General features: G+C 35.7%; 5 protein-coding genes across 5 annotated transcripts; 2 read left to right on the forward strand and 3 right to left on the reverse strand.

Moving 5' to 3' along the window:
• Nucleotides 1-8,772: 8,772 nt before the first annotated feature.
• Nucleotides 8,773-15,339, forward strand: LOC145156633 (uncharacterized). Its single transcript, XM_079075926.1, has 3 exons — nucleotides 8,773-9,653; nucleotides 14,296-14,841; nucleotides 14,974-15,339. The coding sequence occupies exons 1-3, from the start codon at nucleotides 9,279-9,281 to the stop codon at nucleotides 15,070-15,072; spliced, it is 1,020 nt and encodes a 339-aa protein (XP_078932052.1). The 5' UTR covers nucleotides 8,773-9,278; the 3' UTR covers nucleotides 15,073-15,339.
• A 251-nt stretch (nucleotides 15,340-15,590) lies between these two features.
• On the reverse strand, nucleotides 15,591-17,105 carry LOC145159757 (aquaporin SIP1-1-like). Its single transcript, XM_079078791.1, has 3 exons — nucleotides 16,555-17,105; nucleotides 16,071-16,343; nucleotides 15,591-15,906 (listed from the first exon to the last, which is right to left on the reverse strand). Exons 1-3 carry the CDS (start codon nucleotides 16,849-16,851, stop codon nucleotides 15,754-15,756), a joined length of 723 nt encoding a protein of 240 aa, XP_078934917.1. The 5' UTR covers nucleotides 16,852-17,105; the 3' UTR covers nucleotides 15,591-15,753.
• A 3,918-nt stretch (nucleotides 17,106-21,023) lies between these two features.
• On the reverse strand, nucleotides 21,024-24,977 carry ELM1 (fission ELM1-like protein (DUF1022)). The gene is made up of 10 exons (XM_079078792.1): nucleotides 24,684-24,977; nucleotides 23,536-23,774; nucleotides 23,346-23,442; nucleotides 23,089-23,238; nucleotides 22,247-22,373; nucleotides 22,054-22,166; nucleotides 21,866-21,929; nucleotides 21,667-21,760; nucleotides 21,484-21,592; nucleotides 21,024-21,386 (listed from the first exon to the last, which is right to left on the reverse strand). Exons 1-10 carry the CDS (start codon nucleotides 24,867-24,869, stop codon nucleotides 21,285-21,287), a joined length of 1,281 nt encoding a protein of 426 aa, XP_078934918.1. The 5' UTR covers nucleotides 24,870-24,977; the 3' UTR covers nucleotides 21,024-21,284.
• A 1,735-nt stretch (nucleotides 24,978-26,712) lies between these two features.
• LOC145159759 (vesicle-associated membrane protein 714-like) lies at nucleotides 26,713-28,238 on the reverse strand. The gene is made up of 4 exons (XM_079078794.1): nucleotides 27,938-28,238; nucleotides 27,229-27,419; nucleotides 26,958-27,121; nucleotides 26,713-26,869 (listed from the first exon to the last, which is right to left on the reverse strand). The coding sequence occupies exons 1-4, from the start codon at nucleotides 28,152-28,154 to the stop codon at nucleotides 26,779-26,781; spliced, it is 663 nt and encodes a 220-aa protein (XP_078934920.1). The 5' UTR covers nucleotides 28,155-28,238; the 3' UTR covers nucleotides 26,713-26,778.
• A 6,695-nt stretch (nucleotides 28,239-34,933) lies between these two features.
• LOC145157978 (uncharacterized) lies at nucleotides 34,934-35,638 on the forward strand. Its single transcript, XM_079076942.1, has one exon. The coding sequence runs from the start codon at nucleotides 34,934-34,936 to the stop codon at nucleotides 35,636-35,638; it is 705 nt and encodes a 234-aa protein (XP_078933068.1).
• The last annotated feature ends 36,451 nt before the right edge of the window (nucleotides 35,639-72,089 follow it).

Below are 72,089 nucleotides of genomic sequence, written 5' to 3' on the forward strand. Positions count from 1 at the left end.
CGCTATCTCTACATCAAGTGGACAGTCCAGCTCTCCTGGAGCTCCAACAAATCGCTTGCTCAGTGCGAGCGATACAAAAGATCAGGTAGCCCCCCAATCAAATAATACCAGAGCAGATATACCGTTCACAAGGAACGATCCTATAATGAAACACATAAACATAAGCAACAATCAATATAAATAAAGAGATAAGGAGAAGATACATACCCGTCACAACATCGGGAGGTGCACGTGCCTCCTCTGCTGCCAGCTGGAAGGCTCTGCTCTTCACCACAAGCACCTCGGTCCGGCCCTGACGGCCGTCGGTAATCCTCAATGTAGCAGGAGTGGGTGGCGCCACCTATCCTGCTGCTGCTAAACTCGGACACTGGGACCTCTTGTGGCCCCTCTGATTGCACTAAAAGAAAATCAGATCACATACTGTCGTGGTGGTGGTGGTAGCAGTACAGTCCCTGCTGACATGACCAGTTCGACCGCACTTAAAGCAGCCCGAACTACCCGTCTTGAAAGCCCCTCATGCATCTTGCCGCACTTGCCACAGCGGTTGTAGCCCTGCTGGCTCCTCGATCTGTGATCTGATACCAAGGACTTTTTGCCCAAACTCCCTGTCTGAACCCCCTCTGGTTTCCTCTTCTTCTCCATCTCCAAATCCAGCTCCCTCTCTCGAGCCCTCGCAATCATATCTTCCAGCATCTTGCAACTGGATCGGCTTACAAACTGGCGGATATCACTCCGCAGCATCTCATGGTACCGAGCCTTTTTCATCTCCTCGTCTGCCATGTACTACGGAACAAAAAGGGCCCTCTCCCTGAACATGGCGGTGATCTCAGTCACCGTCTCAGTAGTCTGTTGGAGATCTTGGAACTCCCTCGCAAGCTGTTTAACCTCGATCATAGGTGCAAACTCGGCCCCGAACCTGGCCGAGAAATCACTCCAGGTCATCGCATCAAGAGCGAAATCATTTCCAATAGCATGTCCAACCTCCTCCCACCAGTCACGTGCTCTGTCCTTCAGGAGACAGGAAGTAAGTCGGACCTTGTCCCCCTCGGGACATCGGCTAGTACGGAAGGCGTTGGCGACGTCAGCCAACCACCTGCTGCTAGCAATGGGGTCCCTAGCCCCATGATAGTCTGGAGCTCCACAATCTCGAAACTCCCTAAATGTCAATGTGCACGCCTCCATCATGGCCGCCATCTCGGTGCAGAATGCACCCAACCTCTTGTCAAGAATCTCCAAAATGCTCTCATTGACCGTACTGAAGATCACAGGAGTCTGGTCCATAATACTGCGCGTAATCTCAGATGAAATAAACTCTCTCATCTGTTCATTGAGCTGCCCGGCTCCATAGCCCGAGCATGATCCCTCGCCTGCACCTGAATTGCCAACTGGTCTTGTGCGTAGCGTCACCATACTGAAAATACACCATAACAAACATCAGAATACTCATCGTAACCTGAGGGGTCACACACACTACAAGTTCCCTGGATTCATCTCAGCTCTCCTTGACTCGAGTACGGATCCTCTGCTTTCAGTAGTACGGGCCCATACTATCTTCCACATCTATCCGTACTTTCCTCAAGAATTACCTTGACTCCACCAAGTCCCTTCTACTGCTACTGCTCTTCACGCTAATCTCAACCTAGGCTTGCCCGAGGGTAATCTCCGACCCACTCTCCACTATCAGCTGCATAAGAAGTCCCTGCTACCTTTCCCTAACTAGCTTGCAAATACTATTACATATTACTAAGACCAGATAATTCTTCGAATGAGAGGTCTCTCCCTACAACGGTTAAACTCAAACGAGAGCTGCGAAATAGGGCTAAACCTAACCTTTTGAAATTATTTAGTCCTCGTAATATGTAACTTAACATATTCATTTAATAGTTCGTTAAAGGTAACTAGAACTCCTAAAAGCACAAAGCAAGCAGCATTCGAGCATTGAGTAATCAAAACCAAACATATCCCAATCAGACCATCATATCACTGACTAATCAGTACTAGCATGCATTTCAATAAGCTCATACAGTAGGCATACAAGGCATCCTTCCTAGATCATTAGCCCTAATCTAGCATGCAGTTCTCATACACATACAGCAGGCATACAAGGCATCCTTCCTAGATCCTTAGCCCTAATCTAGCATGCAATTCTCATAATCATATCATAACAAACATGTATGGGTAATTTTGGAGAACTTACTTGAGCTCGACTAATTGCATGCACCACGCCCTTTTCTCTTTTAAAAATCCTTTTTATAAAAATGGTTTTCTTTTAAAAAATTTATACCAAGTCCTCAGTTTCAGTTCATACACACCCGAGAGTGTGCCCGAATCCCTCAAACCAAGGCTCTTATACCAACTTGTAACATCCCAAAAATCATGAACAAAAATTTCATTTTTAATTATTAAATAAAACCATAGTTTTTAAAATCATCTCATCAAGACATAATGTAATAGTATCTCAAAACATTATGAACGGTATATCAATCTAAAACATTCGTCAAATATACCAGAGTGAAACATATCAGGCTAAACATCATGGTGTATGCAATGCAGTCATCCCGAGCTCTTCCATTTGCTACCGGAAGTACCTGAAACCAAAACTGAAAACTATAAGCACGAAGCTTAGTGAGCCTCCCCTAACTACCACATACCATACACATAATCACATAATCATATAATAACATATCATGGGCCCCGCCCGACATCGGACAGAGTCTGGCATCGAGCCCCACTTGGCATCGAGCAAAGCTCGGTATACATATAAACATATCAACAAATACACATAAAATAATCACATAACATAAATATATAAACATTCCTCGGGCCCCGCCCGGCATCGGACTGAAATCCGGAAGCATACTAACATTCCTCGGGCTTTGCTTGGCATCGGACTGTAATCCAGAAACATACAAGTACATACACATGCAAGAATCACGAAGACATCAAGCATACAAACATTCCTCGGGCATAGCCCAGCATCGGACCGTAGTCTAAAAAGCATATAAACATTCATCGGGCACCGCCTGACATCAGATCGAAATCCGGAAACATGTAATCATACCTACGGGCCGACATTGATGCCTTCGACCCGTTACTATAGGAGGAAACTCACCTCGCAAAGGTGAATGCAGAATCTCACGGTAAGGAATCTCTAACGGCTGCTCTGGCGACTCCCCGAGCTATCATTACCACAATAACACTTAGTCAAAAACTAATAATCCTTCTTAGGATAAAATGACCATTTTACCCCTGATCTAATTTGGCCCATGCCTAAGGCCCAAAACCATAACATGAAAGGCCCAAATCTAGATAGCCTTCCCAAGCCCACTAGTGACCCACCAATGGCCTAATTTTCTAAATTGGGCCCAACTCCTCAAATGGGCCTTCTCTTAAGCCCAACATATTCTTAGCCCAAAATAACTGATTTCCGATGGCCCACTATGGCCCAAAATAGCAAAGTCCAAGGAATGGCCCAAACCGAGGCCCAAATGACGCAAAGCCCAAATCCAGTGGGTACGCGGGGCGTACAGGCTGCATGGCTTGTACGTTGCGCGTACGGGCTTGTACGCCCATCGTACTGCTCTGTTAAGCCACTTATACCATTAAGCACTTAATACTCTATTCCAACGGCTAAAATCACAGATCCAAGTCCTCTTCAACGTCTTAATCCATAAAGTCACTGACTTGGTGACTTTATATGACCCACATGAACCCAAACTCAAAGTATAGCAATCAACTTCCATGAAAATGGCCATAACTCTTGCATGAACCCATTAAGACCTTCAAGATGGCAACTTTCTGTCTTAGGGACTAAAATAGCACCAAGGGTGGCAACCCTAAGCCTAGAAACGGATTTGGAACCATAAAGCTCCATTCTTGGGACCAAAAAGGTCCAAAAACTCAACATAAGAGATCTAAGCACTCAAGGATCAAGTTCAAGACTTTATACCTTGAAAAGGTCTGAAATGAAGCAACAATCCCAGATCTACAACTTATCCTTTGAACCACCACCTTGCTTTGCTCTTCACTTCCTTGGAGAATGAATCCAAAACACCAAAATGCTCTCAAAAGGCCTTCCAAGAACAAGAACACACAAAATATGGATTAGGGTTTCGTGGGAGCAGCTTAAGGATGAGAGGGTGGTTGGGCTTTAGGGAATAATGTTCTTTATATAGGGATCATCCCTAAAATTTAGGGTTTTGAGGATTGCATGCGTACGCTGCGCGTACGCACATGGCATCCACGTCCATATCTCGTGAGTACGTTGCGCGTACTTAGAGTGGTACGCCCCGTGTACGGCACTCCTCAGCCCAATCATAAGGACCCAATGGGTCCAAGCCCAAACCAATTCAATTAATTAACCCAACATATATATAAATAATACCTTGTAGAATATCGAGCGTTACAATTCTCCCCCACTTGAATCTGACTTTGTCCTCGAAGTCCATTGCCCTGAATAACTCCGGATAGTGCTCCCGCATCTCATCCTCGGGCTCCCATGTCCATTCTGAATCCTTCCGGTGCTGCCACTGTACCTTGAACAACCTCACGACCTTGTTCCTCAAGGTCTTCTCCTTCCGATCGAGAATCGCTATCGGTCTCTCAATGTAGTTCAGGCGCTCGTCCACTGAATATCCTCCAAGGATACAACTGCGGAATCATCCAATAAACACTTTCGCAGCTGAGAGACATGAAAGGTGTTGTGAATATGAATGAGCTCTGTTGGAAGATCCAAACGATAAGCAACCTGGCCCACCCGAGCCAAAACCTTGAACGTACCGATATACCTGGGGCCCAGCTTACCCCGCTTCTCGAACCATATAACACCTTTCCAAGGTGACACCTTCAGGAGAACCATGTCGCCCACCTGAAACTCCAAGTATGAACTGATGTACCTGGGGCCCATCTTATATTTATATTTTTAGTTCAAACTATTAGTGTAAATTAATTTTTAATGATGTCTAAATTAAGGTGTCTAAATTAATTAATATACATAAATTCAATATTTCAAAATTATCAATTTTTAACAAATTTAATTTCATAATAACTTTCCTTAATTCACATCTTTCAATATATAATTATATGATTTCATTAAAACAATAAAAACAAAATAAATGTTAGATGCTATATTTATTTCTTCAATAATAAAAAAAATAACTTTTAATTTTAAGTAATATATTGATGTTTAAACCATATATTTATATTATCAGTTCAAATAATTGATATAAATTAATTTATATTGGTGTCTAGATTAAGATGACTTAATTAATTTATATACACAAATTCAATATTTCAAAATTATCACTTTCCACCAAATTGAATTTCATAATAACTTTCTTTAATTCACATCTTTCAAATTTTGGAAAATATTAGTGATTTATCTATGCATAGTTGATTTGTAGAAAAGCTTTATAAGTTATATCTATTAAAATTCAAGATATGACCAGTATATATATATATATATATATATATATATATATATATATATATATATATATATATATATATATATATATATATATATATATATATATATATATCAGTGTATCAGAAATGGGTCTTGGTGGCCAATTAATCGATTAGCGGCCTTTAACCGATTACGATTAGGGTGTTTGACATAAATTGGTTAAACTCGGGTTTGATGTTCTTGGCAGTCCTCGGCGGTCATAGGCGGGAAATATTTAAAAAATTCATTTTTTTATTTTTCAAATAGTACACCAAGATTTTAAATTTTCAAATTTTTAAGTTTTCAAATTTTAAAATATTATACTAAAATTTTAAAAATTTTAAATTTTTAAAATTTTAAATTTTCAAATACTTATTTTTTTTAACGATATATTAATTTTTTTAAATAATTTTATTAGTAATTTAGGGTCACCGATTAATCCCCGCCTAGTCCGATTAATCGTTTATCGTTAGTCGACCGACGAGCTACTGCCGAGTAATTTTAACAACCTTGATATATATATATATATATATATATATATATATATATATATATATATATATATATATGCTTAGGTTATTTTGTTTTTACTAACTATTGTGTGTCAGAATGCACAGATCTAGACCAACGGATAGAATTAATCAATGGACATGATTTGAAAGTGTATGATACTATAATGGGATAACATGTACTCTATAATCACACAATTTTTTGCAAAATGGTATTTTGGACAATTAACTACATTTATAAAAGAAAATTTTCGTATTTTTAGGGATAATTAATTCTCCTAATTTAAAAAATCTGAATTTTTTTAATTAATTCAATTTTAATTCTAACGTAATTTGTAAACATAACCGATTTCATTCTGTCAGAATATTTTTTTGTTAGAATGATGTTCTTTCAGAATTTTATTCTATTAGAATATTATTGAAGAATTACCAAATTCTAGAATTCGAAGTTGAAAAATAACAACATTCTAATATATTCTTATACATCCGAAGTTAAATAGAAATTCATATATATTCTTACAGACTAAAAGCCTTATACATTTTAATATAATTATATATATTCTAAAAGAATATCAACAAAAATGAATAAAATTCTTAAAAAATAACAACATTCTTAAATTGTGAGTATGATCAAACTTTATTCATTCTTCAATCTATTCATATTAGGTCTTCAACGCATTCTTCCAACCATTTCTATCACAAATACAACAAAAACTAATAATGGTTAAAAACATGTTACTTGCAATTAACTATCACTTTATATATTCTGATAGAATACATATAATATGACAGAATACATATAATATATTCTGGCAGAATACATAGATTTTATTCTGACAGAATACATTCTGACATAATACAAAGAATACATTCAAAAGTATCGTATTTACTGCTAATATAATTTTAGATTCCAAATATACAATAACGAGGGACAATATAAATTGGAATTCAAAATCACAAATTGAACCAAAATAATACACAGACAAATTAATTACTTTTTTAAACAATTACATAAAACATGTGTTGCTAGTAATTCTGACAAAATGCATACTACAAGGTTGAATTCGTTAGATACTCTTTCAGGAATTTCCACATGAATGACAAACTCTTCAAAACCTGAAAAGAAAAAAAAATCATTAAAATCTAACAAAAACACTAATTCATTCTAAAATAATATTATTGATAAGATTTGTTTTATAAATTTTGGTAGAATACATAAAATACATTCTGCTAAAATACAAACATTCTAAAAGAATGGATTTATATAAATAAATTCTGACAGAATACACACAAATTCATTCACACCTCATACTCAACTTTCACATCAAAATAGACTAATTTCTTCTAAAAAAACACCAATTGGGTTTTTTTATACATTGCAAGAGAGAAAAAGGAAAAAACAAACACTAATAGTATCCTACTGATAATTACAAGTAAAATAATGCATAGATTTTTCAAAATCTTGATATATATTTTGGTAGAATACATATAATATGGCAGAATACATGGGTGTGTTAGCAATATTTGTTTTGAAATTTCATCATTACCATAGACACAACTAGTCAAATATTTCACAAGCATGTTGATTGTAAAAATTACTAGAAAGTATGTTTTAAATATGGAATTAGTCAATTACCGAGAATTTGGCTTGAAACATCTCTTATGCATTCTATCGAACACCTTCTGTTCTAATCCAATTGCCATAGTTTTACCTTGAAATATAATGTCAAACACCTTCAACAAGTTGTATTAAACACCAAACACCTTCACAACACCAAAAATTGCACCGAAAGCATGAGAAAAATTCATAAAATCATGGGAAATGGAGAAAAACAAAACACAATTTCTGTAAAAAAAAAAAAAGTAGGAAAAAACCTACCTCATACTACTATTGTCGTGATTGATGGCGACGAAGGGGAAGGAGTAGGTGGCAGAATAAATACAATGTACTAAATTAGCAAGTTGTAATTCAGACAGAATAATTAGGGCAATAAAATATGATCATAAAACATTTTATTTGCAATGTTGGTTGGGTCAGACAATTCATCAAACACTTGACGTGCGAAAGTAAAAGTGAGAACATAACCAATGAATAAACCACCTATTTCGTAAAATGTTGCCTCAGCAAGAAAGAAAAAACATTTATACATTTTTTATATTTCTTGTCGAATCAAAAGAAAAAACAATTTTTTTCAAATGTGCAATGCTTACCTTCATTCGATTCTAAAGCTTTTAGAGTACGACTTTTATTGCAACTTTTAATAATACGTATTCTCATAGCAAAGAGAGTCGATGATGGTGGTGGTCGTAGGGAAACATCAAGAAGATAAATTAAGCATCTCCTTGCTTCTTGATTTTCGAAACAGGGTTCGACGATGTGGGAAGGGGGAAATCCTTACAAATGTGATCGGTTCATGGAGTAGGGTTTTTGAGATGTAGAATGACGTGATTTAAGGAGAATTGGTCAAATATCATAGGAATTTCCATATAAGCAAGTGCATAGATTACTATTATACCCTTTTATGATTTATTAATGATTTTATTTTTTCTTAATTTTGATTGGTTCTTAGATGCATACAGTAGTTGTTGGAAACATTTGAACCTAGCTCTCTCTCTCTCTCTTTATATATATATATATATATATATATATATATATATATATATATATATATATATATATATATATATATATATATATATATATAATGGATAATGGTTTCAATTGCAAGTTGATAATATATCTTTTATAATGGTTTTGACTTCAAGCATTGCAACTAATGCACTCAAATCCGGAGCCTCTAAACTTGTGCAGTCAAGTTAAGCTGCATGAAGTTTACTCAATAAATTTAAAAGCTGTATTCCGCGATTTCTTTAAAACCTTAGATATTGAATAATTGAAACTTTCCATCATATCAAATTTGCCTTTAGCCATGATCTCTTCTACCTTCAACTTCTCATCAACAGCAATTTGGAAAGCACTTGCATTTTCAACATTAATCCTCATTGTCCTAGTCATTTTCTCGAACCAACCCAATTCTCTACAGAGTGATATCATTCATGTTGCTACTAGTCAGTCCTTCTTACCACTGAACACCACAAACGTTTCCCATCTTGTTTTTGGACTTGTGGGGTCTACAAAAGCATGGCGCTATCGGAAATCCTAAATCGAGTCATGGTGGCGCCCAAACACCACCCGCGGATACCTCTATCTTGACAGGACCCCTACTGATGATCTCTTGCCATGGTCACAGTATTCTCCTCCTTTTCGAATTTCTGATGATAATTCAAAGTTATTGGAAGAAACGAAGCATGTTGCACCAATCATGGTGCGGATGGTGCATGCTGTTATCGAGGTTTTTAGGGAAGAGACAGAAGGGGTACGATGGTACATCATGGGAGATGATGACTCGATCTTTTTTGGTGACAATTTGGTGGATGAACTATCAAAATATGATCATACTAAGTACATATACATTGGAGGTCATTCAGAGAGTATAATCTCAAATCAAATTTACTCGTATGACATGGGATTTGGTGGAGCGGGACTCATATTGAGTTATCCATTGGCAAAGATGGTTCAACAAAATATTGAAGACTGTTTTAGAAGGTATCCGTATTTGAACAGTGCAGATCTAATTTTGATGACTTGTGTGAATGATTTTGGAGTTTCAGTGACTACTCATCAAGGTCTTCATCAGGTATAGATTGTCTGTTTAAATGGTATGGTAAATTACATACATTCTGGACATAGAATTTCAATATATGCAACTAACAAAAAAAAAAGTACATCAAATTAATTATATAATAAACTAAAATTTGATAAATTCAAAATATTCAATATCCACTTGTTTAATCATGACTTTTGATGAGAAAAATATAAGAAAAGAATGTCGTCGCTATACCATTGCTGTTGCTAAAGAAATCGCCGTTAGTGCTATTTTTTAACAATAGCTACTAAAATGCATAAAAATTGTAATTAAAATGCAGAAATTGTATAAGTAAATGGAGAAAAACAATATATTATATAAAATACTTAGTATAAAATTCATAATATTTGTTAAAGTTATTATTTATGCAAATTAAAACATTTACGAAACATAAAACTAGTCCTACGCGCCATCGTTGTCATCTTCATCCCCCTTGTTCCCGACTCCACTATCATTTTGTGTCGATAACGATTTAAAGAAGTCTGAGATTCTATCTTCACATGTCAGGTCACTTAGTATAACATCAAGATGATATGGCGTCAAAATAAATACGTACATTAGAAAACTTATAGTTTAAATTAATAAAGTAAAATAAAAGGAATTTTAAAACTAACAATTATCAAAATATCAACAAAGAGAAAAATACAAATTACCAAATTAAATATTAAACTGCAAAAAATATCAACATAAACCAAAATACCAAAAATACTAAACTATCAAAGTATTTGGAAGCCTTTACAAGTTCATCGTACAAGTTCTTGCCAATCTACTCAAATTGGTTATTGGTTCGGTGGTTAAAGAATGCCAAACGGCTTTCTCAAAAATCGACAAACCACCGAAGGTCCACTCCTTGTAAATGAGATTATTAGATATGCTAAAACATACAAGAAAAGTTAATTCTTTTTAAGTTCGGCTTCCAAAAAGCTTACGACTCCATCAATTCACGGTATATAGATGGCCTATTTCAAGCTACCGGCTTTGGAAATAAATAAAGAGCATGGATTCAAGTGTGCCTTACCTCCTCTACAGCTTCCATTCTAACTCGATGCGATGTTTGTCGAATGTTATGTCAGTGAAAATTTCATTTGGGTTCTTAATTACATGCTTCAAATTTGCTTACTTCAAAAAGTAAGCTTATTGGTGTTGGTGTTTGGTTCTTAAGGTTACCACTTTGGCAAACTTCATCAATTGCAAAAAAGAAAATATTCCATATACCTTGGGCTGCTCATTAGTCAAAATATGTCTAGAATCAATGTTGGGAACCCGGTCATTTATAAATCCAAAAAAAAGCCCATATATCAATGTGGAAAGTTAAGGTTGTATCTATTAGATGGAGACTCTCTCTTATAAAGTTCGTCCCTTGTTTTCTTGGCTCTTATTACTTATCTTCTTTTAAAGCTCCAAAAATGATCTTACGTATTCTTGAAAGCCTTATAATAGATTTCATTTGGGGTGCAAATGGCGACACCAAAAAGACTCTGTTGAATAAGTGGACGCTTGCTTTCTCTAGCAAAAACAAATAGGTTTTGGGATTGGGAGCCTCTTTGGAGCGAATCGACTCTCATCACTAAATGGAAGTGGATATTCCTTAATGAACATAACTATAAGTGGGTTAAAGTTATTGAAGGTATATACATAAATAAGTGGGTTAACGTCACTAATTGAAACTCCATCTTGTTGATTAAAGTTAAAATATTTAGATGGAGGTTGTCTCAGAATGGCCTTCTAACCAGGTGCAACCTTGATAATAAAGGAATATATATCCATTCTGGTATATACCCTCTTTGCAATAATCTCCTTGATACCATCGACCACATCTTTGGTTCTGTTAATTTTTCCCAAAAAATTCATGTCAAATTAGCTCTTTGATGGGGCAATAACCTACCTGTTTCTTCCTTCAAACAAATTCTTCTTAGGCTTCAACAATCTTTTGGTAAGTCTAAGATGTCAGATGCGGTCATCGTGTGTTGCTTATGATCTATCTGGAGTTTTAGGAATAAACTCTTGTTTGGAGTTCTCAAACCCAAAAAGGGGATGTTATCGATTCGATTTTATACCACTACTTTATGGGGGTTGCTTATAGGATTGGCGGATCGAATCTATCTTGGTATGAATGGGAAATAGCATGATTTAACCGTATTGTATATGTTTTCCTCTCTCTAATTCCTTATTAGAGTTTTTATTAAGTCAAAGTTATAAAAGAAGAACATATACCAAAATATCACTAAAAGGATTCCAAACTTACAATTACCACAATATCAACATAAACCAAACTACAAATTACCAAAATATCAAACTACCTCAACATAAACCAAACTACCAAACTACAAAAAGAAAAATTAACATGGTCCAAACTACTAAAGTACCAAAACATTAACATACTACAAAGTACCAAACTACTAAAGTACCAAAACATTAACATAAACAAACTACTAGAGTAAGAACATAAACCAACCTACCAATTACCAAAGTTTATTATAAATAATGAATATAAACCAAAATTACAAAACTAACATGCATTCATTGATGTCTTTGACTGTTGTGGTGCCTATGATACTGACTACCCCTTAGAGTAACTTGATGTTGCAAAATAAGTTTATGCCTAATGCCTTTAACACGCCCTCATCAAGCACCCAATACCTTTTCAAGTATGGCTACCTCATCCAGTGGTGTTGGACCACACTCTTCATCTAATCCTTAAGTTTATAGTTCTAACTATTGTACTTAATCATGTCGTATTTTTCAAAGATGGTTTGATAGATATTGTTGCTCGACTGATGAGCTATTAAATGTATCGTCTTTACTTGTATGAACATCATGGATGTCTCTATCAAAATGAAAAAGCAAAGGTTTCCCCTGTTCTTCGCCATTGATTGTGAGAGGTTAAGGATTTTTACCTTGCCCCTTCTTTTTTGGGATCTAAGAACTTCAATTATAATTAAAATAATATTAGTCAATATAATTTATAATGAACAAATATATATACTAAATAAATTAATCATAATAAGGCTTGACATCCAGCTAGTGTTGACCATGGCTTCCACCCAATAGAGGTGGTGGATCCTCACGGTCAACTTCGTCATGGCCCCGACATATGACATCAACCATCAAGTAGAGAAGAATAACCAAATGAATGTCATAGTTTGAAAATTTATAAGATATGGAATACAAAAAACATTAGGAATAAAGTTTTCGATTACATCAAGAAAATTCAATGAGTGTCTCTCTCATATACAAATAAAGTTGTATATTTCAAATATATATTTCAAATAGAAAATATGAGTGTCTCTTTTAAATATAAATAAGGTTTTCTATTAAAAATAAAGTGATTTAATCATACTCACCCTTAAATATGTCAGTGTCTCTTTTATACGTTTTAGTATCATAATCAGTCTCACACTCAAACCATTTATTGATGATACCCGTAACTTCATTTTCAGTCTCTCCCTTGGTATCATAATCAATTGATCATTATGAAAGTACTCGGTGTAGTTGTTACAAGTTTATATAGAAATATATACTAAAATATATACCGGAGAAACAAAGAGAAAATGGCAACCGAATCTTTCTTAAACAAACAAGCATGTAATGCGCATTCACATCCTAAATGATATAAAGTATTCAAAAAAGCAGTCCCAAAATAAAAACAACTCGAAACTAATTTCTAAATCAGTTTTTGATGAGTATTCTAAGATGATTACATAACAAATGCCTTAAGTCGTTAAAAAAATTAGTCATGACAACAAACACACTTTAGGGATTATCTAATTAAGTCATTACAAGATGATTACATAACAAAGCATTAAGTACCTTCCAAGTAGATTAACAAAGCATTAAATCATTAACATTCAAGTCGTTAAAATCCATAGGGTTATGGTTAATTTCATACTTAAAGAAAGGGAGTTTGGTCTCATAATCACGAAAACGGGAGGTAAAAATGATTAAATCGGCGATGGTGGTCATTGTGGTCGTTGACAGAGAGAAAGAAAGAGAAAAAGATGTGTCGGTTTCAGAGGGAGATGGAACCCTAAATCACATGTGTTTTGAACCAGAAGAGACAGAAATGTGATGTAAGACGGAAATATAAGACGACAGAGTATTTTAGGAAGATGGACATATTAAAATGTCCATGCATCTTTTTTATTATTATCTTAGACATTAAGATGCAACGTACAGTTGAGTACATCATGAATATTCACAAATGATGACACAATTTTACAACGGATAATTATGTTTATCGCAAATCATTAAAATTTCACAGAGAATAACATAAGTTTTACAACATACTTTTTATATATCAAAAAATCAACATATATGCCCACATCCCGAATATGGATAAACCTTCTTTTCCAACCTCTATAGTTTTTAGATCTCTAACTAAAGCTTCACCGGAACATCTAAGCATACTCTCCAATGCTTAGGTTTTACACATTATTAAATAAGTAATATATCGCCATTAAAAAATACGTTATACTAAAATTTATATTTCAGCTAAAATAGTCAAAGGAAATTTATGTATTTGTACTAAAAAAAGATAAGGTAAAGTTTCTTGTCCTATGTATACCATGTAATAATGTATGATATTGCTATATATATTTGTAGCCAAGTCTAAATATTTTAAGTATCTTTACAGATGGATATACGTGGAGATGCATCAGGATTTCTATCTACCCATCCAAGAGTTCCATTACTTTCCCTTCATCATTTTGACCACATAGATCCTATTTTTCGCTCTATGGATCGTTTCGAATCCACAAAGCACCTCATGAAAGCTGCAAATGTTGATCAACCTCGTTTGATTCAACAAACCATATGTTACAATAGAAAAGTGAATTGGTCTTTTTCAGTTTCATGGGGCTACTCGGTTCATATTTATGAGAAAGTCATACCTCGTAGCATCCTAAAGATCCCACTTGAGACCTTCAAGCCATGGTTACTAAAAGCTAAGCCACCTCTTTACATATTCAACACAAGAAGACTTTCAAACGACCCATGTGCAACTCCTCATGTATTTTCATTTGAGTCTATAAAGAATATCAATGATTATGAAAGTGAAATCATTACAAGTTATACTCGCTTGGGTTCACGTGGGTTACCAACATGTGGATTAGCAAACAACCATTCGGCAGATTCGGTTTCAAGAATTGACATTGTTTCACCGAATAGAAAACCCAACCAAGTAAGTTTGAATATCACATTCAAAAAAAGTTTGTAAATCAGCACTAAATACGTATATATGTATCAAGTGTTGATAACTAAAATTATTTTTAACTTAAATATCGAATAATATTATTGGTTTGGTTTGGTGTAGAATGGGAAAACAGAATGTTGCGATGTACTTGAGATTGATGGCATGGGGGTCGCAAAGCTAAATTTGAGGGACTGCATGGACGATGAGTTAATTGCATGAGATAGATGAACATATTTACAAGAACTACAATATTCTAGTGGTGATAAAGTTTCTTTTAATTTAATAACTCCATATAAGGAAAAATATATGTGATTTCTTCTTGCATATATCTTGAAATTACATTTAAATGTTAAAGAACCAAATTAGATCTAGTTGGCGCAACATGTAAGGTATGAACTATGAAACAATCTCTAGTGGATATGCCATAGGTTGTATTGATATCACATTTTTTTTACGAAAAAGGTTAAATCATACTATATTTTTCTATTTAGATGGATAACATAACTTTTTGATCCACTATGAAAAATGATCGTATTTTGAATTTTGATTATTTTATTACATCCTCAAATATCTTGACGTTTTAAGGTTTTTATATTATTATCTATATTTTGTAATTGTTGTTGAGATATATATATATATATATATATATATATATATATATATATATATATATATATATATATATATAAATCCACTTGGTGTTTGTGTTCCTTTAGTTATATATTACATGATCATGCTTATGGAATGAGATTAATTATGATTAGTAAACTCATTGAAAAAGAATTTGTTTCTAAACAAGTTTTGGTACTTATTTCAAAGAAATCATATGCCAATTTATATAAGGAACCCTAAACTACCAAGTGCTAAGTGAAGATGAACAAGTCGCCTTGTTTTTACTTTTTATGCGGTTTTGGGCTTTTGAGGTGGTGGAGGTGGGAAGACAAGTCGGTAAAAACAACCAGCCAAAATTGCACCTAATGATGGACACATCCAGTAAACATAAAACTGTTCCCATGTATTATGTTTATTATTCACATATGCCCACCCAAATGCCTGCATAAACAAAAAAAAATTAAAACAATCATAATCATAATCAGCAGTTTCATGTATCATAATGTTTTTCATGGTAAAAAGAAGTATAAATCTTGTAAAAGATCATATATGGGGATCAAGGAACTATGTTAACTAGAAACAGAAAAGAGTTTTGTAATACTTACATTTGCAGGATTCATTGAAGGACCTGTGTAGCTTGAACCAACAAGAATCACAACCATAGTTGCCATGGAAAGCATCCAATTCTTCAAGAACAAGCTGTTAGGACCCTTGATGATGATCAAGAGAACAACAAAGGTGATAACGAAAGTCAAAACTCCCTCAGCAATGGCTCCAGTATGCAAATCGACTTTTAGAGTAGGTCCTTCTAGCAGATGTTTGTACTCTAATGGCATCAACTCCAAAAGAGCCATGACACCACCAGCTGCACCAATCGCCTGTCAACAATTCAGAAACCAAACACTATTTTTACATGTTTAACACCAATAATCAACAAATACTGATCCAATTCTGCACTATTCATAGTTGAATGTAACGATCTGTTTTCGCAATTTCAACTATATCCTAACAATTTGGGTAATTGGAAAATGGAAACCCTTAATTCGTTAAAAAATTACGACTATGAAAAGTAATGTTTGGTTATATTACCTGAGCAGGAAAGCGGACGGCGGTGGACATGAGTGTATCATCGTCGCCACCGGCACCGGCGATACTAAACGCAATTGTACCGATCGCATTGAAGCTAGCGCCACCGAAGGCATCGGCAATCAATCCAAACACGACGGAGATAACAAATATAAGGGAAGTAGTGATTGCAAGGGAAGCCAGCCCTCCGGCACCCATCGAATTAGTAATAATGGAAGTGGCAGCGCCGAGGGTGGAAGCACAGAATATCCACATGAAGGTCACCACCGCATCACCAACTGCCGCCTTCACCACCCCCATATCTAGAAATGAACGGATTCAGCTTTCCGGCGTAAGAGAATCCGCAGGTGAAATCAGTTCACCTGAATATGGATTAGAGAACGCCACCTAAAATCAAAATTTCAGCGGATTGATTGTTGATGATGAAGATTTTGGGATCGAGAAATCAGTGATCTAGGGGATCTGGAAATTGTTTAGGCTCCTCTTTCAATGAGTTGGGAGATAAGTTTGACTATATGAGGTGAAGTGAAGTGTATATCTCATTCTTAATATCCACGTTCAAGATCCATGAGCTTTTTAGTAGCAATATATATAATTTCGATTAAAGTGGAACATATTTAGTGAAGCTATAACGTATTTTACTTTATTTTATTTTATTAATATATATAATATCATTTGATTTGTTATTTATATAATATAATAAATAATAAATAAAATGCATAGCCATATTGAAAGAAAAAATAAAATGTTGCCATCGACATAATTTGTCATTAAAGCTATATTTTTTGTCCGATTTTAACATGTCGACTGACTATTGAGTAATAATTTTATTAATTTTATAACATTATTTGTTAGAAATGTATAGTCCCTTTTGTCGTGTAAATTAATGAACTCGCTGATTTGCAAAATGGTAAATTGTATGAAAATTATTACAGTTTGGACTTTGGGTTTAATAATCAAAAGATTTTTTTTATGTTTTAACTATTGAGAGTTTAATTTTTTTTTTTAAGAAAACATCATATAAATCTTGATCTTTATTAAAAAGTATTATAATTTGAAATTTATTTTGTTTAACTCTCGATGAAATTTTAATATTCTATTGAACCATAAATGTTTGAATTTTATTTAAGAAACATCTTTACCCGAAAAATACCTGTCCATTTGTTTTTTACATCTTATGAATAAAAAAAATTTAATGGTTTTATTAAAAAAATATTCAGTAATTAAAGTAGAAAAAAAATCGTGGTTAAACAAAAACAAATTCAAATTACGTGTTTTTTGTGGAATACGGAAAAAAATGACTTCACTTGTAGGTTTGATAATATACGATTCTGATGTTATACTTATCAAACATTTTAATGACGAACACTTTATGTATGTCACAAAATGAGCAGCTGTCAACACTATAATTGATCTATAAGATTCGATAAATGCCACATTGCACATGCCAAAACTTGTATATCTGATTCAATAAAGAAGATTCTTTTTTTTCTTTTTAACTTTTAAGAATTGTCGTATATAAGTATATTCAGATCCAGTTAAAGCAAAGCACCACTACCCAATCTTTTTTCACAAGCATGGCCTCCACCCTCCATCTTTACTTCTTGCCTTCCTTCTTTTTCACTCTTGCCTTCTAAAAGAAGAAAGTCATAGAATCTTGCAAAACTAGAAATTGCGAAAAGTTGGTGTATATGAATCTAAATAGTCCCAACTTAAATTAAACAGTTAAATTCAAACAAATGAAATTACCATTTGTGTAAACCGGTTGTTAATACTTAATATTGTCATTGTGTTTGATAAATCTAAAGTTTAAAAAGTATGATGTTTTTTGTTTTGGAAATATGAGGCTAGAAACAATTTTTTGAAGTATTACGACTTTTTATTCTTGTTAGACAATCTAATATAATTTTAAAAACAACTCTAATAAATTAATATAAGATTAACCATATATATTATAAATGAAATAAAATAAAATAATTATTATTCATTTTTTAATAGTATTCGATTCTCATTTTAATAATAAAAAATAGTCCAAAATATTGATAATTTTGTTTTTTCCAAACAAATCTAAAAATCTGAATATTTGAACAGTATAATTCAATTCTAGAAACAAAAGTAACCAGGCACAAAATTTAACAAACATAAGCACATTAAAATCGAAAATGTATATATGTGAACAAAAGAATCACGAATCAAAAAATAAACTTGTTGATATATAGTGAATTGAAACACGAAAATATGTAAATTATGGTTTTCGAAGTGCAGTGTCGTAAGACAAAAATAGTTTTAATATGGGTCTGTGCTGATGATACAACAATCAATTCAAGAATTGATCTTGAATATATATATCATAAATCACCATGTTTCGGTAATGAGAAAAATGAATTTGTAAGAGAATATCAATGTATGTTTCTAGGCCTTCAAATTATGTCAATACTTTATTTATAATCTTCTGATGGTACTTATCAACCATCAACCGAAAATTAACTATTGTAAAAATACAAGCAATTAACACCTCGTTAACATAATTTAATAAATATAAATGAATTAAAGAATTAATTTTTAGATTTATAGTTAAAAATAAGACAGATTGCAATAAAGTTATTAAGTTAACCAAAAGTTTCAATTTTGACACCGTATATTTTTTCTCTCTATTAAGTCACTATATTTATAATTTTGTTGTAATATCAACCAAATGATCGGTTCTCTATATTTTTCTGGGAACCACATTTCCTAAATTTCAATAAATCACTAAGTTTACCAAAATTTCAATTTTGACCCTATGTTTTCCCCTCAATTATGTCATTACATTTATAATTTTGTTGCAATGTCAACCAGTTACCATCAATCTAACAGCTTACCAAATAAATGACATGACAATATTGTGATGTGCAGGACACATCATATCTTATGTGGCAGGACTGACTTTCAAATATAGGATTTGCATTGAACCAAATTTCACATATCTTCTTCTCCTCTTCCCCTCTTCTCGACAGAGTAATTCTTCACAAATGGTTTGAAGGCCGGTCTAATGGTTCAAACTCACTTACAACAAGTAAATGAAGACCCCTACAAGGTTGATTCAGTATATGCTTAGTGAGTTTTAAGCACTAGATCGACCGTGTAGAGGTCTTCATTTATTTGTTGTACAAATCAAGCTTCTAAATCATAATAGCATCTCTTGAAATGGTGATCATGCCTTTTTTGCTGACTTGTAACTGAGTGTGAACCATTAGACCGAAATTCAAACACTATTTATGAAAAAAATACTATGACAAAAAGATTAAAAGAGGAGAAAAAGATATGTGAAATTGGGTTCGGTGCAAACCCTATATTTGAAACTCAATTATGCCGCATAAGATATGACGTGGCCTCCAAATCACAATATTGTCATGTGGTAACGTGTTAGATTGATGGTAATCGGTCAATTGGTTGACATTGCAACAAAATTATAAATGTAATGACATAATTTAGAAAAACAAAACATAATGTCAAAATCAAATTTTTGATAAACTTAGACTTTGTTTGTTTGTCTACAAAAGTACTTTTTAAGCACTTTTCCCTTCTGGCGGGTAGACGTTTCGCAAGTGCACGTCTTCTTCCGCAAATATGAAAAAAGACAAAAGACATTTAACCACTTCCAAAACAAACAACACCTTAGTGACTTTATTGCAATTTAAGAAAAGTGGTTACCGAGAGAACTGATAATTAATGATTTTATTACAATTTGCCCTTAAAAATATACTATTATTTAGTCAAAAAGAACCCAAAACCTTATCTTTGACTATTAATATATAATTATATATTAAATTAGTCCAATATCACCGGCCCAACACCACAGCTCAAACTCAAAATGTTTAAACCATTATTGGTTCATTTGATAACACGAGTGGAATGTTTCCTCTTTTTCCCTTGGTAGAACAAGTAACACATATCGAATTGTATAACAAAGTTCCAAGAAATTCAAATAACTCAATTCGACAATTTTGATTTATCTGAATCTAGTGATCGACCCTAAACAAAATGAATAAAGAAGCTTAAAGCCTTAACACGGTGACATGGCCGCATGGGTGTTCCGTAAATCCTAAATTTTGGATTTTTACAATATTAAATCTTATTTTGGAAGATAAGTATCAAAGTCATTGGTGGGGTGACTAGCTGTCTAGTTTGGGTATTCTTATGTGGCAAAAGTTATAATAATCCATCACAACCTACATATACATACTCTTTCTTATACATGTATAAAATATAAATATAAAGAAAAATTAATATACAATATATGGAATATAATGAATGTGTCAAACTTTAACAACAAACATAACACATTATATATATACGCGTTACTATAAATAAGATTATTTAGAAGCATTATATGCGTTGAATAAAAGAAAGAAACACGTGTTGTAAGCAAGAAAATATAATAGCATGTTAACTAAAAAAAAATCGAAAGCATTATACACAACAAACACAAATGACCAATCTTCTCTCCCTCAAGGTTTTCATTTCACAATTGTTTGAATGATAGCATCTTTTATTAACTCCCATTTCACAATGAACACAAATGACCAATCTGTCCCTCAAGGTTTTCTTTTCACACTAAAGCTATAAAATATAAATGCCGGTTTATACACACAAACCTCCTTGTCCGTAATTCCGTATCAAAAACTATATATATCTATAATCCCCCACAAACCAATGGGAAAAGGGCAAAAAAGTAATTTCAGACAAAAATCTTATGGCCTTAATCTCCATCCCCTTTCAGCAAGTGCTTCATGTACTCGATTTGCAGCCTCTGCAGTGTCATTTAAAGGCGGGTAACTCCAGCTTTCCGACATCTACAAAAAAAACAATTATATAAATTTTTTTTTTTATAATTAAAAAAAAAAAGTGTAATTAAAATATCAAGAAGCTGAAAATAGCAAACCAACTTACATCCTCAAGACCTGTAAATGGCCTAACAAGACCTCTTTCTTTTAAAGTTTTATGAAATTCTCCAAATTTCCATTTACATCGCTCAGCTCCAATCACATATACAGGTTTTCTATTAAAAAAAAATAAAGGAAATTAAGTACGATGAATCGTTGACTTTTTGACTTTTTTGTTTGTAGTAATTACCCAGTGCTGCAGGCTTCACTCAACATGCTGATTGAATCTGCTGAGACGATGAATGCATCTGCCCATGCTAAATGTCCCATGTGTGGATTTGGTTCTAAATTTATAAAATTAAATAAAAAAAAAAAGATTTAAGGAAAATGATAGTGAAAAAGATTGGAATTTAATCATGAGGATGTTTTTGAAAAGTTGGATTAATTACTTTCGTTATCCCATATATAGATTTTTGGAAATTCTGCGAGTTCTTTTCTCACATAAGTTGCAATCTGTTGATGTATTTGTAGAAGGAATGATTAATTAATATATAGAACAAGATGCAACAAACAAGTTAACATAAATATTTATTTTAAAAAAATAAAATAAAAAAAATAGGAATAAAAGAAATTATACCTTATCGGGAGTTCTTCTTGAAAAAGAAATTCTTACACTCCCACAGGTATCAAGAACACCCTTCAAATAGGTAGTTAACTGCTTTGCAAGGTCTGTACTATATCTACATCGGCCTTTTTTACAGAAACAATAACATAAATATAAGACAATATTTAATAATTTAATAAAAATAGGATTAATTAATAATAATTACTTGTGGGCCCCCCAATGTTGACCACGATTAAGGGTTTTGGTAAAGGTGCAAACTCATCATGCCAAGCAATAGCTGCACTACGAAGTGCAGCAGAATCAACTTGATGCAGTGATCCCAATGTAAGTACCTGACAGAAGGGCAAAATGGTCATTTACTCATATTCAAACAGTTCATTTGCACCAAAAAGAGAACAGACTATAGTGTATATTTATCTTATTCAGCACTGACTCTAGAGTCTAGACTCTAGACAGACATAATTTACAACAGCTGTCGAATACACAGTCATTAGTTCTTCAGCATTTCTTATAGATAAAAGGGTAAAATGGTCATTTAATCACATTCAGACCAAAAAAGAAACAGACTTGTGTAATGTATACAACACTTACTGCAAACAGAACATCATTTACCCATTCTGAACTTACTCTAAAAATATTAAATAAACAGTCATTTGTTAATTGTTGTTATTCAGCATTGCTTCTAAACAAAAGGGTAAAATGGTCATTTAATCACAGTTCATTCAGACCAAAAAAGAAAAGACTTTTATGTATACAGCACATACTACAGACAGACATCATTTACCCATTCAGAACTTACCCTAGACAGATCAAATAAACAGTCACTTGTTATTCAGCATTGCTTCTAAACAAAAGGGTAAAATGGTCATTTACTCACAAGTCATTCAAACCAAAAAAGAAAGACGTTGTGTATAGACAGACATCATTTACCCATTCAGAACTTACTCAAGAGTCGAGACAGATCAAATAAACAGTCACTTGTTATTCAACCTTATTTCTAAACAAAAGGGTAAAATGGTCATTTACTCAGATTAAGATAGTACATACCACGTTCTTAGTAGGGGGCTCATCAGGAGTCATATACTTGCGAAGAAACTTAGGAACCTGCTCTTGTGCATGAGGGGTAAGAGCGTAATAATCATGTTGAGGAGCAACCACCAAATCAAACCTACTCACTTGTCTTCTTGGATGTTGAATCTGAAACCAAATTACCAAATGTTTAAAATATTCAATTAAAAAGAATTTTTCATAAAAATGTTTATTTCACTTATTAATGTAAGGACAAAGGGTTTGAGTTGACTCACCTGAACAACAAACACATTTTCAGATGCTAATCTTTTTATAGAGCTAGCAATTGATATGGTGTCTCTACCACATGCAACCACCAATAAAGGCCCATCCCTAACAAAAAAAAAAGATTAATTATAAATGAAATGCAAATTTTAGTTACAAGTATTGAGTATTGACTTAACATCAGCTTCAAAAAAGGCTTACTTGTCAGCAGTTCCTCTTGCCATTGTTACTATTGACTTAACATCAGCTTCAAGTATAGATGATAAGCCTACATTTCCACCATTTTCTGTGGTCAAAGATTTGACTTTACTCCCTTTAGTTGTAAATAGAACTTGTGAATAGCTGTAAATCAGTCTGATGATGTAATATATCTGTTTATGGACAGAAACTGGGAGCCAGTGTAGATATTCATTGATTCCTCCACTTGGCCTAGTAACACGCTGCATGTGTTGCCACAAGAACAATAACACATTAAAAAAAATATTTTAAGTTTTTGACAGGATTGCCCTTTCTTCAAAAGAGCCACATTGCATTCTCTTTTCAGTCATATTAGGATAATACACATCACCTATAAATTATAATGAACAATCTTGCTACCATTTTCAGAATCAAAAGAGGGACATCAAGAAAGCATTTATCCACCTAAGTTTTTTCAACATTCCTTCATCATATGGATAAACAGAAAATCATGTTCTATAAGAGTGTTGTTCAAGTTATAGTTATTACAGGTAAATCTAAATCAATAAAATCACAATCATATTGCTCCATCAGTCCCAAGAAGAAGAAGAAGAAGAAGAAGAAGAAGAAGAAGAAGAAGAAGAAGAAGAAGAAGAAGAAGAAGAAGAAGAAGAAGAAGAAGAAGAAGAAGAAGAAGAAGAAGAAGACAAATCGTTGGTATCCAAATCAAAATTTGATATCAGCTAAGGATCTACTCATCTACCGGTGTGAGATATCACATGAACCCTAACTGATTCCTCATTAAAGGCAGGCAACAAACGATACAACAAATCTAACACCACAGCCTTCCAATTGCAGCCCTTCAATAGAGATTGATGCTGTTAATCTGTTATCTATTTGTTTTTGATGTTAAAGGATTCATCCTAACTTGCCAATTAGCTCATTTGAGATGAGAACTCGAGGTGAATTAAGAAAGGGAGGGAGTTTCGTTCCATAACCTAAATTCTCTACTCAAATAACACTATACCTAATAATATCATTGTTGAAGTGCACTAAAACATCTGTTTAAGCTACATACTGAACAAATACGCTTACAGCTTCATTTCTTCAGAAAATTAAAACGAAAAATTAAACAGAATTGCAAAACTGCAAGACAAAAAACCAGAACTTACATATAGAGTTTGTTTTTCCGACAATCCAAGGGCTCTAACTAAACCAATGCTCTGATTCTCCGACGCCGGGAAACCGTTACCGATAATAACAGCCCGCTTGACAACACCGTAAACCCCTCCTTCAAAGATGTCCGGTACGCCTCTCGGTGGACTACCCGGCGGTTCCGGAAGCCTAATTGGCTTCATCTGCGTATCTTTTACGCTCCAAATTGATCGTTTGCTTTGCAAATCCCTGATATACAAGATACTGAATCTGAAGTATTGAAGAATGGTGGCGGAGGAGGTTTGCTATTTGTAAACGACACGGCACTTGCGACTCAGTGTATTTGTCTAATGAGTTGGCGAGTCATGACTCGGCTGTGAGATGACGAGTTCTGATTTGTTAAACTTTACAAAAACAGCAACATACTTTGTTTGATGTCATAGTTTAGCCACATAACTTCTCTTTTTGAAGAAAAAAACCCCAAAATGTGTTATATTGACCTTGACATATTTAAAGGCCAAATTCTATAAAAATTATTGTCTTAAAAAAATTCTAATTCAATTACTGGAAGTTTGTTTATTTTTTCAAAAAAAAAAAAGTCTGCTGAATATCTTTCTAGTTAAAGTTTTTTTATTTAAAAAAAAAAGTAAAAGTTTTAATGGTTAGTCATTAAAAATAATTTCTTCAAATGGTTAAACTAACAAATTCCAAATTATAGTGGTTTTATAAAATTTAAAATTTTATGAGCAGTGGTTCTATATGGTTAAATTAGAAAAAAAAAAAAAAAATCAATAGATACACCGGATAAAACTATAATACAATATTTTTTATGAAATTTAACCTATAGCCGATACGTTAACAAAATTTTAGGATTAATGATTTTAATACATAAAATTTCTACATTTAGTATAAAGTTATTAAAATATTGCAATGATTATTAAAGAACAAATTTTATTGTCAAGATATATTAAAATCAACCTACAAAGTTTCTAGATATGTTTTTGAAAAGCAAATTTAAAATAAATCTAATTTTTGGTGTTCTCCTTACATGGTTTTAGTTTGGGTAAGGTAGATGTTGATTGATGATCAATAACTTCACAAAAATTGAATTGAAATTTTTATAATTTAAATTATCCAAAATCCTACTTTTTGACTCATCGTTAATATATAGATTTCTACCGAGCAATGTTCTTATGATAATTGATAAGAGTTATTATTTACAAACCGTAATATTCATAAAGATTTTGCTTCTATCTCTTGGTTTTGAAATAGCATTGTTAGGCCCTCTTTGATATGCATCTGACCGAGTCAGGTCAGATATTTTTTGCTGACTCGGTATGTTTAATAAACTAAATTTGGGCGTCTGACTCGCAAAGCTTAATCTGATCGGGTAAGATGGAAGAAATTGGCTGACTGAGAAAGGGAGAATGCTTTCCAATTGTACCCTTGCCCTACCGAAGGAAGAAATTAGCGACTCCATTGTTTCTTCTCCTCCTTCAGCGCCGACTTTCTTCTCCCGCAACCAGCAATTGTCGGCGATCTTCTCATCGGTTCCGATTTTTTGAAGTCTCTTTCCTCTTCTCATCAGGTACGCTTCTTCCTTTTTCCTCTCCTCATCAGTTCTGATTTTTTGATAATATATGGGTTTCGATTTATGATTTTTCTGTTGAACATGTATGGTTCTTCATTGAATTCTGAAATTTTCTTAATGAATTTAGGCCTTGTGCTCAATTTCATTGTATTTCTTTTGTTTTAGACTTTACCAAAGGAATCCAAAACTTGAATTCCTTCACCAATGAGATTAGCTGAATTCCAACGAAATTCAACTCCGTGTGAATTTGCAACCAAACGCCAGACTGGAATGGAATTGAATTCCAATTCCGCCCAAACAAACTACAATATCAAATTTAAGACGCAAAAAACTACAAGTATATTTATATAATTTACACAGGAAATAACAAGTGCTTTTAGTGTCAAATACACAACCTGAACAAAGCAGAAGCTTTACCCACCCCACCACCCCCTCCCCCCCCCCCCCCCCCCCACCCCAACTCACATAACAAACAATAAACCAATGAAGAGTAATCTATCACATACCTCAAGACAAACAAGTTAAGATCTGCATGAAGGCAAAGTAAGGCCTCCACAACAGGCTGCAACTATTATATACAATAATAGAAATATCAACCCTGTCAATAAAGCCCTGAAATTTATCCATATATAAGTCCCACTGATTTATAAATTATAAACATTGATTAATAATGATATGATATTTATAGTTATATACTTACAGTAGTTTGAAATTTTTCATCCAAAGAGCTCTACGAAGTCTTTTTGATTGTTTCTTGAAATGAAAGGCACTATCTTGCATTGTTGCAGTTTTATCAACAAGAAGCTCGATTCTATCACCTCTCTCTAATATCTTCTCAATGTTATCCACCATAATCGTGCGTACCTGAATAAAGGAATGTAATTGATTTAATTATTAGTATTAAGTTTTGTGAATTACTTGAGGTGAAAGAAGTTTTGTATTGTATCTTGGAATTTAGAGAGAATACTTGCCTCACCAACTTCACTTCTAACACGGGTGAGTGTATCTGCACTTGGATTACTTGAGAAAAACTCCATTTGTTGATGTAAAACCCTTGAAAATTCATCGTTCATGGCATATGCAGGAGCATATGGTGCTACTTTCCCATAGTTTTTCAAGAACCTCATTTGAATGTCTTCTAAGTATGAAAATGGTATTCTTCCTGCAAAAATATCATGTATTAGTACATATTGTCAGATTTCATACCAAGTGATTTTGAATAAGATCACAGATTATTGATTTGAAACTCATGAATCCATTCAAACACAGAAACATGATGTTTGTTCTATAGGATAGGTTTCATAAGAATTTGAATACACTGAACTGTGAATTGAAGTATAAATCTAATTCATGAAATAGCTTCTCAATCGTATCACACGAAATCATAACTAGAAATTCTTCAGTGAGCACAAACAAACCCGTATACTTTCAGGAATTATGGTGAATTTGATGCAAAATTGTTGATAGGGGCGGATTTCCCTAAATTAAGTATACGCGTTTCTTCACGAAATTTCTGTTAATTGAACAGTAGATAAATCATTCAATCAACTTCGTCTGCTTCCAACACCCTAAAATCTACTCATCTTAATACAACGCCAATCTATAACTTGTAAAACAGATCGGTGTGAGTAAAATTGATTGTCGGAGTGTGTGTAAGTAAGAGAAAGGAGAGATACGAACTTCCAAAGGTATCGTTAGCCATACAGAGGAAGATGAACGAGTCAGATCTGAGTATATGGAAGATGTAACGATCCTGAGAAAAACATAGTCTAGATTCAACCTCCGCCGGCAACTTCTCAAGAATCCGGCGAGCAACTGCTCCGGTGTTACCAGATACGGCGCTGAACTCTGCCAGCACCGTCGTACCCCTCGCTACCAGCGCATACAGAATTGCCATTGATTTCTCCGATAATTTTCTCTCCGCTTACACACTCAAAATTTGGCGATTACCTCTGTCATCGAAGAACCCTCTGTTGGTTGACTCAGTTCGAGAAAATAAATTATGTTTTATTCTTTTTATCACCATAAACTTTCAAATCTTTTCAAAACGGTCACAAAAGTTTAAGATTTTCTACTTAAGACCACATTCCAGTTTTTGGTAATTTTTTAACCACATGTAACGATTATGATATTAATGTTAGGGAAATCTCCACAAAAGTCTCATTATTTTATCCTAATTTACGAATAAGTCTTAAACTAAAAATTGTTTACGAAAAAACATGAATTATTGTAAAAGTGAAGATTTGACCTATTTTTTTCCGGTTTATCGGTTTCATTACTGACATGGTTCCAATAAAGTCTCATTATTTTACTATAATTTAGGAATAAGTCTCAAACTAAAATTACGTAATGATTTGACCATTTTCTCCCTGTAACATACATTGTACCGGTTTCATTGTTAACTTGGACGTCTAGTCATTAAATGAGTTAATGAGATGGATATGATGGGCTATATAATGATATGTTTACCGTAAAATTTGATATTCATCTCATCAGCTCATTTATGACTATGTGTTCAGGTCAACAATGAATCTGGTAAAATGTGTGTTTCCGGAAAGAAAGAAAAAAAAAAGTAGAAAATGAGTTGATAAGATGGATATTATGGGTTATATAAGATTAGATAGACAATTTGAAATTTCTTATAAACTTCAAAAATAACGAAGTTGGTACTAGTTTATGTAATTATTGCAGTCTTCGTTAGATGCATTTTATATTCCATAGAATATACAATGTAGCACGATATCAAGTTTTATGGTAAACATAGCATTATATAACTTAACATATTCATCTCATCAACTCATTTAATGACTAGATGTCCAGATCAACAATGAAATCGGTAAAATGTATGTTACAGGGCGAAAATGGTCAAATCATCACTTAATTTTAGTTTTAGACTTATTCGTAAATTAGGGTAAACTAATGGAACTTTAATGGAACCAGGTCGGCAATGAAATATGTAAATCGGGGAAAAAAAGTCTAATCGTCATTTTTACCGATAATTCATGTTTTTTCATAAATAAATTTTAGTTTAGAACTTATTCATAAATTTGTTTAAAATATTATGACTTTTTTTGGAGATTTCCCTTAATATTAAAATAATTAAATTTTGAGAAATATGTAATAACTTGTAGAAAGAACATATGGTCAACGGTAAGTCATTCTAATTATGTGGACAAAACATGTCAATGGTAAGTCATGTTAATTATATGGACAAAACATGTCATCATCATGAAAGGCAACAAAAACACTGTCATGTAAACATATCCGTTGCAAGATAAACATGCCAAAATATCTTATCAACCACTTCTTCATGTATAGAACTTTTATATAACACATATGTTATTATTTTTTTACTTTTGATTAATGAATTAAAAGGTTTTCAATTTGTTTGTAATTTTTATATACCATTAATTGCTCTCTAACAAAGTTTTTGACATGTTGTGTTTTTAGTGTTGATATGTCTCTTAGGAATTAAACGATCCAATAACGATTAAAGAATTATTGCACAACATAAAATAACATCTTAAAATTTTAATAAATCCCAAAATTTGGATTTTAAGATTTATAAACCCACACCTTCCTCATGGCTTCATCTATGAAGGTAACATAGTACATGGATCCTCTTGTTGAAGAGACATAACTTGGTCCAGTGTTCTAGAAGGTGTGTCAAGGCGTGCCATGGCGTAAGGCGCGACTTCGCCGTTACGAAAAGTCTCACAACGTTGCCGTTAGGTGTGGTGGGCGGCAAGACATGATATGGCGTGACATGGCGCGTTATGGAGTTTTATCGCGCATATTTTTTCGTTTGAGACACGTTTTTTTGCTCTTTTTTATGCATTTTCTAATCGAACATACAAGTATTGTGTTTTTTGTAACTTTTTGTTATTAGTTGTTGATATAACACTTCTAAAAACTAGTTATATTTAGGGATGTCAAAAAGTCTCGTGGGACCCCGTTCCCGTTGGGGTCCCGTCCCGTTTGGGGGAATTTTTTTTAAAAACTCGGGGGCGGGGACGGGGGCGGGGGCAAGGTTAACCCCCGTTTTAATTTCGGGGGCGGGGGCGGGGGTAGGCAATCCCGTCCCGAAACCCCCATGGGGACCCCGTTAATAAATTACACATATATTTAAATATATCAATTATATAAATATAATAAACAATAATATGATTTTGAGCTTCTAAAGTTCATCAAAAAAACATGTTATTAAGTTGCTAGTATAATGTTTTTAAGATGCCGTAACTTTTTTATATTTAACATGTAAAATTTTGCTATAAATAATTATTTGTTACCTAAAAAATAGCTTTTTTAGCCTAAATGACAACTTCTTTTTGCCAAAAAAAAGCAGCCCAAAATCAATCGGGGGCGGGGGAACGAGGGCGGGGGCGGGGATAATAAACGGGATTCGGGGGCGGGGGCGGGGGCAGGAAGGCTGAACATTTTGGGGGCGGGGGCGGGGACGGGGGAACGGGGAAATTTCGGGGGCGGGGGCGGGGGATGCAATCCCCGTCCCGTTTTCCCCCGTTGACATCCCTAGTTATATTTGATATAAATCTATATTTATGTGGTAATATAATTATAAATTAATACAAAATCGTCGCCTTACATCACGCCTTGAAAAAACGTCATGGCTTGTTAAGCTTGAGAATTGACATTGTCATCACGCCACGCCTCACACATTTTAGAACCTTGATTTGATCTATAAACATATGAATGAACAAGTTCTAACTTCTCAACCTTTAGAATTTGCCCAATCTTAACGAATGTAACCTTCTTCTGCTTACGAAGTACACATGGCTCATAAAATTCCATAATTACGCTTTTGGATATCGATAACCTTCCTTTAAAAGCCAACACCCTCAATTCCATAGAGTGATGGCTTTAGTATCTTCAATTATTGATTTTAATCGATTTGTCGGAGCTTCGACCACATAGAATGTTCCTTGTTTCTGACCCCGAGCAACTACTAGGTTCCCTTTTCTTTTCTTTTCGCTGGTGATTTTCCAAACTCAACATGATGTCCTTCATCATTCAGATATTAGCATCATCATCATATATGAAATGTACTTGATGTTTTTTAATGTCCAATTTGAACCAAAGGTTGTTTTAAGGACAATATCCCTAACTTTGGTGATATGTAGGCTCTCGTTATTTGCAAGTTGTACTTTTTTGTTGTAATACCTGAAATTATGCATCACATCTCTGCAATGAATCACGTGAAATGAAGCACCCTGAATCCATTATCAAGACTCGATAGGACTCTCTACGTAACAAATAAGTGTTGGGTTTTTATTCAAAAATTAGGTTCAAAAACATAAGATTTAGCAACGAAAGACTTTGATTTTGAATAACATAAAACAAGTTTATAACCAACCATGGATCTTCTTGCAAATTTTAGAAAGAAAACAAGCACCAGAGAGGAAGATGAAGAAATCACAACCTTTGTAGTTCTTTGGGTCCTCTTGGGAGGCTTAGAATTTGATGAAGAATGATGAACTTAAGAGACACCAAAAATGACTCAAATTGATGTAGATGATAGTCAAAAACTCTTAACTCTTAATCTTGAAGTTCATAGCCAATATGAACTTCAAGAGAGCAAAAGATAAGCAAGTATTCTTCAAGATTAAACCCAAAACTAGAGAGAATGGAGAGAGTAAGAGAAGTCATGGTTTTTGCATGAAAAAATGAAGGGTTGAAAGCCTTAATAAAGCTAAAACATTACCCAAGAGTTCCTAACACTTTAAGCGCTCCATAACCTAAGTCCTACATGTCTCCTGTTAGGTGCATTTCATGCATACATTTTGTAGTTTTACTCCATAAAAGTGCATTGCATATAGGTTTAAACTCATGCATGTTGCATATTTTTTGGGATTTTTCATGAATGTAATTCCATTCACACACTTTTTTGATATTTCAGGGACTTTTGAAGGTAGGATCTTAATTGAGGTGATGAATAAGAGATATGGATGAAGTTTCGGGACTATTGGAGCATCGAGGAGGGAGATTTCAAGAAAATGAAGATTTTAGCTTTATAGAAGTTTACACGGCCGTGTAAATGCAAGCCTTGAGTTTACACGGGCTGTGTAAAAGCAAACTCATGAGCAGTGTACTTCGAAGACCTGGCCGAATTGAGCAATATACTTTTTGTGTTTACACGGACCGTGTAAACAAATTGTGTGTGTGTGAATTTAATCATTTGATTTGGTGTTTGTTTTAAATGCTATCTAGTGAATTTGATTTTGTTTTAATTGAAGGTTTGATTTCAATTCTAGTTCTTTTTGGCCAATTGAGTTAGGGTTAAATCACTCATGTTATCTATTATACAAAATCCGTAATTGTTTTGTAAAATAGAACAAGTAACAAGTATTAAATCATACTACTTGCAATGATTCTAGTACAAATCAAATTCACATATTCTAACACTCCCAAGCTTATGAGGAGTATTGAATGTTGTTGGTAAAATTTACATAAATCATAATGCAATCTTTCACCTATTCTAAGAACTTGTTTAGATTAGATTAGTTAGATTAGAATTAATTAAAGAGCTTATTTTAATTAATTAAAAATGGTGAATGTGAAGTGCTAGAGCTTATTAGCATTTCTAATACCAACTTAGATGGAATTAAACAAATATCATCTCATATTTTGGATCACATTACTAATTAGTCTTGCATGGAGTTGGAGTACTTACAAATCTTGAATTTACTTTACTTAATCAATTACTATTTATTACTTCAGTCTTTTATTTGAATCATTGTATCTAAACCCCCCCCCCCCCCTCTTTTGTGATCTCATTTGTACCTTACACAAAAAGGGTATAAACATTTATCTCGTGTCTCTGAGGATGGACCCTATTTACCTTGTATTACATTTTTAATACAAAGTAGTAGTGTTTAAGGAGTTATTTTTACCCCTTTATTTGTTAGCTTTGACACGCCTAACAAATTGGCGTCGTTGTCGGGGACACGGTAGTACTAATTGTTTATGTCAAGATCTTTTCGTACAAGTACACCTTTACCAGTTGATTTGGAGATAGAGAAATCTGCAAAACAAAGAAGGAAGCAAGCCAGACTTTTAAAGAAACAACAACAATCCGGAGCTTCTTCATCAAACCCATCAACCACATCTTCACCAACATCCAAAAGTACCACCCCACCATCTTCACCTACTTCTACCATGACAGACAACCATGGAGGAAACCAAAATCCTCCAAACCCACCACCTGAACAAACCTTTAGACAATGGGCCACTCAAGATGTCACCCAACAACCTTTGTGCATTAATTACCCTGCAATAATAAATTTTGAACTAAAGTCTGGACTCATCCATTTGTTACCTTCATTCCATGGTCTTGAAAATGAAGACCCACATAAATTCCTTAAGGAATTTTATGTCGTTTGTGTGGGTATGAAGCCACATGAAGTTACAGAAGATCAAATCAAGTTAAGGGCATTCCCCTTTGCTTTACAAGATTCAGCTAAGGAGTGGTTATATGACTTACCACCAGGGTCAGTCACAACATGGAATGAACTTGCAAGGATGTTTTTGGATAAATATTTTCCAGAAATGAGAGCTTCAGCTTTACGCAGAGAAATTATTGGTATCAAGCAACAAAAGAGAGAAGCCTTGCATACTTACTGGGAACGGTTCAAGAAGTTGTGTTCAAGATGTCCAAAACATGGGATTTCAGAGTATCAATTGGTGCAATATTTTTGTGAGGGAATGTCATCTTGGGATAGGAGATTACTCAATGCATCAAGTGATGGATCAATAGCTGATAAGACTCCAACAGAAATCAGAGCTCTTATCAAGAACATGGCAGAAGAGTCTAGGCATACAATTCAAGAAGAAGAATGGTACAGTGATGGACCAAGAGGAGTGAAAGAAATTTCTACCCCAAAAATTGAGAGCCAACTTTCTGAGTTGACTAAAGTAGTGATGATGCTTGCAAAGGACAAGGGTGTGAAACCACCGGCAGTTAGACCTTGTGGTATTTATACACAAGTTGGACACCCCACTGATATGTGCCCAATGTTACAAGAAGATATAGAGCCAGTTCAAGCTATGGGATTTTCTAGTCAACAGCAAGGAAACTTTCAGCCAAGAAGTAATCCAAATTGGCACCAACCCAATGCCAATTTTCAGCAAAGGCCACCATCTTTTCAAGCAAGACCTCCGTTTCAAAATCAAATGCATCATCAACAAAATTATCAACCACATTTCCAGCCAAATCAACCTCCTCATCAATCTCAAATCCAACCTCAAAAAATGCATCAAGGAAGTAGTTCAAGCGGATCAGGAATGTCTTTGGAAGACAGTATCAAGAGTTTAGCCACAAGTACTCAAACATTTCAAAATGAGACCAAGGCGGGTATAAAGACTTTGGAGCAATAAATGACTCAACTCGCCACTTCTATGAGTAAATTGGAGTCACAAGGCAAACTACCGACACAAACCAAAAAGAATCCAAAGCATAGTACATGTGCCATCACTTTGAGAAATGGCAAAGAATATGAAGGTCCAAAGATGATTGAAGAAGAAGAAGAGATGGAGTTAGAAAAAGAAGAAGAGAAGTCAAAATCACCTTCGAAACAAGTTCCCATTGAAGCAAAAATCACTCCTCCTCCATTTCCCACAAGGTTAAGCAATTTAAAGCGTGAAAGGGAAGACAATGAAATCATGGAGATGTTCAAAAAGGTTGAGGTAAATATTCCTCTTATTGATGCCATCAAACAAGTCCCTAGGTATGCTAAATTCCTTAAGGAATTATGCACATCTAAGAAAAGATTGAAAGGGAATGAAACTGTCAAAGTAGGTGAAAATGTATCTGCAGTGTTACAGAAAAGATTACCTCAAAAATGTAAGGATCCGGGTGTTTTCACGGTTCCTTGCAAGTTAGGTAATCTTCATGTTCAACGATCTATGCTAGACCTTGGAGCTTCTATCAATGTTTTGCCATATTCTATTTTTAAAACCTTAAATATTGGCACATTGAAGAAAACCGGGGTAATCATTCAATTGGCTGATAGATCTGTACTACATCCAAAAGGTGTGTTAGAAGATGTGTTAGTCCAAGTGAATGAATTAGTATTTCCAGCAGATTTTTATGTCCTTGACATGGATGATGATGACTTACCAAATTTGAGTTCAATTCTTCTAGAAAGACCCTTTTTGAAAACAGCCAGGACGAAAATTGATGTTTATGATGGTACATTATCCATGGAATTTGATGGGGAAGTGATAAATTTTAACATCTATGATGCTATGAGATATCCAAGTGATATTTCATCTTTGAATTTTGTGGATGTTATTGAACCATTAACCGAAGAGTGTTTTGATTTGTCTAATCTCGATGTGTTAGCTCTCGAATCTTCAAAAGGATGAAGTGGAAAAACTTTCCAACCAATTCAAAATTGATGAAGAGATTTTGGAAGTTGTATCTTGCATGGACCAAAAGAAGAAAATGAGGTTGATGTTCCAAAGCTGAAATTACCAATGTCTAATGAGAAACTTGTTCCTTCTATTGTGCAGGCACCTGAATTGGAACTCAAGACTTTACCCGAGCATCTCAAATATGCGTATCTTGGAGAGAAAGAGACTTTACCAGTGATCATCTCCACAAAATTATCAACAAAAGAAGAAGAAGAGCTTGTCACCACCTTGAAGGAGTATAAGGAAGCTATTGGGTGGACTATAGCCGACATCAAAGGGCTAAGTCCTTCACTTTGCATGCACAAAATCCTTATGGAAGAAGATTACAAGCCCTCCCGAGAAGCTCAAAGGCGTTTAAATCCTCCAATGATGGAGGTTGTGAAGAAAGAAATTTTGAAGTTGTTGAATGAGGGGATGATCTATCCCATATCGGATAGCAAGTGGGTAAGCCCGATCCAAGTTGTACCAAAGAAGACAGGTATAACCGTTACAAAGAATGACCAAGGTGAATTAGTCCCCACCCGTGTGCAAAACGGGTGGAGAGTTTGCATTGATTATAGAAGACTCAATTCCTCAACCCGGAAAGACCATTTCCCACTTCCCTTCATTGACCAAATGTTGGAAAGGTTAGTGGGAAAAACTCACTATTGTTGCTTGGATGGGTATTCCGGTTTCCATCAAATACCCGTAGCACTCGAGGATCAAGAAAAAACCACTTTCACATGTCCCTTCGGAACATTTGCATATAGGCCGATGCCTTTTGGACTTTGCAATGCTCCCGCCACATTTCAAAGGTGCATGGTAAGCATATTTTCGGAGTATGTTGAGGAAATCATTGAAGTGCTTATGGACGATTTCACTGTATATGGTAATTCTTTTCATGAATGTTTGAGTAATTTGAAAAAGATTTTGCAAAGATGTATTGAGACCAATCTTGTTTTGAATTATGAAAAGTGTCATTTTATGGTTGATAAAGGTCTCATACTTGGTCATGTTGTGTCTTCTAAGGGGCTAGAGGTAGACAAAGCAAAAATAGATGTCATCAAATCTTTACATTATCCCACTTGTGTTCGTGAGGTACGCTCATTTCTTGGTCATGCAGGATTTTATAGAAGATTCATCAAATATTTTTCCAAGATATCTCGTCCCATGTGTGAGCTCCTACAAAAAGATGCAGAATTCAAATTTTCCAAGGAGTGCAAGCAAGCTTTTGATCAGTTGAAGAAGTTGTTAATATCAGCACCAATACTTCAATCACCGGATTGGAGTTTGCCTTTTGAAATCATGTGTGATGCTAGCAATCATGCAGTTGGTGCAGTGTTGGGGCAAAGAAAATATCGAGTTCCTCATGTCATTTATTATGCCTCAAAAACACTTGACAGTGCACAAGCCAATTACTCGACAACTGAGAAAGAATTGTTATCTATTGTTTTTTCTTTGGAAAAATTTCGTCAATATTTGTTAGGTTCTAAAGTTATTGTTTATTCTGATCATGCAGCTATTAGGTATCTACTTGCAAAGAAGGATTCAAAGCCTAGACTCATTCGATGGATATTACTCTTACAAGAGTTTGATATTGAAATCAAGGACAATAGCGGAAAGTCAAACCTTGTAGTTGATCATCTTAGCAGGATTGTTTCTCCCGATAACTCAACTCCCATTCATGATGCATTTCCCGATAAGAACTTATTTTCCGTAAAAGTTGCCCCATGGTATGCCGATATTGTGAACTACATCGTCACAAATCAATTTCCATCAGATTTGACTCGATGGCAAAAAGATAAGATCAAAAAAGAAGCCAAGAGGTACGTTTGGGATGAGCCATATTCGTGGAAATATTGTGCTGACCAAATGATTAGACGATGTGTGGATCAACATGAGGTACCTTCTATCTTAACATTTTGTCACTCTTATGCTTGTGGAGGACATTTTGGTCCTCAAAGAACTGCAAGAAAAGTATTAGAGAGTGGATTTTACTGGTCAAGTATTTTCTGTGATTCTTATGTCTTTTGTGCAAGTTGTGATAAATGTCAAAAGATGGGATCTTTAAGCTCAAAGAATCAAATGCCCCTCAATCCCATTTTAGTTTGTGAGATTTTCGATGTTTGGGGCATTGATTTCATAGGACCTTTTCCATCATCTTCGGGTTTTACATACATTCTTTTGGCTGGGGATTATGTTTCTAAGTGGGTGGAAGCAAAAGCTACCCGTACTAACGATTCAAAAGTTGTGATATATTTTTTGAAGGCTAACATCTTTTCCAGATTTGGTGTTCCAAAGGCCCTAATCAGTGATCGTGGTACACATTTTTGCAATAGTACGCTTGGAAGTGTGTTGAAGAAGTATGGTGTTTCTCATAAGGTCTCCACAGCATACCACCCACAAACCAATGGACAAGCAGAAGTGAGCAATCGACAAATCAATGATATTTTGGAGAAAACTGTGAATACAACAAGGAAAGATTGGAGTACACGTCTTGATGATGCTTTGTGGGCGTACCGCACTGCATACAAAACTCCAATTGGGATGTCTCCATATCGCATTGTTTTCGGAAAGCCATGTCGATTACCCGTTGAGCTGGAACATAGAGCCTATTGGGCAATCAAGCAATTCAACATGGATTTAAATGACTCGGGAAATAAAAGGAAGCTTGACATTCAAGAGCTTGAGGAGATCCGCAATGAAGCATATGAGAACGAAGTTCTTTACAAAGAAAGAACAAAAGCATACCATGACAAAATGATTTCACGCAAGGTATTTGAAAAAGGTTAAAAGAAATCACAAGTGAGAAAACTGGGAAGATCTTTAAGGTAAACGGTCATCGTTTGAAGCCTTATTATGAAGGATTTCAAGTAAAAAACGAAGAAGTGGAGGAAGTAACGGATCCAAAGTATCGAGATTGACAAACAGTTGGGGTCCAAGTCGAGTCAACGACATTAAAAAGGGGCGGCTAACCGGGAGGCAACCCGGGGGTATTTTTGTCATTTCATAATTTTTCATCGTATTTTCTTCATTTTCAAGTTTCCAAGTTGTTTCTCATGTTTAAAGAGGGTAAAAAATCATTTTCCGGTAAGTAGTGGAGTAGCGGGTTGAGATTTCAAAAAGTGAAAAAAATCAAAAATTTTGGCCTTTACAGAGGTTTACACGGTCGTGTAAACTTATGCTTACGGTTTACACGGGCCGTGTAAACGTAAAAACAGAGTTGACTAATTTTAAAGGCTAAAATTGACTTTTGTTGCTCTTTCTTTTCACACAACCTGCGCATCCTCTTCTCCCTACTGTCCCCTTCAAAAAAACCCTTAAAAACATTCAATCTTCCTCAATTTTGCTTCAAAAATCAAGCTCCAAGGTATGAAATTCTTCTCTTTTCTTCATCTTCTTTGTCTTGCATCTCACTTTCACCCTCTAATGGCCGATTTTGGGGGGTTTTGAGCAAACCCTAGAATTTTTGGGTCTCCAAATCTCGACCTAATGTTTGTAATTTCTTGTAGGATAAGCTTGGGGAAAGCTTGGGGAAGCATTGGACATCACCCTACCACCATTTTCAAGCACAAAGTGGTATAATTGTTCCAAACTCTTTACTTTGTGCATATAGTTAGAACCACATTCTTTTGGGGTGATTTTTGGTGATATTGCTAGTTCTTGTGCATACCTTAGAGTTCAAAATTGTCCAACATTGTGTGCAAAACTTTGTTGAATTCATTTGGGCAATGGCTTCCCGTGGAAAAAGGGCTAGAATTGGGACTTCACATATGGGTGGTCAAGAGACCAATGATGAACAAGACCAACATTCCATGGAAAACCCCTATGAATTTGGTCTTATTTTTTAGTCCAATCAACAAGAGATTTTGTATGCAAGCCTTATTCAAAGGGTAAAAGGGGCACAAAAATTTGTGGACATCCAAGCCCTTAAGGACCTTCATATCTATAAAGGTGTCCACAAGCTCTTGAAGAACATTGGTTAGGAGGGTCTATTGAATCTCCATGCTTTAAGCTATCAAACACCCATGTTGGAACTCTTGTCATCCATCACCTTTGATTACCAAACACATATCCTTACTTTCCGTTTGCTCAATCAATCCCATAAGATTCATGCTGACATCCTTTGTGATATTATTGGTGCTCCAAAGGCGAAAAGGGACGTGTATACAGCAAAGGGCAGAAAAAATGTTATATTTGAGCAAAACTGCGAAAGATTTTGGAGAAGCATCTCTTGTGAAAACGAGTTTCAGTCGGGCACGGCAAAGGCCTCCAGTATCATTCATCCGGTTCTTAAGGTCACCCACCGGATCATTTCGTCTCTCCTCTTTACTCAAGAAGAGATTATCAAAGCAAACAAGAAAGAGTTGGAAGTCTTGTGGTGCATGATTAACAAGCCCGAGGAAGTTCCTCATTCCGGGTGTTGGGTAATTCAGAAAATGCTCAGAAACTCCATGAGCAATGGTGGCCAGCTTCATTGTGGAGGCATGGTTTCTATTATAGCTGAACATCTTGGCCTCCATTTACCCAAAAATGCAACCAATATAATTACGAGTCGTACTCGTTTAGCACTTGATGTTATGGAAACCATGCACCTCTTTCACCGCAATCCCAATGGGGATGTTCATTGGACCGTCGATGGTAAAGAATATCTACGCATCGACAGCCGAAATAAGAAGATATTAGCCTTGGCCAATGACATCACATCTACCAATTGGCACCTCCAATCCAACTTGGGTGTTACTGCAACCCGTAGACCTCCAACCACCATTCCTAATCCTCCTGCTCCAACTGCAACTGCAGGTGCTTCCAGCTCATCTCGCCACATTCCTTTTCCTGAACACAATCTTTACATAGGCGAATTTGCACGCTTGGACCACCATTACATGAGTTTACAGCAGGAGGTAGGAGAGATTTATACGGGTGTTGCTGAAAATACTTCTGAATTTCAAGACTATCGTAATCTTCAGGAAGAGCGTTGGGCCCAGCAAGAGATGCGATGGGCCGAGCAAGATCAACGATGGGCCGTTCAGGAGCAACATAATAGAAACATTCATCACTTATTGAGCAATATATACACCGAGTACTTGTCCTTCCCACGCAACAGCAACCATCATCATCCCAACCCCAGTGGCCTCCATATTATCCTACTGATTATCCTTCACATTTCCCTCGACATCCACCACCGCCCGGCCCTCAATAGGCCGGATACGCCTCTCTCCATGCATCGAGGACGATGCTTATTTTAAGCTTGGGGAGGGGCATCCATCCATGCATAAATCCCGTTGCATGTAGGTTGCATGTAATTTTGTACATATTACATTAATTTTCATTTTCTTTTTTATTTTTCTGCATAAAAAAAATTGATCCAATCCCAAGCAACCGAATCTTCTCAAAACAGTTGAGTTGGTAAGTGAGTGGTATGCCTTGAGATTACACTTGCTCTTTTTATTGAAAATCTAAAAGCAAGTTAATCGCACACGAACACACCTCCTGAAGCTACTTGTGCAAAACAAAAAGTGAGAAGATTGTCAACATTGGAGCATAACAGCAGGTATGAGTCAATTCTTTGGGACGCATGACTGGTCTTATGAGTAGTAAATGCTCAATTGAACTCAAAATGCCAAATTCATAAATTCATAAAAAGAATACAAAATTTCAATGTCCCGAGCCTTCCAGCGCTCTAAAAAGTCCTTTCTACTCATTCCCTTTTATATACCTTGCTTGGGGACATATTTCAAACTATACCTACATGTTTTTGCATATTAACTTCAGTCCCCCGAAAAATGTCTAGAAGCCCTCACGGTAATAGACCGTGAGATGTCCCACAACATAAAAGTCAAGGACGAAAATATAAAGAAATAGGCCAAATAAATAAATTAATAAGAGTGTTATGTGTTATCTTAGTTATACATATATATATATATATATATATATATATATATATATATATATATATATATATATATATAAATTGTTATTAAGTTAATCTGTGACCTTTGGGACTCGAACAAGCAAACTCTGAGGGGTGTTCTACACCTAATCGCCTAAAGCTAAATTGTTTGGGACTGATTGGGTTGAAAGTTTGCTACATGGGTTCCATAGAAAGTCATGAACTCAATAATAACAAATAAAGCTAATCTGTGGCCTTTGAGGTTCGGGCAAGTAAACCCGAGGGATCTCTTTAAATCTAGCACACTAAGGTCATTTGATATGGATGTGTTGGTTGGAAGCCCGTTACTCGGATTTCAAAGAAAGCCATGAGCTTTATTTGTAGAAAAATGTGATTAGAACTTATGACATATATTTGTGTTTATAGTTTAATTGAATAATATGTTTAGGAAAAATGATTGGCTACCAAAAGATTCCTTTGGACTTGGATTTGAACTTATGACATTGGGACTGAATGTTAATTACTTTGACTGGTGTAAGTGGTTTGAAATTTGTAACCAATCTGGGTAAATATTAGGGAATTTTTAGAAGGTATTTTTTAGAAAAAGATTGTTGTTAATCAACAAATAGCTGGAGTCGGTCATTGTTATATTTTGTGAAACAAAGATGATTAAGCATGTTTTGTCACACACAATTTCACGAGAGTAAGACCATAATTTTTTCCATGAATTGACTTGATGATATTGAGAGGGAACAAGTGTTGTAGTCTTTGATTCTGTTGAGTTGCATTAGGGAGTGGCTAAAGTCTTATTTCTATTGTTATATAATTTGAGACTAAAGCCAAGTTGACTCAAGGCACGACAGGTACAGTCTCAACTATGGTACAAAAACAGGGTTAATTGGGTTGGATTCTTTTTCATGTTTGTTTTGATTTCTTGCAGTAAGTTTCAAAAGTTTTGGTTTTGATTTTCTTTTCTTCTCCTTTATTTTATCTTCTCTAGTTTAAATTTTTCTTGTTCTTTCTTGAGGACAAGAAAGGTTCAAGCTTGGGGAGATTTGTTAGGTGCATTTCATGCATACATTTTTTAGTTTTACTCCATAAAAGTGCATTGCATTTAGGTTTAAACTCATTCATGTTGCATATTTTTCGGGATTTTTCATGATGTAATTCCATTCACACACTTTTGTGATATTTCATGGACTTTTTAAGGTAGGATCTTAATTGAGGTGATGAATAAGAGATATGGATGAAGTTTCGGGACTATTGGAGCATCGAGGAGGGAGATTTCAAGAAAATGAAGATTTTAGCTTTATAGAAGTTTACACGGCCGTGTAAATGCAAGCCTTGAGTTTACACGGGCCGTGTAAACGCATAATCGTGAGCAGTGTACTTCGAAGACCTGGCCGAATTGAGCAATATACTTTTTGTGTTCACACGGCCGTGTAAATAGGCAGTGTTAGTTTACACGGTGTGACAACCCGGAAATTCTATCTTGTTCATCTAGTCAATTCAATCAATGCTAAACTCGTTTCTGTTAACTTCTAGCACTGTTTAAGGGTTCATTTAAGTGTTCTAAGCTTGAGTACAACCAAGATTGAGTCTAGGGATGAGAAGTCAAGGTGGTAAAGTAGCAAACCGGGCCATACACTCCTTTAGGAGGAGTGTACGGCCGTACACATGGGTGTACGGCCGTACACCCCCCTCATGGCCGCACACCCACTCCTATATAAAGGGTAGACCCATTTCCTTTCATTCTTTTCTCTCCTTGGCCGCACACTACCTCTTCTCTCTCAAGTTTCTTCAACCGTGAACCCTCCAAGGCTTCAAGAACGTGAGTAATCCATCCTCTAACTTGTTATCCTTGAAAGACCACTCTATCTAAGCCTTGATTCTACAAGATTCGTCATGTTCTTCAAGTCTTGAAGAGAGTACGGCCGTACACCTTCATAAGGTGGGCCGTACACTCCTTAAAGGCTCTCCAAAGTGAGATTTTGACCCCTATCTTCTATTTGGACATGACCCTAGCCTTGTTGCACCTTAAAGTTGACATTTTGGGCATGAACATGAAGGGTGTACGGTCGCACACCCTTATGAACGGCCGTACACACCTCTTAAGGTCGTGAACCCACTTTGATGATCTTTAATGGCCTCAAACTTACTCAACAACTAAGCATGGACCTAGAACACTTCATGGATGCTAGTATGAACCTTGGAAACACCTCAAAGGCACATTCCATCATGAGTGTACGGCCGTACACTCATGGGCCGTACACACCCTTAGGGTGGCCGTACACCTCCCTCACTCAATCACATGTGATTTTGGCACTTAGTTCAAGTGGTTCCAGGTCCCTAGAGTGGTTCCCTATCATGTCTAGTAGTGAAATACCGTTATTTGACTCCTATATGTGTCATTACATGTTAATTAGGATCAAATTGTGTTCGAGGCTTCACTTGACACTCGACATTGCCATACCGGTCTTTCGTGCAAACCACTCGCTTAAGGTGAGTTCATACCCCTACATTTTCTGATTTTTTAATGTTTTCAGGGGGGAATATAAGCCAAACATAACTGATTTTATGAAAGTTATACAAACGGATTTCAGTAAACTTAAAACGGACAAAGTTAGTACGAACATACAGTTTCTGCAGTTTTACAAAATATTTTAGATATTTTATCCCATCTGTATTATGCTGAGCATAAGGGACGTTTTTAACGTACGAACTTAACCACATAGTTTTCAGAATAATACATGATTTACAAATACATACATATAAACTATAATAGGTATAGTTTGGGGGTTCATACAAGGTTATACAAATACATACACACAAACTATAATAGGTATAGTTTGGGAATTCATACAAGGTTATACAAATACGTACACACAAACTATAATAGGTATAGTTTGGGAATTCATACCACAGTTTACAAACTCATATTCTATAAACCTTCCAGCTATTTATGAAAAAGGGTTTTCAGCATTATTACTTGTAAATTTGTTAGTCTAGTTGGAGACACGTCCTTGGTAACCTCACAAACTTAACTGAGTGAAGGACTAGCACTTGTGATCAGAATCTCCTCGAGGGAGAGCGTGAATGTTGTGTATAGATCTATACGGGACTGACTATCCCACACCTTGCTGCTAGCTACAGTAGGACCGACGGGTCTACGGGTGACAAAGTCATAAAAGATACTGGTGCCCGATTCGCGCCATATCAAGTCAAAGTATGGTCATGACACACACAATGTAGATAACAACGATTTACTTACGTAATAATAACACACGAAAAATACTTGTATAGTACAAGTACGGACAAATACATGGTTTCTCAAGGAAAACTAATACTATTATTCATACTGGTAGTAACCAGGGTTTTTCAAACAGAACAATTTATACAACGGTTTTTCATACAATGTTCATCCTACAATACACCTAGTGGTAGTCCAATCATACAACATTTTACTAAGATTTTCTCACTTTTACTAAAGAAAATATTGGATTTTCTTGGAGTCATGCAAACATTTTCAGAGTTAATAACCGGTTTTCAATATACAAACATCGCTTATGAACTCACCATCTTTATGCTGATACTCTTTCAAAACTGCTTGTATTCTTAGGAAATCAGTAGACAGGTACTCCTGGAGTCTGAGAAGTCGGAGCAACTAAAGTCATGTCTTTATATTTACTTACAGTAATGATGTATTTGAACAAGACTTAAACAAATGTAAACCTTTTTCATACATGTATTCAATGTTTGGTTGTGTTTACTATGATTGCTATGATACAATTGTTGTGATACTACGCATGACGTCCTCCGCCCCCAAAAGTTTCCTTCGTTCCGGTTTGGGAGTGTGACACACGGGCCGTGTAAACGAGGTCGTCAGTTTAAATCAGTTTTTCTCCTTTCTAAAATGAGACAACCGGTTCCAGAAAAAAGGGAGTCGACTTTGTGAGTTCCAGGAGGCGATTTTAGGAGCATTTTGAAGACAATTGTTGTCTGAAAACATTTGGATTTCACTTGGATTTTAATTTGTAAGACTTTAACTTCAATTTCTAGATTTGTGCTTGTTCTAGTCATGAGTGGCTAGAAACTTAACTCTCCCACTTCATGTATTGACAATTGTGTGTGTGAATTTAATCATTTGATTTGGTGTTTATTTTAAATGATATCTAGTGAATTTGATTTTGTTTTAATTGAAGGTTTGATTTCAGTCTAGTTCTTTTTGGCCAATTGAGTTAGGGTTAAATCACTCATGTTATCTATTATACAAAATCCGTAATTGTTTTGCAAAATAGAACAAGTAACAAGTATTAAATCATACTACTTGTAATGATTCTAGTACAAATCAAATTCACACATTCTAACACTCCCACGCTTATGAGGATTATTGAATGTTGTTGGTAAAATTTACATAAAGCATAATGCAATCTTTCACCTATTCTAAGAACTTGTTTAGATTAGGTTAGTTAGATTAGAATTAATTAAAGAGCTTATTTTAATTAATTAAAAATGGTGAATGTGAAGTGATAGAGCTTATTAGCATTTCTAATACCAACTTAGATGGAATTAAACAAATATCATCTCATATTTTGGATCACATTACTAATTAGTCTTGCATGGAGTTGGAGTACTTTCAAATCTTGAATTTACTTTACTTAATCAATTGCTATTTATTACTTCAGTCTTTTATTTGAATCATTGTATCTAAACCCCCCCCCCCCCTCTTTTGTGATCTCATTTGTACCTTACGCAAAAAGGGTATAAACATTTATCTCGTGTCTCTGAGGATCGACCATATTTACCTTGTATTACATTTTTAATACAAAGTAGTAGTGTTTAAGGAGTTATTTTTACCCCTTTATTTGTTAGCTTTGACACGCCTAACATCTCCCATGCCTCCTAAGACAATCTTAATTTCCCTTATTATATTCAAAAGACCGTGTCTTGTTTCCTAGAAACTAGCTCGTATTTTTTTATATAAAAAGAGAAGAGAAGTTTGTAAAATTCTTATAAATATTTATAAGATATAAACTTGAACTTTTAGCTAAAAGACAAAAGAGTCTTTCTAGTCCAAAATAATGTGCAAGACTCAATATATTATACCATATGATATATTAAGTTACTTGCTAACGAAAATTAATATTTCCATAAAATAAATAATTTCCAATTAATTATAAGAGTTTATTGAATATTTATTAAAATCAATTTCTAATAAATAATCAAATGTACCAAATTTTTGTTAATGTGACCCATTAGTATCGTATGTTAATTATCAATATCACTTTAATATGATTCTTGAGCATACTATATCTTTCAATCTCCCACTTGCGCAAGACTCATATTAGACTTATATAGACAGTGGTGAACGTCTAGCAACATTTCACTGCCCCTAACAACATACGACTTTGAGTCGTTCTATCAACACCCAATTCCCAAAAAGCTCAAAACCACAATTGGTGTATAAGGTAAGTTTATCAATTATCCCTTTGTCACAAACATCATATTAAACATGAGATACGGATCACAATCAATCTCATTAGGTGTTCAACTTTTGGTAAGACACCTTAGATGTCTAACTCTCAATACATAAGAGGAACAAATCCCATCTTGACTACGTAATCTTCTTCTTGGAGCCTTCTGGCGCTCTGGGACTCACTACTAACTCCTAAGAAGGACTAGAGAAAAGCCTTGAGGCTTTGGGGAGGCTTGGGAGAGAAGAGTTAGAAAGGTATGAAGAAATGGAGTGATTTGCGCCTCTATTTATAGGCTGGGAACTGACAAACACGGCGTGTTCTGAGCCCCAACACGTCGTGTTGAGGTGCCAAGTGTCACCATTTGGTGGCAAGGCGTGGGGAAGAAGCAGTGGCTCAGATCGCGCCACGTGTCCCTCGCTGGTCACTCCAAAAATTATTTATCTTCTAAAATCCGTAACTTTCGAATACGAGCTCCGTTTTTGACGTTATTTATATCCACACATAGGTATCGACGGGATCAACGACTTTCATTTAGACCCGTCGGCTAATTTTGACTTTAGTTTTTAAAGTTATATTTTAACAGGCTTAGACAGTTAAAGTCCGTTAAAAATTCATAACTTTGTCATCCGATGTCTGTTTTCAACTGTCTTTATATCGTTAAGCTCCTATTAATGAGATCTTCAATTCTTATTTAGGTTGTATCGGCTAAAAATCGATCGAACTAAAATTCGATTTCCGGGCTGTATACTGCTATGCAAAATCTTAGAAAAATCATAACTTCTTCAAACGAACTCAGATTTGGACGTTCTTTTTATGTACGTTCTCGGTTTAACATATACTACGACTTTCTTTTAGATTGCTAAAGCTAAAAAGTAGCTTATCAAAAATTCACTTTTTACGATATGCGGTGTCGTGCTGGTTTTGTCACAAAACTTCGACGGGTCATAACTTATTCCTTATAAATCGGATTTCAACATTCTTTATATGTATGAAATCCTTGTGAAATATACTATACTTTACTTAAGATTATTTATTATAAATAATCTTCTATCAAAAAGTCATTTTTAACGTTTATTGTCTCTAAATTGACTAGCCCGAATCTGCGGGCCTTACAGTATGTTATCTTCAGGTATTCAAATGGGTTGAAGGGTTCAATTCTTAGAACACCATGATTCTCTAGTATTTGACATGTGTAATGTACTAATATGAAAGTTAGTCATTTCGATATTTTCATGTATGCATAAGTTTGTTCGATTCTAATTATTGTTTGTGTAGATTCATGGTTACACTAAAATGGGGGAAGATTGTTGGTGATTTTAGTGTCACCGGGTTCATTTTAGTATAATGGAATCTACATATTACCAATGGAGCTCAAACCTTAATTTTAGACAAGTTAGGTGGTGCGAAGTGCACGCTTGAATAAAATGAGTTTGATCTCAGTTCGACCAAATGTTTTGGGTCATGGGGGTTGCACTCCCTTTTGGGGTCCTAGGGGAAGCGCCCCTGGCGGGGGTCGAGGGGGGGCCACCCTCACGGGATGCGGGGCAGAGCCCCAACCCAAAAATTTATTTTTGTAATGAAAAATGTTATGGAAAATCTTATTTTTGGAATATATTCTCCATAATTATCTTTGAAACCGTCATCACTTATTTATGAGATAAAAATCACATTTAATGTTGATTGGTAATCAGAGGAACTAAAATACTTTATAAACCCTAGTTTGTGGCTTCCTATCAGTGTGTTGATTTGAGTCTCTTTTTTGAAAGATCATCCCCATAATCTGGATTTCATGTTGGCTAAAATTATCAGATTCGAAAAGTTTTCACACGATCCTTCAAGAAGATCCAGGCTCTCATAAATTAAGTAAACCCTTTTTTCTCCCAACCCCAACAAAATTTGTTCATGGAAAAGAGACATAAAAGTCATCTACTTTCAAAGCAAAATAGTCTTCCATTATAAATGTTCTTCCAAGTACTTTTTGGCTTTTGTCATACTTTCAAAAGAGAGGGTATTGTCTATACATTGCATGATTGTGCTTTTGGTACTTGTGTTTGTTACTTTGATTATGATCTTTAATTTTAGGAGCTGCTAAAAATTCAGTTTTCAATTTTCTCTATTATACACGAATGTGCTCACAACTAATTCCTAATTTGTTTTTATTTTACTGTCTTCCTAAAAATGATAATGATGATAAAATTCAAATAAACATGTTCAAAATAAAGTAAAAAATCATTTTTATTTCTAAAAATATACCTAAAAGTTCTAACAAAAGAATAAATAAATATGAAAGTATTTAGTATTAGATCGTTTGTGTTAACCGCTAAGAAAAGCACACATGTTAAATTTATAGAGTTAGTCAAGTCGATTCTAAGTTGCAAAACTCTTATTTATCTTAAAAGGAATATTAAATTTGAAAGATCATATAGGAAGATAAATTATTGTGAAGAGATTCAGAATTCATGTAAGGTTAACATTATAAACAATGTTTGATTAACCACGATCGAATAATTGTTGAAATTTTCCTTTAAAAAGGTTATTCCCGACAGCGCGACACCAACGAGTTGCCCCACATCAGCTCACATTAAGAACATCGTGTCATGATGTTGTAAATAAGATATACCATATGACAGATACAAAAAAAATATGTAAATGATTATTATATATTTAATTGAAATAAGTTTCATATGGTCCTTTTATGATATTTTATATTGTTGGAATGCCTAAGTGAGTTTACATTTCAATATATATATATATATATATATATATATATATATATATATATATATATATATATATATATATATATATATATATATATATACCTTAATAAGCATTTAGCCTCAAGTGTTGAATTTTAAGGGGTACACCCCTTAAATCAGCATTTACAACAACATTATTCATTGAAATTTTTGGCCAACGAGAAAGAAATTTGAACCACTTTAGAAAATGAATCGGTCAAATTTAAACTGATATTCCTACAATGTCGCCCAATTAAATCGGTTAAAAGACCAATTGAATCGGTCAAATACGAGATGTGGCCAGAACTCCACTACACAATCTCCGCACCTATATCTAGAATCCCGCCTCCTTCCCAACCAGATAACATAAAATTGGTCTCCCATTCTCTCCCATGGTCTCCCACCCAAATTTGTTACTTGGGAAACCCTAACCACAAAATCTGACACCCACTACCAACCACCACCCTTTCTCTGTTGCAGATGCGTTCCATCACCGTCATCGCCACCATCAATCAGAACCCCTACACCACCTTCCACAACAAAATTGATGTCGATGATACACCTTCTCCGCCTAAATTTCTTCAGTTATGTTGACGTTTAAGCTCTGTATTCCATATCGCATGAATGCTTTCATCGTCGTGGTGGGTCCACATGATCTGATTTGGTAACTTTCAATTTATGCGAACTAGATATTTTGCTTATTCTTCTTATGATGACAAACATGATCTATTTTGGCATTTGAACAATCTGTTCAGCTTTGGGTTTCTTTAAGATAAAAAATGAAGTTATTTGTATCTGTATTTAGGTTTTGCAAGCAAATCTTAGATTTTTTTTACCCATATTTTTTTTATTTTAGGTTCGATTTCCTTACAATCAAAGTTCCTACAAATACTTTTGATTTTAGGGTCGATCGATATCATGTTATATTTATTGATTTCTTTCGAGAACAAGAAGGCTAGAAAATCACCGCGCTTCCTGGTGCATTGACACAGCCACCCTAAAATGACACAGCCTCCACACTCATCCCTGCCAACACCACCATCCACCAACAACAACACATGCATGCTCCAACGTCCAACAAATGTTGCTCTCCACCTCTCTCACTCGAAAAATTCCTAAATACCCTCTCTATCACTCCAGAAACCCTTTAAGTTGAACCAGGTATGAAATTGAAGTTTACGTGTATCTTTTTATCTTTCTCCCGTCTTTCAATTCACAGAAGCATCAAAATCGCTTTTAATTTTACAAATGTTTGTTCATTTTATAGTGAAGTTGCGTTGCAATGTTGTGGACCCATATGGCCATCCAACCACATAGAAACTTATATGATTAGTTTTGTTTCCTTTTAGGTTTTTTGCTTATTTGGGTGATTGTGATAAATGTTTTTATCAGGGCACAATTTTGATATACATATGGCAAGAAGTAGATGGTCGGTCAATAAGTGGATGAAAAATACCAAGAGATCTAAATGTATGATCTAGAGGTAAGCCATCTAGATTCAAATAAAATGTGTTCACTTTTTTTCCTATTCTTGATTCACAGGGATACATGTATACTTTTGAACTCTATGTATAATTTTATAAATTTCATTTTATTTGAACTTAATGTATAAGTTAATAGAATGTTTGAATTTGCAGTGGAAGGAGGTTGAATAAGAGGGAAACATGTAATTTGAATTACGATTATCTTTGGTAAAGTTTCTCTTCTTGCACGCTATGGTTCTTTGGATAACATGTAATTTTAAAAAAGTATTATAATATTTGCATTAAGCATCTCTAAGAGAAGTTAAGTTGTTCCTATATTTGAATATGATCGATTTCAGAATGATGTTTTTAGAGTAAATTACCATTTTTGATACTTTTTCACTCACCGGTTGCTTAACTTATCAACACATGGATGAAATTCATTTTAATGACCATTTTCCCTATCTACTCTCTATTTGAAAGACACAACTAGAGTGATGGGTGTTAAAGACAATGGCAAGTCATTTTGAACTTTAGGCTTTGTTGCCTTGAATGTCCATTTTTAGTTCATCATAGTCTTCGTTTTATTTCTTAAAATGTGGGAATTTCTCTTCATTTTGATTCATATTTTATTGTTGTTTTATTGGTAACATGTTTATGTTTTGACCAAGTCCTAATTGCTTAACATCGTTAACTGTTGACATAATTTTGCAGCAACATCTATATTCTTACCAACTACCTTCATCTGGAGCATCTCCGACTTATCGAGTTCGATAAGGAATTGTCACTTTAAGCTTATTGATATATTACTTATTTTTATATGTTAGTTTTTTATATACCTTTTAAGAAAAAAACTTAATTTGGAGAATAGTCAAAGTGGAGTGACAGATGATTCAAGATGTTTGTGAGACAGAGGCATAATAGGAAAGTTGAAGACATTTTAAATGCACGGGCACAAATGGAAAGTCGAAGATGATTGAATATATTTTAGAGGTAAGGATATAATCGGAAAGTCAAAGGTTAAGTTGAAGTCAAGCTATGAAAAGTTATGACATGGTCGTAAGTGGAATTGGTGTTCTATTGGTTGAAGTCAAGATACAATTGGGGGATAACTGGAATTGGAGACGAGAAAGTTTGTTTCATGAAGATGGCTGCACAAAATAGGGTTGATGGTAGTTCATAACTGGAAACCAGAAGATCAAGAATAAATTATATTAACCAATATTTTTTTTTCTAAAGCCTAAAAGTATTATTAAAGTAAATTATAGTATATTACATTACATTTCTGCTCTGTTTCTCTGCATTTGTTTTTCATATTTTTGTTGTACCTTGAAGGTATACCATTATACTTCTGTATGCATGTGATTGTATGTGCCAATGTCATTTTTGAAGTTTCTAAAAGATTTTTTTAATTAAAATGACAATTTTGTTAGTTTCTATAATTACACCTCAATTATATAAGTGTTTAGTATTCATTGATACAAAACTTTAATAATATCATTCATAAAATAATATTGCTCATTTTATATGATAAAATGGTAATAATTGATAGTAAGTTTGTCATTATGTAACATCCCGACTGCCGGGTATAAAATTTTAAGGATTCAGTACATCACATAAGACCTACTCGACGGGTTGGAGGCCCCAACTCGTCGTGTACAAACTAATAAGGCCGCGTGGTTTTGGAACCAACTCGACGAGTTAGAGGACCCCAACTCGACGAGTTGAGGCTGTGCATGAAAACCCTAATTTTTAGGGTTTGCACCCTATTTAAAGGACCTTAAGTCCCTTACCGGCCTCCCTTACCACCTTATCGCCCATAGAAACCCTACTTTGCGCATCTTATCTCATTGTGTGTGTGTGTGTGAAAGATTGGAAGGTGACTTTTGGTGCTCTTTTGGAAGGAAACTTAAAGATTGAAGAGATTGGAGCGAGGAGGAGGCTATAGATCCGACATCTACTCTGTTTTGGCAACCATCTTGAGGTATAAAGTTGATACCTTGACTTCTTATTGCTTAGATCTCCTCTTATGAAATTATATGGTCATTTTTGGTGTAAAATGGATTCATTCTCGGATTTGAGCTTATCCAGAGGCGGTGGTTTCAGATATGGACATCTCTAGGCCTCCATGGACATAAAGTCGCCCAATTTATCTAGTCTTGGCCCTCCTTCATGCCATAAACCTCTTATTAAGCTTAGTTTTAGTGTTTTAATCCCATTGATGCCTTACATGCACGTAAAGTTAACAACTTTACGTGGTATCTCAGTCCTAAGGGGATAGATCGGTAGTTTGGGACCTTGGATTCGACTTGAAAGGAATGAATACGTTAAGACAGGACAACTCGACGAGTTGCTTAGCCAACCCGATGAGTTGGATAGGGTTTCCTGTTTTCTGGATACCGAGTGAACTCGGCGAGTGGGTGAGATGACTCATCGAGTTGGCTAGGGTTTTCCCGGTTTTCTGAACACTGAAGAACTCGACGAGTTATTTTGGTAACTCGGCGAGTTGTATCGAGATTTTTACGATCTTCTGAGATATGAAGGAACTCGACGAGCCAGGAGATGCACTCGACGCGTTGGGTGAACATGGACTCTTGACCTTGACTGATGACTTTGACTTTGACCATGGTTGACCAAGTTTGACTTCTAGGGGTATTTTGGTAATGGAATCAGTCATATGGTGGTTGTAGGTGTTTGAGTTTGGAGCCTTGATACGAGAGTTTGATCTTCTCAGTCCAGTTCGAAATTTTGAGGTGAGTTTTCCTCACTATACTGAGGTGATATCCTACTAGTTGTTGTTATGCTGAGTATGAGTTAGTTATGTATGCTAGTTTGCTATGCTAGTCTGGTAGATCTGTAGGACTACCTGTGATACTGTCTGATTATCTGTATGTGTATTTAGTTGTTACATTTCGACATGTTGTGTGGGCAGGGTTGAGGTTGTACTACTCCGTGCGGTAACCAACAAACCCTAGAGTATGCTAGATATGAGCTGAGGGCCAAATAGATCATGCCAGACTCATACTGACGACTCCTAAGCATTCCAGATGCGAGCTGAGGGCCAGGGGAGCATGCCAGAATCGCACTGAGGGATGATCATTTATCTTCTAGTCTTAGGACAGAAGGAGCAAGCCAGTCATAAGTTGTGAGCTCGAGAGCAAGCCATACTTATGCTGTGGGCTCGGGAGCAAGCCAGATGTGAGTCGTGGGCCTGAAGGGCAAGCCAGAATCATATTGTGGGCTCGGGGGTAATCCAGTATGTGAAGCTGTGGACCCATTACATGCTATTATTAAGTGTGCTATTTGTTATGTATCGGTATTTTGGGGGAACTCGCTAAGATTCGGGATTACAGTTTTGGATTTTGTTTCAGGTACTTCGGATGATCGCGGGAAGGCGAAGACTTGATCGTGCACCTCCTCACATTTTATGATTTTGATTATTGGGATACTCTGATATGAAACTATTTTGAAAACATTTTGTAACAAGTAACGGTTTTTGGATGCGTGAAAAAGTTTAAAATTTTTATGAAATTTATGGATGTTACACATTAAAGATGGAACAAATATGTAAACTACATGTTTTTTTTGCACAGCTAAGAAGAATAAAAAGAATGTATATGATTTTTCTTTTTCTTTTTTTTTTTAAAAATTTCCTTTTGGAAGTATTTTATTGGTTTTAGAAATAACTAAAAGAATAGATTAGAGTTTTTTAACCATTTTATGACCATAGATGATATAAATAATTTCTATCACATAGAATTCTTGAACACGTTCGATGTTAGTGGTTTACCCACTCATTACTTACGACTGAAAGTTGGATGCTGATAATACTGTTATGGAATCTTGACTTATCAAATGCATTGTGTCATTGATGCCAAAATAGTTGTTGGTCAACATGATGGAAAAATGGTATTTTTGCCAAGGATTCCTCTATTTTCATTTGAAGATGACATGTTCCTATTCAATCTGAAGAGAAAACAATTTTCAATTTGATTATGTTTTGCGATGACAATCAATAAAGCTCGGGGACAAACAATTTCAAATGTAAGTGTTTATATTCTAGAATCAGTTTCTCGCATGACCAAATTTAGATGACATTATCCATAATGATATCTTGTGCCAATACAAAATTATTAGTGAAGTATAACGATCAATTCAATGACAGTGAAGTTTATACATCAAATGTGGTATACAAAGAAGTGTTGTATGATTAATAATGCACAATCAATCATGTATTCACGTGAATATGTAAACAATCCCAACTTTTCATTTTTAATTCTTATTGATTTCATTTCTTCAACCATGACTCTTACTAATAATTTTTTAGATGTAGTAAACTATTCACTCAAAAAATTGATCACCACTAGAAACTAATTTTTGAAAAAATTATTAACACCCGTCGCTTACCGCGGGTAAACGACTAGTGTGTGTGTGTGTATATATATACATATATATATATATATATATATATATATATATATATATATATATATATATATATATATCAAAGCATAAAAGCTTAAGGAATAGGAACATTTGCCCACTTTAGAATTATGCCACAACTTTTTCTGGGGTTTAGACATTTGCCACAACACTTTTGAAAATTTACGCCTTGGTCCCTTGTTATCTTCCTTCTAGTTCAGCTTATAATCGGATTCTTCTAGACAGCAGGACATCTTCTTCCAAATTAATTCCACCGTCATCCCCAAATCTCCCAAATTTGATGAGTGTTTATTTGGTTTCTTATCTATTGAATCCACGTTATTCTCTTACCTACCTCTCAACGTTATACAACAACGCAGAAACCCTACTGGAAAAAAGCACACAACGCAAGCCCTTTTTCTAATTCGATTACCGACAATTCCGAGTTACTATAGCCGAAGAAGTTCGCCGGAAAATATGGCGAAATATATCGAAGAAGGAGAGACGTCACAACCGATGGTTTTTACTTCCACTACCACTTCTTCAAAAGCGACCGACAACAACCCCAAAATCAAGGTCAAACCGATAGTTATCTCTTATCTGTTCGATCGTTTCAGGTTTTTGGGAATGTGGACTCAATCTTTTTTATGCATCTATTTCTCATTTATTTTGGGTTAGCTTTTGCATTCTTTACCTCACGATTTTGGTTAGGGCTTACTCACAGACGGACCGCCACAGTCGCTTTCTATCTACACACATACACCTCCGTCTTGCTTTTAGTTTTTTCAAAAATTTCGCTCTAAAAATTACTAACCTAACCCAACTTTACGAGTGTTCTTCTCTCTTTCTCTCCTAATTGTTGGGTTTTATGTACTCTAACATTCCTATTGTGCACATACAATGTAACATACTGTTCTGGATAGTTTTGTGATTTAAGGCCTGTGGGCCTTAATCCGAGTATGAGAAGGTTTTGAGGCTTTGAAAGAGAAAGGTATAAGTCTTTTGGGATGTGGGTAAGGTAGGTTGTGTGATAAAAGAGTTCGGTTTGTGCTTTAGAGCCCAAATGTATTGTTAAAGGCGCTGGTTCGAGCTTTTCATGAATTTTGGATCTGAGTTCGAGTGGGCTTCAGGAGGAATAAAGTTGATAGAAGTGTAGGGCTTCTCGTTACCTTTTCGTGGATATAAGGATCTTCGGAAACGGATTTATAACGAAGAAGTTATGGCCTTCAAAAGTTTTGTGGTATCTTTGTGTGACTGAGATGTCTTATATGTTTATGTTGAGTACTGTGATATCCTGCATTATGTCTATGTGATTTATGCTGTGTATTATTTTGAGTTACTGATTTAGGACCGGAGGGTCCACCCGAGTTGTGGGACCAGAGGGTCCCACTGAGACACATTTATCGGAGGGTCTTATCTGAGTTATAGCCATGAGAGGCTAATGAGATATGTGTGGTATTTTGGGGAACTCACTAAGCTTCGTGCTTACCGTGTTATGTGTTATGTGTTTCAGGTTCTTATCAGGATCGCGGGAAGGCACCAGCTTGATTGTACACACCAGAGAAGGAGTTATGTTTGAGGATCCTGTATTATTAATTAAATGATTACGGAGATGTGTTTTGTAAAATTAAAAAAATGGGGATTTTGAGAAATGTGTTATGAGAATTATGTGATTTTTAAATGAAAAATTTGTTTGAAAATTTACGGTGTTACATACAACCCTAATGCTTTGGATCTAAGTTTTCTCTAATTATACATGCAACATTGGTTTCCAAAGCATGAAGCCTAAACTAGCATACAAAATATGATACATGAATCATAATACTAGTTAGAAGATTACCTTTTTATGTAGCTAGTAAGACTTTGGCCTTATGAGAACTTAGCACCCCAAGTGTAGTGCCTCAAACAAGTCACAAACACCAAGAAACAACTAGATGGATATGAGAGAGATTTAGGAGACTAGAAATCGGATTCCACTTCTTGGAATGTAAGGTGTATGTCACCGATTTTAGCTTATGAATACATACATACATACATACATACATACATACATACACACACACACACATATATATATATATATATATATATATATATATATATATATATATATATATATGTGTGTGTGTGTGTGTGTATGTGTATGTATGTGTAGAATATCAAGGGTCATGTGTAACCCTAATCCATACCCATAAGCTTATGATCCACCCATTTTATTTGGATAAATACTTCATGGATTAACCCATAAGCCCATTGCAAATCAAACCATGGATCATTAGCCCAACTCATATGTATCAATTTAATTAGTGTCTTTTGATCACTAAATTAATTCTTGATCAATACTAATTAAATAATATGATTCCTCAATTAATATATTTACTTATAATATATTAATAAATCATAAATAACCTCTTACTCAAATATCCATCTATCAAATTGTTCTGGTGAAGGCAACCCAAAATGGACCATGCTACTATCGGGTCAAGTGCATACCAATTATAGTTATGGACTTAGATACCTAATTCAACACCAATTTCTCTTCATCCACCACAAACTATGTCAACAAGGTAAGTTTTGGGGTTTGATTTTGATTTTTCAATATTTTTTTATAAGTTCTCAGGTTTCGTTGTATTTTTTTTGATTTCACAGCTTTGGTTGTGTTATGTTCTGATTGCCAGCGGTTCACTGAAAAAGAACTTGTTCATGTAGGAGCAAGAATGACGGAGAAGAAGAAAGGCTGTCGATTCCTTAGGAGTCCAAGAGATCTCGATAATCTCTTTAAAGTGTATTCGGGAACAAACTTATTGAGAAAAATTTTCAGAAGAAATGATTTTTCTGAAACGAGCAAGAGTTTCTAAGAGAAAAACGAGAAGGAGCAGTGTGTACAATCAGCCAGAGCCCGAACGTAGATTTCCCAAAATACCCTTACTTAACTGTGTTATGAGTTATTATTGAGATATTAGTGATGCATGCTAGAAGATAGGATAGGTATTTCATATGCTAGAGCTAGAGTTGCCTGATTTGTGATGCCTTAGCCTAGGAATTTTTGCTATATGTGATGTGCTTTGAGTATGTGTTGAGTAAGAGTATCCAGCAGGAATCTTTTAGAGAGAATTTTGAGTAGAGGAGTAATCTAGGTGAGATGCCTAGCTGAGTATTGGAGGGACCTACTGAGAGAGTAGTTAAATATCCGCGAGAGGGTAGAGTTGCTTGAGTTTGGTGATACCTTTAAGTGTATGTGGAGTGGTCACCTAGAGTGGTTCTATGTGATATAGAGATTATTCGATGCCCGAATGCTGCTTGCTTCGTGCTTTGTGGAACTCTTGATGATGGGAGTCAGCTACTAAGTGAATATGACAATATTCAGGAGGTAGATGACTGGCATCATAATGAGTTTTTTAGCAGCTGATGGCGAAGAAGTGAGGGGACCTAGGAAGAGCTTAGGGAGTCGCCTTAGTCAGATGAGTACGCTGATAGAGGAGAGTATTTGCTGGGAAGCGACCAGGTTTATCGGGATTGGTGATCGAGAGGTTTGAGGAGCTACTTAGGAATTCTGGGACGATCCGTGTAGAAAGTACGGGTAGATGTGGCAGGTAGTATGGGCCCGTACTACTTCAAGCAGAGGACCCGTACTTAAAACATGGAGAATACCAAAAGTTCTAAGTAGAAGATTGAGAGGAGATAACATGGCTCGGGTACCATGATTCTTGGCAGATTGAGAAGTGATCACATGGTTCAAGTACCATGATTCGTGGCGGTTGGTGCTTCTGGTTTTACCATTTGTCCCGTGGTGGTTGATTAGTCTGCGATCAGGTGATGGAGTGAGGGGCCAGAGTGCCATGTCGAGCAAGTTTTAAGGGAGTATACCTGGAAAGGGAAATCGAGTTCGTTTCCGAGGGATTTTATTGATAAGATGCTAGTTGGAGTCGCAAGGCTTAAGGATGAGTCGAGATGATGCTTATTGGGGGATCGAGGTCTGAGTCGTGCCATCGGCTGATGGATGAGACGTCACCTTATGTGGCAAGAGTTGCGTTGTTCCCGTTTTCTGGGAGAAGCGAAGGAGATATCGAGTTTCCGGTTTCAGAGTTTGGAGGTAAACCCCGTGGGGTAGCATTGGTGGTGACCTTTGTTGGATTAGTGTCTAAGTCCATAACTATTTTGGTATGTACTTGACCCGATTATGAGCATGGTCCTTTTGGGTTGCCTTCACCATAGCACTATGTAGGATGAATTCAGGAGAGAAAGGTTTAATTATGATTTATTAATATATTATAAGAATAATATATTAAAGGAGAAATCATATAGTTTAATTAATATTAGTCAAGAATTAATTAAGAATTAATTTTGTGGCTAAAAGAGATTAATTAAATTAAGGGGACTGATATTGTAATTATAAGATAGTTACAAAGTTGGGCTTAGGATCCATTAGATGGCAATGGACGAATTTTATATGGAGGACCATAAAGAAATCGTCCAAGGGCTTCTGGAATGGTCTATTGGACTGCTTAGGGCTTAAGCAGTCAGATTAGGGTTTCCTAGTTGCAAACCCTAATAGCCTACATGTATATATAGGACCCCTATGCCCCAAAAACGTGGACAAGAGTTCCTCTAGGGTTTCCAGCTGTTTTTGGTGCATTCTCTTTCCTTCCTCTTCATCCAAGCTGCTTAGTGGTGTTTGTGACTCCATTAGAGGTGCATCATTTGAGGCACTAAGCTTTCTGAAGCCAATCAAAGCAAGGATTGATTGTTATTGCTATATAACAATCAAAGGTAATTACTAAACCCTTATTTCAGTTCTTATTTGATAGATCTAGGGTTTGTAAGTCTTGGATTCATTGCACGTACAATAGAGAAACCTAGATCCAAGCATTAGGGTTTGTATGAGCACATAAGATTGTTCTTATGCATAAAACCCATCAGTGGTATCAGAGCGTTGATTGGTTTTTGTTGTATGTGATGCAATTGTCGTTTTTTCTGCTGAAAATCATTTTTTTTGCCTCTGCCCGACTCAACTCGGCGAGTCAGTATCTGGACTCGGCGAGTTGGACCTACTCGGCGAGTTCAGGACTGACTCGGCAAGTCCGGGAGTCTGACAGAGTATATTTCGGGATTTACTTGCTGTTTTGCTGTAGGATTGATGCCAAAATCGTTTTTTGATAATAAAATCCGAATTTTATTGTATGTAAATGATTATCCTTACCAAAACAAAAAGATAATTTCAAATCTTTTGAATAATAGTTTCTTTATATGATAAATATAGATTATTCAAATTATTTGGTAATTATCTTGTGACTAAAATTGGATTAGGTCAAATATAAATAATCACTAAATTAATTGTTTGATTTATATTATTTGTTATTTGATCCCTAGTAAGTTTGAATAGTTTCAAATTACTCCCTTTAAGTTTTATAGTTTAAATTTGAACTTAAAAGTTTTGTTTTTGAAATTTAAATAGTTAAACCCTAATGTTTTGAAAAGTTTCAAAACTTGCCCTCAAGTTTTGGAATTTAAAATTTTGATTAAAAGTTTAATGTTGAAATATTTAAATTCTAAAACCTAATGTTTTGAAATGTTTCAAAACTTGCCCTCAAGTTTTGGAATTTAAAATTTTGATTAATAGTTTAATTATGTAATATTTAAATTCTAAAACTCTAGTATTTTGAAAAGTTCAAATTACACCCTCATGGTTTTGTTAAGTTAATTAAAAGTTTAATTAAAAGAGAAAGCTAATAAAACCACCTAGTATTTTAAAAGTGTAAAATACACCCTATACTATATATATGTAACATTAAAAGTCTAATAATATATATATATATATATATATATATATATATATATATATATATATATATATATATATATATATATATATATATATATATATATATATATATATGAGTAAAGAGTCAGTCTTACCGTAGTAGACCTCATTCACGAAGCTGGTCTATAAAGGGTGTTTAAGGAAATTGGCTATAAAATGTCGATTGAATGGGTATCCACTCTTACCCACCGCACTCTTGACTAGTGGAGGGTCATTAGCCGAATGGGTAGGATAGGACGAAACCTTCCATTATAAGTATAATGAAGTACAAAGTAACTAAATGCTTTTACAAATTCCCAATCTTAGTTACTTTAGGGCAAAAATGTGAATTTGTATGCTAATCCATGGAATTACACTTCGTACCCTTGTCAAACGTTAGTGGAGCGTGTGTGGCTAACCGACACACTAATTTGGGATTGACATTGGTGGCGAAGGGTGGCTCGATGTTTATCATAGATCAATGGAGCGTGTGTGGCTAACCGGCACATTGATTAGGTGATAGTAGCAATTGAGTGCACCACGTGATTCGTATGGTTATTCACACCTTGTTTGTGATCCTCGGCATCCGAGTCACAAATAGAAGGGCATAATCGAGATTAAACATGCCATTGAAAAGTTCAATGAATCTCAGAAGATCTAGGAGTTTCAATTCATTTAAAACTTAAATTTCTTTTTCGTTTTTCATGGTGGGAATTGGTAAAACGTCATTTACCTACCTTCAAATATTATGCAACTAGATTACGGCATCCATCTTCTAGGTTGTAGAATGTTGTGTTGGATCCTAGCCTTGATGTTTCATTTGGGTGTTACATCAAGGATTCTTATCAACTAACTTGAATTTTCTCCCGTTTTGTAGATGTCTAAATCTTACAATGGTCTTCCCAAGTCCGTTGGAACAAGCTTTCCAAATGAAGATGGCGTTCCACGATACGATCAAGGAAATGAGAGTCATGCTTCACTTCCTCCACCTCCTCCAATTATTCTCCCTAACCCACAAGTTCAAAGGCTTGAAAAGTTCAAGCTCACTCAAGCCCTTTTGGCAAGTAAACATGAAGATGGGAAACCTGTGTGTGCACACATCTTAGAGATGAAGTCACATATTGATAGGTTAAGGATGATGGGTGTCGATATCTCAGAAATGTTGGCTGTTGACTGGGTTCTTCAGTCACTTCCTGAATCATATAATGAGTTCGTTAGAGAGTACTATATGATGGACCATGACGTGACCCTCATTGATTTGACCTATTTGCTTATAGCTGTTGAATCAGAAATGATTTGGTGTGCTGATCAAGCAAATTTGTCTGGCAAATCAAACTCCCAAACTTCAATGGACATTGAAAATGGTGACATTGGAAATCCGGAAAAGGTAAATTCTTAGAAAGTTCCTTGTGCCATTCCAAAAGAGTCCATCTGCTTCTACTGCCAAGAGAAGGGGCATTGGAGACGAAGCTGCCCTGTTTACCTGAGAGATCTGAGAGATGGGAGAGTCAAGACGTATGGCTCTACTTCAAGTAATAATCTATTAACTAACTCTATAAGTTTCTATTTGTTGATTCTTAATACATGATGTGATAAGATTACATTTTGATGTTTTTGCAGGATCGAAGAAAATAGAGGAAGCTTAAGGAAGAAGCGTGTTGAATCTGATCATGAAGAAATGGATTTCGATCGCATGGACTCGAGGATCAAATTTTTGAGCTGCTACTCTAGAGTTAGGATAGAATGATAAGAAATATGAAATAGCATAGTTTTTCAGTTGAATTGCATTGTAAGGACAAATTTTTCCGCAATAAAATAAATTTTGATTTTGTCTTATTTATTTATCCTTGCAATGGTGTGTATGAAAAATTGATGTTTGATTTTTTCTATTATTAGCAATAATGGATTCTTAATTATGTTGTTTGTGGAAATGTCGAGAATTTGCCAAATAAGGGAAGATTCTCATCGCCCAAGTTTCAGTTGGACAGAAACTTGGAATCATACAACTAGGTTGCGTGATGAATGAGAAACTTCATATTTGGAAATTAGACTAATTCCTTGACAAAGTGTCAAGAGAAGGACTAGGAGATCGAGTACACTAGGTTGTGCATTGATCAAGTCCACCACAAGAGTGATAAAGATATTCGTCATGATTTACTAAAGTTTAGTAAATATGGTTATACTTATAAGATTAAGTATAATTCTAAGTTGATTGAAAGAGTTTCAATCAATAGCAGAACGAATAAGAAGAATCAAGTAGGCAGAAAGATAAAAGTTTCTTTATTCTAAGAAGAAGGGAGAGTACCTTTTATTGTGTTTTATGATAAGTCTTAATGATTAAGAACCATATCTCAATTGATCCTCCAAGTGAGTCTTAGTGCAATTGCATGTCTAAGAAGAGGAATCGAGAATTGTAGAAATGGTTAAATCAAGAAGTCAATCATACTTCGTTCCAATATCAAGTCTTAAGAGTCATACTCCAAGATTGTGACTTGAGTGACAAGTCTTTAGTAAGTTTATAACACTCAACAAATGTGGAATTGGAAAAAGTCTTCTTATTTCTACACATTTGAGATTGGTAAGTTGTGATGTGTTGGATAAGACAAAGACCAACTAGAACCAATTATGTGAAGTGATAGTCTTGATAAAAACTACACTAACTCTTGAATATTTGTTTTTTCAAGGAATGGTTCTTGACAAGAGAACCCTATATGTCAAGGAGTCAGTGGGAGTCTTAATGGTCTTGAAAAGTTTCAAGAACAGATCAAAAGTAAACCTAGTTAATCATCATTAGCACACGACTTGAGGTTTATAACCTATCGTGTTGACATTATTTGTTTCTGTGCCATTCCAATTAAGCTAAATATGTATGTGAGTTCTATGAGTTCTCATTTGAATGCATAAAGACAAAGCACCTTGATCAATGGAAAGTACATTGATATGTAAGGGTGAGTTGCTAAACCACTTGGAAGACATGGTGGGCACTCGTGTTACCATGAGGCAAGAAATCAAGATTGAACAAGTTCAGTCCATATGGTTTTGGATTTGTCGCAAACTTTCGTTTTGACAAATTCACATGGATAGGAACACATACATCATAAAATCTTAGTGTCATAAGGTTTCCTCCTTCATGAAAATGATTGTGAGGAAATGCTTTCACTAAGAGAGATTTTAAGAAGATAGCAATTGTGAAAATTGTATTCTCAAATTCGATTATGATTACGGCATCCCTTTTCATAGTTCAAATTGTGAGATTTGGCAATTGATCTGAACATGTGGGACTTAGTAACATAAATTATGAATTGTTTAGACACACATGTGAGGTATCTAAGGCAAAGGTGTATGAGCTTAAAAAGCTTAGATAAAGGCTTATCAAAACATTAGGTATTAGAAATATGAACTTAAGGAATTCAATAAGCATTGTTTTCTAGAAGTTCAATTGTTTTCTGAATACATGTCAAAGCTAGTGGGAGCATAAGTGTTATGCTAGTAAGAAAATAATCATCATGTTAGTGAGAGCATGATTATTATGGTAAGTATTGCAAGTTAGCAATATTAATTATAGAAAACAAAGATTCATTTTGCAAAGTTGCAAGGGTTGAAAAGTTGTTTTGCTATAATTAAGGGAGAGAATATTATACTTCGTTTCAAAATTCTAAAGCTTAGATCGAGAAATGTTAATAAATTTAGTCAAGGATACATAGTGCATTATCAAAATTCGATTATGATTACGGCATCCCTCTTCATAGTTCGAATTGTGGGAACAGGGCACATAAAATATTATGGCAGAAGGATGATGAAGTATCATGTCTTTATGTGAGACATTATGCATCGTGTCCAATACGCTTCGGGTATAGGATCGATTGCATATGCTATAATATTTGACCATTCTAAAATTTTCCAAATGCCTAGGGCATTAAGAGGGAAAAGGGACTAGAACTGGTTTTGACTAAAATAATTAAACAACTATCAAAGGACGATCTGAGGTTCACTGAGGATTTATCGCTTGTGAGTAGTTGGAAGTATAGTACTGGATGGACTATATTGACATTATTATGAATAGATAAGATTCTATTAAGAATGAGTTGTCATATGGCAAATATGGAAATGTTTCCATTAATGGGAGTTGGATATTAAGAAATATGTCTAGATTAGAAACTTTTATGCGAGAAGGATGTTCAAAGGAATGTACTTTGAATGTGAGACTTCACGTGTATGGAATTGTCTTGTAACAATTTCCGATAGAATACCTTGTAATTTCATTAGCCGGGTCTTGGTGACTTTTGTGCTATGACATTACGAAAGAATCATTGCATAAAATGTTAGAATCTGACATATTCTAAAAGTGGCAAGAATTTGGTATTCTTATACTAATAATAAGGATTGGGGATTGTGAATTGAGTTTCATTGGAAAAGTTTTCAATTGATCTATTTCACAAAGTATGGACCATAGGAAACCAAAGTGTGTATGCTTGGAGCATGGGACAATTGTGGCTATAATTCGAGTAATAAGTTGATTTTCTGAAACAGTAGGCAATGAATAATGAGTAATCAATATGGTGTTTAAATAAAAGTGTTTTTATTTACGCTCAAAAGTTTTGGGACCATATAGGATTAATATTATTATTGCGTTTCATTTTGCATGTTTTGACTTCCAGAATAACTAGGTTATTCGAACCTCCACAGTCGGTCATACGTTGGAAGTAGGTATGAAGGAAGACTGTCATGAATCTGTCTGTAGATTGTCTAAAGTGTTTAGACATAGCACAAGTTTGCTGCAGAGTTCATGAGTGCTTTGATAAGATTAAAGTATTGGATTAAACCCACGCTCACTTGAATCACTTCATGGTTTTATCACGAGTGATTGGTGAGACGATAACATTGTATATTCTTGAAACCGAGACATGTGAGTTGTTATTTGCTGGTCGGTTGCACATCGATGATAAGTAAACGCACCAGTAACTTGGTGTTATAAAACTTATTGTTGTGTGTGATTCGATTAGTAGGTGCAAGCAAGCATTTGAGTCAAAGTTTATCCATTCCTTTTACCCAAGGTGGGATAAAAGCGATATCTGTGGGTCCCTCGATGATTTAGTGATGACAAAGGAAAGTGCTCGGCCGGGCCAGGACTGATTTGATTTGTTCAATTAGTCAGTCGTCATAAATCGGAAATCGGGAAACGACACATAGACTGAGAGAATGATTTCAATCCATCATGTCTATACGATATCTTGTAGAATGGAGGAATATATAATCCCTTATCTAAAGGACACGCGTATCTGATAAGATCAGAGTTGACAACGACTTTTGGAAGCTACGATTGCTGATCAGGTTCTGAAGTCATACGCAGAATAGTTATTAGACTTATCCAAGTGGGAGACTGTTGGATTAGTGTCTAAGTCCATAACTATTTTGGTATGTACTTGACCCGATTATGAGCATGGTCCTTTTGGGTTGCCTTCACCATAGCAATATGTAGGATGAATTAAGGAGAGAAAGGTTTAATTATGATTTATTAATATTATAAGAATAATATATTAAAGGAGAAATCATATAGTTTAATTAATATTAGTCAAGAATTAATTAAGAATTAATTTTGTGGCTAAAAGAGATTAATTAAATTAAGGGGACTGATATTGTAATTATAAGATAGTTACAAAGTTGGCCTTAGGATCCATTAGATGGCAATGGACGAATTATATATGGAGGACCATAAAGAAATCGTCCAAGGGCCTTCTGGAATGGTCCATTGGACTGCTTAGGGCTTAAGCAGTCAGATTAGGGTTTCCTAGTTGCAAACCCTAATAGCCTACATGTATATATAGGACCCCTATGCCCCAAAAACGTAGACAAGAGTTCCTCTAGGGTTTCCAGCCGTTTTTGGTGCATCCTCTTTCCTTCATCTTCATCCAAGCTGCTCAGTGTGTTTGTGACTCCATTAGAGGTGCATCATTTGAGGCACTAAGCTTTCTGAAGCCAATCAAAGCAAGGATTGATTGTTATTGCTATATAACAATCAAAGGTAATTACTAAACCCTTATTTCAGTTCTTATTTGATAGATCTAGGGTTTGTAAGTCTTGGATTCATTGCTCGGGTACCATGATTCTTGGCAGATTGAGAAGTGATCACATGGTTCAAGTACCATGATTCGTGGCGGTTGGTGCTTCTGGTTTTACCAGTTGTCCCATGGTGGTTGATTAGTCTGAGATCAGGTGATGGAGTGTGGGGCCAGAGGGCCATGTCGAGCAAGTTTTAAGGGAGTATACCTGGAAAGGGAAATCGAGTTCGTTTCCGAGGGATTTTATTGATGAGATGCTATTTGGAGTCGCAAGGCTTAAGGATGAGTCGAGATGATGCTTATTGGGGGATCGAGGTCTGAGTCGTGCCATCGGCTGATGGATGAGACGTCACCTTCTGTGGCAAGAGTTGCGTTGTTCCCATTTTCTGGGAGAAGCGAAGGAGATATCGAGTTTCCGGTTTCAGAGTTTGGAGGTAAACCCCATGGGGTAGCATTGGTGGTGACCTTTTCATCAGGGTATGCGAGCAGTTGTCTGCTGTGAGGTACTTCTGGTACCATGGAGTCATTAGTGGAGGCTGAGATGGAAGAGACCCGAAAAGATGCCTTAGTCGAGTCAAGCATGCTTTTAGCAGCGGTTTCAAGTGATCAAGAGGAGTATACTGGGGCAGTGGCCCTCGTTGTTATGCTATGTATCGGCTGTGGGAGTGAGGTCTCGTGCTTTGATGATGATTCCTGTGTTGGGAGGCTGGTCGAGGAGTCGGAGACGAGGTTTGTGGTAGTGCATTATTTCCGAACCGAGAGTCAGGATTATTTTGGAACAGTTGGGGTACCCGGCGGTGTGTCAGTCTGAGGCTTCGAGATGGCTAGAGGCGGTCACGTCGAGAGGATTCTGAGATTTTTTCGTGAGTTATGGGATATTTGGAGTTGTTTGGCTTCCATCGGGAAGATCATTGATGCAACTACGTGGTACATTCCAAGAGTTAAGTGTGATGTACCCGGTGAAACAGTCTGTGGAGTAGACTGTGGGTATGCCAATTGGTGATGGGTCGAACCCTGAGTGGGGGAGGACTGAGTATTTTATTAAGAGGATGAGAGATTTGTTCAGGCACTGTTACAGAGCTGGTTATGGAGATCTGCGGTGCGGACACAGGAAATCTGGGTTGTTGGTGGATGAGGCGAGGTGCAAGGTTTGCAAATGTTGAGTTCGAGGTGGTTAGGTCGCTAATTTCAGGGTGCAATTGCTGATATTTGTGGGTATCAGTATAGATTGTGATTTATACTCCAGGTGGGGCAACAGTTGATTTGTCAACCAATTACAGAGTCCGTATGAGTAGTTATGTATGGATGGTGATCAGTAGAGGATGGAGCTTTTGATTTTCGTCAGCATGTTTTCAGTCGTTGATGATTTCTTTCGTGTTTCAATTGGCGAGATGAGAATATTTTGAGGTTTCAAGTTGCGTAAGTGGAAGATCAGTGGTTGAGGAAAGACATTGTGAGATGTTGTGATGGTGTACTGAGGTACCCGAGTGATTTTATTGTTCCAGTGGGAACCCAACAGTTAATTGTCGTGAGAGTGGGACTGTCTAAGGGTGTATCTGTGCTGAGAATAGTGCCTTGCCTGTGAGAACTTACATCAAGAGTGGTGGTTCATAAGCTGGGTGGGTGTAAGCACCTATCTATGTCGAGCTGCGGAGCATGAGTTGGTGAACTCAGTGCGGTGAGGACTTGATGATGAGGTTATGGGGTGATAAGAGAGCAAGTGAATCCGAGTGGGAGTAATCGCTTTGGATTATCAGGAGAAATCGTGGAGTGAGCCATGGCGCGTCAGTGGAAGAGAGTGTCGTGATACTACGGGGAGCTGTAGTATTCACTGGATAGTGGGAGAGGGTTATGATGCTGCGGGGAGCCGTGATATTGACTAGTTAGCGAAAGAGTGTCGTGATACTGTGGGGAGCCATAGTATTCATTGGTTAGAGAGAAAGAGTGTTGTGATACTGCGGGGAGCCGTAGCATTTACAAGTCAGTGAGAGAGTATCGCAAGACTACGGGGGAGGCCGTAGCACTCAGTAGTCGATAAGGGTGAATACTGTTCTGCCGGGAGCTGTAGAACTCACTAGTCAGAGTATGGTGCAGAGGAGTTCTTAGGCTTGGGTAGCCTTACCACTTGAGTCTTTGAGGGCCTGGTTGCCGAACCAGGGGCGAGCCGGGGGTCTCCGTGTCAGTCGAGAAATTGTTATATCCCAGGTTAAGTAGGAATTATCGTAATCAGAAGGAATTGGAGAGATGGTGTGTGCATAAATCTGTAAATTTTGGGTCATGAGTTGAGTGCTAGATTGGAAATGCGTGGTTCCAATTCTGTAGTTGAATCAGACTCTCGAGCTCGAGTCTGGATCCATTCGTGTATTGAATAGGCGAGATGAGGTTCCAGATTCGTGGATGGGTTTCATTTTGAGGGGAGTATTGACCTTCATCTGCTATCTTAGGCCGGAGTGGATGAGTTTCATTGGTATGGGAAGAACCGCGAGACGCATGGAACCAGTGGGTGGTAGACGACAGAGGTCGGAAGTAAGACGATTTCAGATGAGTTGTAGCATTCGCTTGGGGTAAAGCGAACTTCATGACTTGTGTGTCGCGATGAGCCGAGATAGTTATCGTGAGAAGGAAGTCGGTGAGACGTTTTTGGTTTGCTATGAGTAACCTTTGGAGGTTCATCTTTTGGGTCGGGAGCTGACCTGGTGCTCAGTATTGAAGGGGAAATCTGAGAGGAAGTTGGGGCTTATGTCTATGGGTGTCAGAGGATACTTCCAAGTGAGTATAGTGTTCTTAGAGTCTGTTAATCAATGAGAAATTAACATGATATTTTGCGAGGATGGTCTGGCAGGAAGACAGACCACTAAAGTTTTCTAGTTCGGAAAGAGTCAGATCGAGTACCGCAGCGGCAGATGGGTCTGTCCTTCTTCGGGGTCGGGAGTTCCTGTGGGGTTTAGGTGCTTTTGGATAAGATTATTTTAGTTTATGGGGTCCTTTTTATGGTGCTTCTCGGATTATCGGGTTCGACTTATTTGTTGATAAAGAGCGATTTCGAGGGCGAAATCTAATTCAAGTGGGGGAGAATTGTAACATCTTGTTCTGGATAGTTTTGTGATTTAAGGCCCGTGGGCCTTAATTCGAGTATTAGAAGGTTTTAAGGCTTCGAAAGAGAAAGGTATAAGCGTTTTGGGATGTGGGTAAGGTAGGTTGTGTGATAAAAGAGTTCGGTTTGTGCTTTAGAGCCCAAATGTATTGTTAAAGGCGCTGGTTCGAGCTTTTCATGAAATTTGGATCTGAGTTCGAGTGGGCTTCAGGAGGAATAAAGTTGATAGAATTATAGGGCTTCTCGTTACCTTTTCGTGGATATAAGGATCGTCGGAAACGGATTTATAACGAAGACGTTATGGCCTTCAGAAGTTTTGTGGTTTCAGGCTTAGCCGAGTACGCTGGGCGTACAAAAAGCGTACGTTGGGCGTACTTTGGAGTACGCTGGGCGTACTGACCATGGGTGGTCGCGAATGTTCTTCGGAGTATGTTGGGCGTACCATATGTACGTTGAGCGTACGCTAATCAGACCTGAACCCTATTTTAGGGTCTTGGACCCTATTTAAGCTCCTTATCTCATAACCTAACCCTAATATCTTCAGCCTCCATCCCTCTAAACCCTAGAAATCGACCCCAAGGCTCCATTGGAGTGATTCTTGAGCTTTTTGGTGATTTAGTGAAGTTTTTGGTGCTTATTGTGGAAGAAGGAGTTCCTTGAGGAAGCATTGCTTGGCTTGGAGCTTGTGGATCCAAGCCCTAATCATATTGATCTAGCTCCAGGAAGCATAAAGTTTGAATGTTGGTGGCTTTCTTATATGGATCTAGTGGGGTGATGTCTTGCTATGTGTGTTCTTGGAGTAAAGAAGAAGCTTTGGAGAAGGAGTGAGAGTCCAAGCCCTTGGATCTGAGCATATCTATGTTGGAAGCATCATATAGAGGTATAAAGCTTCAACCTTTCTCCCTCTTTTGATTTGTGCATCCTAGTGGAGTATTTTAGGGTTTTTGTCCCAAATTTGGAGACTTTATGAGTTATTGAGCTCCAGAGACTATGACCAACCCCTTTGAGTGTATATAGTGGTGTTGTGTCATAAAAATCAGGTCTTGGATGTTGAGATTGAGCCATGCATGAGTTATGAGCATTTTGAGCTAAGAAAGTGAGAGTTTTGGTGTGTTTGTAACCTTATCAGCCATGGAAAGGCTTAAAGTCACTGACTTTATGGAGTAAGAGCCATTAAGGAGTCCAGATCTGGGATTTGAGTTAATGTCTTAACTGATTAAGACCAAATGAGTAGAAAGAGTGAATCTGGGGAGTACGCTGAGCGTAATTCCTGTACGCCCCGCGTACTGCCCCAGTGTCCCCGATGGCCAAATATGGATTGTGAGTACGCTGAACGTACCAAGGGAGGTACGCCCCGCGTAACCTCACTGTGGACTTTTGGGCTAAGTCGCATTTTGGGCCTTTGAGTGTTTGGCCTGGAGTTTGGGCTTGTTGCAATAGAGTATTGGACCAGAGGAATATATATATATATATATATA

The sequence above is a fragment of the Lactuca virosa genome, chromosome 2 (assembly GCF_052849685.1).
Source record: "Lactuca virosa cultivar CGN04683 chromosome 2, Lactuca_virosa_CGN04683_v6, whole genome shotgun sequence".
Taxonomy (NCBI): Eukaryota; Viridiplantae; Streptophyta; class Magnoliopsida; order Asterales; family Asteraceae; genus Lactuca; species Lactuca virosa.

What these genes read in the sequence shown, in the direction of transcription:
- LOC145156633 (XM_079075926.1), top strand. Translation starts at nt 9,279, where the DNA reads ATGGTGCGGATGGTGCATGCTGTTATCGAGGTTTTTAGGGAAGAGACA. An exon ending in CTCATCAAGGTCTTCATCAG is followed by an intron (nt 9,654 to 14,295) that starts GTATAGATTGTC and finishes GTATCTTTACAG; the next exon opens with ATGGATATACGTGGAGATGC. An exon ending in CGAATAGAAAACCCAACCAA is followed by an intron (nt 14,842 to 14,973) that starts GTAAGTTTGAAT and finishes GGTTTGGTGTAG; the next exon opens with AATGGGAAAACAGAATGTTG.
- LOC145159757 (XM_079078791.1), bottom strand. Translation starts at nt 16,851, where the DNA reads ATGGGGGTGGTGAAGGCGGCAGTTGGTGATGCGGTGGTGACCTTCATG. An exon ending in CCGTCCGCTTTCCTGCTCAG is followed by an intron (nt 16,344 to 16,554) that starts GTAATATAACCA and finishes AATTGTTGACAG; the next exon opens with GCGATTGGTGCAGCTGGTGG. An exon ending in CTTCAATGAATCCTGCAAAT is followed by an intron (nt 15,907 to 16,070) that starts GTAAGTATTACA and finishes TTGTTTATGCAG; the next exon opens with GCATTTGGGTGGGCATATGT.
- ELM1 (XM_079078792.1), bottom strand. Translation starts at nt 24,869, where the DNA reads ATGAAGCCAATTAGGCTTCCGGAACCGCCGGGTAGTCCACCGAGAGGC. An exon ending in GCAAGAGGAACTGCTGACAA is followed by an intron (nt 23,443 to 23,535) that starts GTAAGCCTTTTT and finishes TTTTTTTGTTAG; the next exon opens with GGATGGGCCTTTATTGGTGG. An exon ending in AGTGAAGCCTGCAGCACTGG is followed by an intron (nt 21,593 to 21,666) that starts GTAATTACTACA and finishes TTTTTTTAATAG; the next exon opens with AAAACCTGTATATGTGATTG.
- LOC145159759 (XM_079078794.1), bottom strand. Translation starts at nt 28,154, where the DNA reads ATGGCAATTCTGTATGCGCTGGTAGCGAGGGGTACGACGGTGCTGGCA. An exon ending in GGCTAACGATACCTTTGGAA is followed by an intron (nt 27,420 to 27,937) that starts GTTCGTATCTCT and finishes ATATTTTTGCAG; the next exon opens with GAAGAATACCATTTTCATAC. An exon ending in TTAGAAGTGAAGTTGGTGAG is followed by an intron (nt 27,122 to 27,228) that starts GCAAGTATTCTC and finishes TCCTTTATTCAG; the next exon opens with GTACGCACGATTATGGTGGA.
- LOC145157978 (XM_079076942.1), top strand. Translation starts at nt 34,934, where the DNA reads ATGGAGATGTTCAAAAAGGTTGAGGTAAATATTCCTCTTATTGATGCC.